At 33.4% G+C, this 72,089-nt stretch overlaps 1 protein-coding gene across 1 annotated transcript; it reads left to right on the top strand.

The window, feature by feature from the left end:
• The first annotated feature begins 27,307 nt into the window (after positions 1-27,307).
• Positions 27,308-50,880, top strand: eg (eagle). Its single transcript, XM_073964576.1, has 2 exons — positions 27,308-27,399; positions 49,142-50,880. Exons 1-2 carry the CDS (start codon positions 27,322-27,324, stop codon positions 50,291-50,293), a joined length of 1,230 nt encoding a protein of 409 aa, XP_073820677.1. The 5' UTR covers positions 27,308-27,321; the 3' UTR covers positions 50,294-50,880.
• The last annotated feature ends 21,209 nt before the right edge of the window (positions 50,881-72,089 follow it).

Here is a 72,089-nt window from a genome sequence, read left to right as displayed (position 1 = left end):
TTCTATGTAGCTCCCATACAAAGGTATCTCCCGATTTTATATATTTCGAGGGTCTTGACAACATTTTGTAGTATATTTATCTGTAAATTAGGATTTATAGTTCTGAATGCCTAAGAATTCATTTGTCAATATAGGTCAAAGTTTTGGTATAGCCCCCATATAGATGTACAGTCAAATTTAGGGGTTTTCGAACATTTTAGGCATATATTGCAAATAAACTGGCGCAAATTGAGCATTTTGAAAGGATTGAAAATATTTTTATCAAGCATCATCTCCATATATTCTCGTTTTGGAATAACATCCATATAAAATACTCCGCTACTTTTTTAACTCTAAATACTTTCAAAAATAGGGAAAAATGGATACATTATAAATTAATTTTTAATATGTTTCTAAACTTCTTTTGCCATAAATATATTTTTCTAAGATTCTGATATCTACCTGAAGTTGACGATTCCATTCGAAAATGGCCACTTTTACACTTTATACGCCAAAAAATTTAGTTTTTTATGGTGCTCTTCAAATTAGTATTTTTTTTTTTTTTGCTTTAACACAGTGTAACTGTGGAAGTAAACAATATATCGCTCATTTACTCAAAGAGTGACACTTCACAAAACATCTATTTTCGAGAAAAACGCGTTTTAAGTTGGCGTTTGAAATTTGACTTCCCAACTTAAAACAAGTGAGCAAAGGCTATAGTCGGGACGGGGCCGACCATGTGATACCATACACCACTACCCCTGTGCATAAGCTTTTCACTGGTAAACATTTCTTTTAGGGAATATAATCCGACTACCAATGAAAATAATATGCCTCTTTCTCTCTGGGACCCTCATAAGCAACCAAAATTTCGTGACCATCCGATCAAAATTACGACCTGTAGCTTGATTGCAAAAATGGAAGAATTGGATGCATTACCGACTATTGTGGTATTTCCCTTGTTTGACCACATTCGCCAACCTGCTCTACACCAATGTAAAGGTAATATTTGCTTCTTCCATTGGCAGGCTTTGCCGTTAGAATAACCCTACTAGAAGCCGATATATTCACAAAGAATAAAACTTAGAATTTGTCTCCAAATGAGTTTTTCCCCATTCCGACCCCTAAATATTATCCGACTATCACCAAAATCAATAGGCTTCTTCCTCTGTGGCGCCCCCATCTACCCCCAAAATTTCGTCACTATCCGGTCAAAATTCCAACTTGTAGCGTGATTACAAAAAATGGAAAAATTGGGTATACACTAGCGGTCATCTGAATAGGTTTGAATTTTTTTCTTTTTATATGTTAAGGTATCTTCTGATGTGTTCGTATTACAGATCCATACTATTTAGTTTTTGAGAGTCCTATCCTATGCTAACATTCCCAAGAAAAAACTTGACGGTGTTGCCATATTTTCGGAAAATATCCCAATTATAATAAAAAATGTACATAAAAGTGTCGAATTTTTGCGATCATCAGAATAGGTTTGAATCAAATAAAATTGAAAAATTGTACTATCCATGCAAATATTGCGCAGTTTTTTGGTTTAGTTTAGTAAAATGGAACATTCTGATAAATCCTACAACAATTTTTACCCGCTTTATTTGGAACGTGGGTTCAATTCTCAACATGGAGAAGTTACCGAGAACTTTCAGATAAAATTAAGAAATATTCAAACAAAAACGTTTTATAAACTTGCTTTAAATGACTTTTTGATTTCGTAAGATCTCTTCTGAGCTTCGAAAATTGTCTGAAAGCAAATACCAAGTGCAGCCATATAATTAGGATCGATAAATTAGAAAGGTTATTGAAAATAGTTGGTATTTTAGTTCAAGTTTCATTTTTTAACTATCCTTGCAGTACAAATGTAAGTATTATCATGGTCACAAATCCACCATAGAGGACCACATGTATCATTAATGTTCGAAAATTGGTCTGGAAGAATATTTCTTCGACGACAATAAAGTAGAAAATTGTAATTCAAATTTAACTCAAAGGGACATGATATCTCCGACTTTTATAGTGCTGTAAAACCTAAGTAGTCAGGTCAAAAAGTTTTTTTCTGTTCATAAGTCATAAAACAAACACGAATAAGTACAAAAGAATGAACTACTGAAGTTATACAGCACTATAAAAGTCGGAGATATCATGCCCCTTTGAGTTAAATTTGAATTACAATTTTCTACTTTATTGTCGTCGAAGAAACATTCTTCCAGACCAATTTTCGAACATTAATGATACATGTGTTCCACTATGGTGGATTTGTGACCATGATAATACTTAAATTTGTACTGCAAGGATAGTTAAAAAATGAAACTTGAACTAAAATACCAACTATTTTCAATAACCTTTCTAATTTATCGATCCTAATTATATGGCTACACTTGGTATTTGCTTTCAGACAATTTTCGAAGCTCAGAAGAGATCTTACGAAATCAAAAAGTCATTTAAAGCAAGTTTATAAAACGTTTTTTTTGAATATTTCTTGATTTTATCTGAAAGTTATCGGTAACTTCTCCATGTTGAGAACTGAACCCACGTTCCAAATAAAGCGGGTAAAATTTGTTGTAGGATTTATCAGAATGTTCCATTTTACTAAACTAAACCAAAAAACTGCGCAATATTTGCATGGGTAGTACAAATTTTCAATTTTATTTGATTCAAACCTATTCTGATGATCGCAAAAATTGGACACTTTCTTGTACATTTTTTATTATAATTGGGATATTTTCCGAAAATATTGCAACACCGTCAAGTTTTTTCTTGGGAATGTTGGCATAGGATAGGACTCTCAAAAACTAAATAGTATGGATCTGTAACACGAACACATCAGAAGATAACTTAACATATAAAAAGAAAAAAAAAATCAAACCTATTCAGATGACCGCTAGTGTATTACTGAATTTTCCAATATCTCGGTTTGCTCACTTATGCCAACATTCTTTGCATCAATATAAAAGAGATCTTTTCCTCTTCCATTGACGGGTATTCCTTTTGGAATACTCCAACCAGAAGCGGAGATATTCGCATAAAAAAAGAACGTTGACTTTTCTCCACATAAGCTTTTTGCTTATTCCGACTCCTGAATATTATCCGACCATCACCAAACTAAATAGGCTTCTTCCTCTGTGGGACCCGCATCCACTCCCAAAAAATTCGTGACGATCCGATCAAAATTGCGACCTGTAGCGTGATTACAAACAAATCAGAAAATGGGATACATTACCGACTATTGCGATATCTCTGTTGTTTGAGCAGCTACGACAACCTACTTTACATCGTTGTAAAGGTGATATTTTCTTCTTTCCTTGCCAGGTTTTGCTTTTGATATACCTCTTAAAGAAACGGAGATATTGGCTTTGAAATAAAACGTAGACCTTTTCTCCAAATAAGTTTTTGCCCATTCCGAGCCCTGAATATTATCCGACCATCATTAAAATCAGTAGGCTTCTTCCTCTGTGGGACCCCCATTAACCCCTAAAATTTCGTGATGATCCGATCAAAATTGCGACCTGTGGCGTGATTACAAACAAATCGGAAAATGGGATGCATTGACGACTATTGTCATATCTCTGCTATTTGACCACCTACGATAACTTACTTTACACGTTGTAAAGGTGGTATTTTCTACTTTCCTTTCCAGGTTTTGCTTTAGATATACCTCTTAAAGAAACAGAGATATTGGCTTTGAAATAAAATGTTGACTTTTCTCAAAATAAGTGTTTGCCCATTCCGACCCCTAAATATTATCCGACCATCACCAAAATCAATAGGCTTCTTAATCTGTGAGACCCCCATTAACCCTCAAATTTTCGTGACGATCCGATCAAAATTGCGACCTGTAGCGTGATTTCCAAAAAAATGGATAAATGGGATGTATTACCGACTATTGCGATATCTCCGTTATTTGGTCACCTACGCCGACCTAGTTTGCATTATTGTAAAGATGGAATCTTCTACTTTCATGGGCAGGCTTTGCTTTTGGAAAGTCTCCCACCAAAGCTGTGATATTCGTCTTTATAATTAAAATCGCAAAACTGAAAATTTGGGTTTTATTTGCGACTATTGTCATATCTTCGTTGTTTCATCATCTACGAGAACCTACTTTACATCATTAGAAAGGCGATATTTTCTACTTTCATTGTCAGGTTGTACTTTTGGTATACCCCATACAGAAGTTGAGATATTCGCTTTGGAAGAAAACGTTGTCTTTTTATCCACATAAGTTTTTTGCCCATTCCGACCCCTAAATATTATCCGACCATCACCAAAATCAATAGGCTTCTTCCCCTCCGGGATCCCCATCAACATCCCAAATTTCGTGACGATCCGATCAAAATTGTGACCTGTAGCGTGATTACAAGGTTTAGATGGACAGACGGACAGACGGACAGACGGACGGACGGACGGACTGACGGACGGACACACATAGCCAGATCGACTCAGCTCGTCGAGACATTCATTTTGGTATATATAAGTATGGGTCTACGACCATTATTTCGATGCGTTACAAACTTTTTGGCCAAAACCAACTTATAATACCCTCCCCACATAGTGGTGTAGGGTATAAATACGACAGAAAAATTATTTTTGTACAATAGATATTTACTAATTTGTAGGAAGAGACTAGTTTAAAATAATCTTAACGGACGACACTGCTGTGGAATAGTAATTATATCATAAAAAATGGTTGATATAGTTTTTTGTTGCAAATTTCAAACATAATAAAGAATTTGTAATTGTTATGATGTTCGAAATAGTTCATTACAAAAACGTGTTAGAGACTATATACTTATTGATTTTATCAAAATTTGCAAAAACAGATGTTTCTAGATGTTGTTTATAAGCCCAAGTATTGGACGTAATATGCTACAAACGTTCAATAAATAAAAAAAAGTCTTGTTCTGAACTCAGTCAGTCAGCCTAAAGTTACGATTAAACGCTTAAAATTGCTCGAAAAGCCGAAAGTGTTTATTATTTTTATACTTTCAAATATGTTGGACAATAAGTATACCAATGTAGTTAAATAATTCTCTGTAATACTTCCTCCAAATACTTTACATATTTCTTGAAAAATTTAAAACAGTTTAAAATTTTATTCAAAAATTAATAAAATGTGTAACATAAGCTAATATCTTATGGGAACAAAAATGGTTTCGGGGGGGCCCGGGCCCCCCCCCTGGCTACGTCGGTGCTGTAGATGTATTCTATGAAGAACAGAGGTTCACAGAAGGTCTTCTAGAGACAAAAGAAGCCGCTTGATGTGTACTAAAAACAAAAAGGACAAAGGAACTCTTCTATAGACAAACGCAGACATCTTGAGGCCTTCTTTAGACAAAGAAAAACCTGTTGAGGTCTTCGTTGAACAAACGAGGGTCCCTGGAAGTCTTCTGTAGACAAAAGAAGACCTCTTGTGGTCTTTTATTAGAAAGATACGACATCTTGACGTCTTCTATAGACAAGGGGCGACTTCTTGAGGTCTTCTATGAGCAAACGAGGTTCTCTGTAGGTATTCTGTAGACAAAAAAGGACTTTGAAGGTCTTCTATGGACAAGAGACGACCTCTTGAGGTCTTCTATAGACGGGATATGCCCTCTTGACGCCTTTTATTGAAATATAGGACCTCTTGAGATCTTCTATGAGTAATAGAGGTTCTCTGGAAGTCTTCTATAGACAAGAGACGAACTCTTGAGGCCATTTATAGACTAGAGAAGACCTCTTGATACCTTCTATTGACAGACGAGGACTTCTTGACATCTTCGTCTAGAGGCCTCCTATAGATAAGATACCACCACATGGGGCCTTTTATAGACAAGAGGCGATCTCCTGAGGCTTTCTATAGACAAAAAGGACCTCTTCAGGTCTTCTATGTACAGCAGAAGTCTTCCACAGACAAAATAATGTCGCTTTAGGTGATCTTTGAGGAAAAAGCACCTCTGTAGGTCTTTTATGAACAAAAAGGACTTAAATTTTTCAATGTAATCTCCTTAGGTCATAAAGCTCGATTAATTAAATTAATTAAAAATCTCGACCTCTTGAGGCCTTCTTTAGACAATAGGGCATCTGTTGAGGTGTCATATGAACAAATGAGGCTCTAAAGAGGTCTTCTAAAGACAAAAGAATAACTCTTCTTTTGTGTTCTATGGGGTATTCTATGAACAAACGAGGTTCTCTGGGTGCCTTCTGTAAAACAAGGAAAACCTTTTGAGGTCTTCTATAGACAAGAGAAGTTTTCCATGATTGCTTAAGGCTGGAGTATTCCCCCATTGGCTTAACTTCATCATTACCTTTGAGACTAATGTTTACAAAACACACTGACAGCCTGCAAAATTTACTGATCGCTACTAATATCATGATTTCATCCTTGACTGATTGACGTCTTCTATGAACAAAAGAGATTCTCAATATACAAGAGGCGACCTCTTGAGGTCTTCTAGAGACAAGAGGCGACATCATGAGGCCTTCTATTGACAAAAGAGGTCCTCTTGAGGTTTTCTATGAACACAGAGGTTCACTGGAGGTCTTATACAGGCAAAAGAATGCCGCTTTAGGTGTTCTATGAACAAAAAGGACGTATGGAGGTCTTCTATGTACAAAAGTCGCCCTCTGGAGGTTTTTATAAACAAACTAGGATTTCTTGAGGCCTTCTATGGACAAGAGACGAGTTTTTGAAGGCTTATCTAGACAAACGAGGTTCTCTGGAGGTCTTCTGTAGCCAACAGAAGGCGGCTCTTCTATTAGAAAGAGACAACCACTTGAGGTCTTTTCTCTAAGATGACCCCGAGGACTTCTTATAAAAGACACTGATGTTTTCTCTCAGACGACCTTGAGGTCATTTCACAGAAGTCTCTATGTTTATCTAAAAGAAGGCCCTGAGGTCTTCTCATAAAAACCGTGAGGTCTGCTCATAGAAGACCTTGAAGTCTCTCATAGAAGGCCCTGAGGGCTCCTCATAGAAGGCCCTGAGGGCTCCTCATAGAAGACCGTGGGGTCTTCTCAAACAAGATCCCGATGTCATCTCAAAGAAGGATTTGAAATCTTCTCGTAGAAGAAGCAATCGAAAGTTGTGGTCTTTTCATAGAAGGCCCTGAGTTTTTTTTTTTCGGCGAAGGCCCTGAGGTCTTCTCATAGAAGAGCCTGAGATCTTCTAACAGACGTACCTGAAGTCTTCTCATGGAAGACCCTAAGGTTTTTTCACAGAAGGCCCTGAGGACTATTCTTAGAATACCCTGAGGTCTTCTCATAAAAGACTTTGCGGTCTATTCATAAAAGACCCCTTTTTTCAAGAAAACACTGCGATCTTTTCATAGAACTCCATGAGGACTAAGTTCTTCTCACAGAAAAAACTGAGTTACTTTCATAGAAGGACCTGAGTATAGAAGTACCTAAGTTTTTTTCACATGTTCTCTTAGAATATCCTGAGGTCTTCACACAGATGACCCTGAGGTCTTTCATCCACCGATATATGGCCTTTAAACCCACCTATTCTACGATAGATTGCCTTTCAGCCCATTTACCTACCGATGGAAGGCCTTTGAGCCTATCTATCTACCGATAGCTGGCATTTGAGCCCATCTATCCACCTTTGGGCCCATCTATCCACCGATAGATGGCCTTTGAGCCCATCTATCCACATATAGATGGCTTTTGAGTCCATGAGGACTAAGTTCTTCTCACAGAAATAACTGAGTTATTTTCATAGAAGGACCTGAGTATACTCATAGAAGTACCTAAGTTAATTTCACATGATCTCTTAGAATATCCTGAGGTCTTCACACAGATGACCCTGAGGTCTTTCATCCACCGATATATGGCCTTTGAACCCACCTATTCTACGATAGGTTGCCTTTCAGCCCATTTATCTACCGATGGAAGGCCTTTGAGCCTACCTATCCACCAATAGCTGGCATTTGAGCCCATCTAACCACAGATAGATGGCCTTTCAGTCCATATATCCACCGATAGATGGCCTTTGCGTCCATCTATCCACCGATCGATGGGTTTTAGTCCGTCTATCCACCGATAGATGGCCTTTTAGTCCATATATCAGCCGATAGATGCCCTTTGCGTCCATCTATCCACCGATAGATGGGTTTTAGTCCATCTATCCACCGATAGATGGCCTTTTAGTACATCTATCAAACGATAGATGGCATTTGAGCCCATATATTTTCCGACAGAAGGCCTTTGAGCCCTATTCACCGATAGATGGCTTTTAAGTCTATCTATCCAAAGATAAATGGCATTTAAACCCATCTATCTAACGAAAGGTGGTCTTTGAACCTAATAAGAGTTATTCAAAAAAGGTCCTTATTGAACAGAAAGTATCTTAATAGGACTCTGAAGAATAAAAGGCCTCGTAAGGGGCCTTTGAGCCCATCTATCCACCGATAGATGGCCTTTGAGCCCATCTATCCACCGATAGATGGCCTTTGAGCCCATCTATCCACCGATAGATGGCCTTTGAGCCCATCTATCCACCGATAGATGGCCTTTGAGCCTATCTATCCACCTATAGATGGCCTTTGAGTCCATCTATCCAACGAAAAACCGCTTTTGAGTTCATTTATCCGTTCTTTATAAAAATATTATTATTATCATGGGAATTACGTATTGTATGTACCAAAATATTCCTCAGTTCCTGAGCATTACGTTTTGTTAGGTAGGAAATCTGAAGCTGAAGACGACATGGGAAAATTTTCCTCAGTTCCTGGGGTTGGCATTTTGTTATGAGGGAAAATTTCTTTCTTCCTGAGATTAAGTTTTTTTTATTGAATATATTCATATATATTCGTGTCCAGTTCAGGACCTGGGGATGATTTTTTTAGAAAATATTACTCAGACCATAAGTATGACCTTTCTCTTTTTATCCTAATTTTCTTAAATAGTTTCAGAAGGAAAATATTCCACACTTCCTGAGGGTGACTTTTTGCAATGGAAAAAAATCCTCAAGACCTGTTGTTGTGTAGGAAATTGTTGCACAGGTCCTGAAAATTACTTTTCTAAAAAAAATATTTTGGAAAAAAATGCCACAGGTCCACGGTAATTTTTTATAATAAAAATCCACAGGCCACGGAGTTTTCTCTCTCTCTCTCTCTCTCTCTCTCTCTCTCTCTCTCTCTCTCTCTCTCGTGATCCATGATAGCTTTGTATGTATTAAGCATGTGTCGGCGTCTATGAAAATTAATTGAATTAATTTAATTTAGATGTGACCTTTTTCGATTGCCGTTAATAATGTTATGAACGCTCTAACCGACATAGGTAGGTGGTTCGTGTCTAAGGTACTTAGACGGAAACGACATCTAGCAAAATTACCAGTAATTATTTTAATGGGGTTTCGTGGCGCCGTCAGTCACTACCTACTTAGGCCTCCTTTAAGGTCTCCTACGATAGATTCTATTACTTATGAGGTTCTAACGCAGTTTTATTATTATATAAAAAGCATATGAGAACTGTTTATTCAGCGATTTGACTCCAAAAAATGTTGAATATACAGCCTACTTATAGTTGTTTACTTAGGACTTCTTATAGAAGACTCTGTCGTCTTCTTATAGAAGACTATGAGGTATTCTCATAGCAGAAAATGAGGTCTTTTTATAGAAGACCCTGAGGTCTTCGCACAAAATATCCTGAGACCATCTTATATAAGACCCTGTTTTCTCACAGAAGGATAGGGGTCTTTTCATAGAAGACCATTAGGTGTTCTCATAGAAAACCCTGGGGTTTTATGTCAGAAGACCCAGTGGTATTTTTATAGAAGACCTTGAGGTTTTCTCATAGATGAACCTGAGAGTTTCTCATAGAAGAACCTGAGGAAGAAGAAGAAGAGCGTAATGTCTTCTAATAGATCAGGTGTTCTAATAGATGACCTTGAGTCTTCTCATAAAATACAACGAGTCTTTTATAAGATACATTATGGTCTTCTATGAGAATACCTCAAGGTCTTCGTTTAGAAGACTTAGTGGTTTCCAATGAGAATACCTCATAGTCGACTGTTAATATACACTGTTATCTCTTTTTGAAGAATGTAATATATCGTTAAAAGTTCCCTCGAATTCCCAAACCTCCCCCTATTTCTCCTCAAATATGTTTCGATTTCAGCAGCATCAATCCTCATTGTCTGAGAATTGTGTTAAATTGGTACCAAGAGGTCTGGCTGATCTAGATTAAAGACTTAAGCACAAAATCCCCCCAGTAAATCAGCAAAAAACACAGGCAGTCGTCTTTTACAATTTCAAAACATTAACTAACCAAAGGTTTGTGAACCTCCAACCAAAGCCAAGCAACCACCGAACGAACCACCAGCAGCAGGAGCAGTGGCATCAGTAACAGCGAAAACATAAAATCACAAAACTTAAATTGACAATCATTTGAATTATTATTGTCTTTTGGTTCCCCAGATAATGCTTAGCAATTTTTGTCGTTGGAAAAAAGAAAACAAATCTTCAAACCTTTTTTTGTTTTTCTTTGCTAAGTGAAAATGAGTAACAAAATTCTCACCATTATTGTTTTTGTTGCTTATAAATGGTTTATGTTTTTGGCTGCCTAGATGGCTGGCTGGTTGACTGGTTGGGTGCTTGCGCCTAAGTGACTGGTTGGTTAGATGGTATTATTTTTGGGGGCATTTTGGTAAAGTGAAATAAATGGCCAACGATTGTGTTTATTTAGTTGGCTGTGAATTTCAGCCTGGCTCTTTGGCTTTGGTTTGACAAAAACAATACCAAACATCCCAAAAACAAAAAAAAAAACACCCGTTTTTCTTTAAAGCTTCTGATCTTATTGTTGCCAACAGTTTTTGTTTTAGTTATTATTGCTGATGTTTTTGTTATTGTTGCTATAGTTGTTGTAACAGAAAAGCAAGAAAATCGTGAGATTCTTTAATGGAATTGGTTCGTGAAGAAGTGTTGATGAGGTCGATGATGTGAATGATGATGACGACTGACTTGCAACTCCACTATGACTTTGGAATGATGACGACGACGACCCATGAGCTGAGTTGAAAGCTGTTGATGATTATTGCTAGGAGGACACAACATATTTTTCTTCATCTTCTTCGCATTCGTTGAGTGTTCCTGCAATTGTTTGGGAGTTGCGATTTTTTTGGGTTTCTTGTGGAAATGCTTGTTACATATGGTTTTACCAGTAAGCATGATACTAATATAGATGCGGCTGCGCCACAGATTGCCTGAACCCAAGAGCATTTCCCGGCAATTAAGCAAGCTAAGGTAATTGCCAAGGTAATCAAAAACACTTAATAAAGTAATTACAAACGGTATAGGGAGAGAGACAGCGAGAAATTAACAAACATTGTTTCTTATATTGAAAATTAATTTATTTGGAAAAATTTTAAGTTTGTGGCTTATGTCTTTTGTTTGGGTAAGGGTTGTGGTATGCCAAAATAAAACTTTAAAATTCAAAAGTACTAGGCCTGATTTTTTAACGTGGATTGTTTTGAAGGAAATAAAATAAAATAAAATAAAATAAAATAAAATAAAATAAAATAAAATAAAATAAAATAAAATAAAATATAAATAAAATAAAATAAAATAAAATAAAATAAAATAAAATAAAATAAAATAAAATAAAATAGAATAAAATACAATAAAATAAAATAAAATAAAATAAAATAAAATAAAATAAAATAAAATAAAATAAAATAAAATAAAATAAAATAAAATAAAATAAAGTAAAATAAAATAAAATAAAATAGAATAAAAGAAAATAAAATAAAATATAACAAACATCTCAGAAGGGACAAGGGAGACTTCTCTCATATCAATAAGTGCACCCCGATTCATATAAAATCAGTGATATAGGGCATACAGTTCAATACCGCGTCCGGACGGCCAGTCTCAAGACACCACTTGCAGAGAAATTGAAATACTCAGGAAATGTCGCCAACATTACTGAGTGGTATTTTGACACCGTTAAAAAGTTGACGTTGCCTGACCGGGAAATCGTATCCACGACCTTTAGGGTGCAATGCGGGTGTGCATACCATTGTACCACGGTGGCACTCAACAAATTCACCAAGCAATAAACTTGAATTTTGTTGATAAATTTTTCAAAATATTTACAATATTTTTATAAAGCACTATGGGAGGTATAGACGCAGATTTTTGGCAATATCACACACAATGAACAGCATAATTCACCTGACAAACTCCTTCAAATGTCGCGTGAAGAACACTTTCCGAATTTTATAGACCTTAAGGGCAATTATAGAAATAAGTATAGAGGAAAACAGTTTAGCGTAATAACGAGGGCCACTACGACTTCCTGCTATAGGAACCTGCATTTTCGTGCGGGAGGTGTACGAAGGAATGACCCTATGTATTAAGACTTTTCGGAGCCCATTTTTCGAAAAGTAATGTACACTACTAGAAAAAAAAATTGTAATGTTTCAGTCATGATATCAAGTGCTATCATCTTCTAAAATTTTACGATCTGATCCGAAGAGTAGTATTAAACTGTATTTAAGCGCAAAAGTGTCGAGAGGAGGATAGTTTTCGCTTTTTTAGTCATTTTCGTTATTTTAGTTTTAGTTAGTCATTATGTCGGAAAATAAGATTGTCAGCAGGTTCTCTTTAGTCAGAAGAAAAGATGACGTTGTCATCTTAGGACAGAACAAGGCCTATTCAGCTCACTTATAGGCAAAGAACACCTCCTATTTTCTTCCCGAAGCAGATGAAAACCACTTGAGGCCATCTATGAACAGAATATGACATTTAGGGATCTGCTATAGGCCGAAGCAGACCTCTCGGGATCTTCTATATACAAAAAAGTTGTCTTGGGGTTAGCTGTAGTAAAAAACAGGAGCTCTTGACTTTTTGTCAGGAGACCCCTTGTGTATAGAAGAACACAACAGACAGGAACAGACGAAAGACGTCTTGACGTCTCCTGTAGTCAGATAAAGGTCTTTTTCAGGCAGAAGAAGACTTCTTGTGGTCCTTTATGGATATTACAAGACATTTTTAATGCATTTATGGACAAAAGAACATACCCTTAGATCGTCCATAGACCGGTTGGTGTCATCTATAGACAGATGGCATTTTGAAATCTTGTATAGACAGCAGAAAACTTCTTAAGGACTTCTATGAAAAAATAAGTCTTACACACAGGAAGGACCCCTTAAGGTTTTCTAAACAGAACCAAATCTCTTGAGGCCTTTTTCTACGCAGAAGAAGACATCTTGAAGTCTTCTACAGAGAAAAGAAAAAACTCTCGAGGTTTTCTGTACAAAAAAATTATTTCTTGAGGTCTTCTCTAGACAAAACAAGTAAAAAAGTATCAGTCGGCTTTGCCGACAGAGATATACCCTCAGCCTGTGAATATTGAAACAATTTTTTTCCCAAAATACGTATGTATTTAGGGGGTTTTAAAAATTTTGGGCGTTTGAACCGACAAAAATTTTGATTAGGAATAAATATCAAAAGTTTTGCGGAGGAGATACTAAAAGGAACGGATCGACATTAACCGTTATGGAAGTGGATCTCCAGCCACAACATATGGTGCCATAGGGGGTTTTTACACTCTTCGGGCTGTTTGCTCAAGAAGTATGAACTTGCCCCTAAAAAAACGTTTACCATCGTAATTGAGGCAGCGAATGCAAGTTGCTTCAACAAAAATCAAAGTGATTCGATATCAGGCCTTAAAGTGAACTTATCCGAAATTTTGTGTGGGAGGTACCGGATGGGGTGGTCAAATATAGTCCATATTTGAACCTGATCTATATCTGGTAAATATATTAGGATGTGTAAAGTGTGGACCAAATCTGTCACTCCCATCAAATGTTATCGTGCACACATTTTTTCCGAAAATTTTTGAACTTTTGTGGGGGAGGTACCTGAAGGAGTGGACTGATATGGCTTATCTTCAAACTTAAACTATGTTTGGACAAAATCTTACTAAACCCAAATTTTGGACCGAATCGGCAGATCCATTCGAGAGTTATCTTGCGCTCCAACCACCTCACACGGTGTCATAGGGTTTTTTTGCAACTTTCAGGCTATTTTCTCAGGAAGTATGGACTTGCCCCTGATGAAACTTGTACCGTCGTATGGAGGGCAGTGAATAGAAGTTGCTTAAATAAAAATCAAAGCGATTCGAGAGATGGCCCTAAACTGAACTTTTCCGAAATTTTGTGTGGGAGGTACCGGAAGGACTGGACCGATTGAGTCCATATTGAAACCTTATCTAAGTCTGGTACACATTTCACGATGGGCAAAGTATGGACTAAATCGGTTGCTCCCTTTAAGAGTTATCGTGCGAACAAATTTTCCGAACATTTTCGAACTTTTGTGAGGGAGGTAACGGAAGGAGTGGACCGATATAGCCCATCTTCGAACTTAAACTAAGTTTAGGTAAAATATTACGAAAGCCAAAATTTGATCCGAATCGGTTAATTCGTTCGAGAGTTATCGTGCGCTCCAGCCAGCCAGACAGACAGACAGACGGACGGACATTGCTCAATCGACTCCAAATTGTCTGAAACACATTTCGTCCAAAAATACTTGGGGTCTAAAACCATTATTTCGATGAGGCACATTTTGCCCGTATGAAAGTGTATATACCCTGGTTAGCATAAATGCTGAGGGTATAAAAATCCACTTGAGGTCCTCTGTCGACAAAAAAAGCCCCTTGAGGTCTTCTATAGACAAAGCAAGACCTCTTGTTGTCTTCTGTAGACAGAAGAAGGCCTCTTGAAATCTTCTCCAGACAAAAAATACTTCTTGAGGTTTTCGGTTGACTTAGGAATACCTTTCCCGATACACTATAGACAGAAGAAACCTCTTGAGATCTTCTCTGGGCACAAGAAGTACTCTGAAGGTCATAAATACACAGAAGAAGTCCCTTGGGTTCCTCTATAGACAGAAGAAGACATATTGAGGTCTTCTATCGACAGAAGTAGACCTTTTTTCCGCATGGGTTGCTAAGGACAAAATAAGGCCTCCTGAGATTTTGAAAGAAGATTTATTGTAGTCTTCACTAACTATTGAAGCCTTTATCGACAAAAAGGACCTATTTAAATCTTCTATAGATAGACGAAGTCTACTGTCTTCTACAGCAGGGATGCCAACTGTTCCGAGGTAAAAATCGCTACAGCCACATACGCACCATAGGTCTGTAGCGATTTTTACCTTAAAACAGTTGACATTCCTGCTTAAACAGTGGTTTTTGTACGTCAAAAATCACCACAAGTAGCGGGAAAACCACCAAATTGGCACCCCTGTTCTACAGACAGAAAAAGAGCACCTGTGGTGTTCCATAGACAGAAAAATTCCTCTTGGTGTCTTATATAGACAGAAGGAGACCTCTTGGGGTCTTCTAAAGACAGAAGAAGACCTATTCAAGTCACCTATATACAGAAGATAATCACTTGAGCTCTTCTACTGAAAGAAGAAAACCACTTGCCGTCTTCTATATACAGGAGATAGGACCTCTTGGGGTCTTCTATAGACAGAAGAAGATCTTTGAGATCTTCTATAGACCAAAGAACAACTCTCGAGGTATTTTATAGACAGAAGAAAACATCCTCTCTAGATAGAAGAAGATCTCTAGAGGTCTTTCATAGAAAAAAACAGACATCTTGAGGTCTTCTATAGACAGAAGAATACCTCTAGAGGTATTTTATGGACAGGATAGGACCTCTTGTAGTCTTCTACAGACAGAAGGGGGCCTTTTAAGATCTTCTATACACAGTGCAGGACCTCTATAGACATGAGAAGGCCACAAGGGGTCTTCTATACACAAAACAAGACCTCTTGAAGTGTCCCTGGATAGAAGAAAACTTATTGAGTTCTTTTATGGGCAGAAAAAAACCTCTTGAGGTCCTCTCTGGGCAGAAAAGAACTCTGAAGGTCGTAAATAGACAGAAGAAGTCCTCTTTGGTCCTCTTGTAGTCTTCTGCAGACAGATGGGGACCACTTGAGGTCTTTTACATACAGAGGAGGACCTCTATAGATATGAGAAGGCCACAATAGGTCGTCCATAGACAAAAGAAGATCCCTTGAAGTGTCCCCTGGATAGAAGAAAACCTATTGAGGCCTTTTATGGACAGAGAGATCTTCTCTGGGCAGAAGAAGAACTCTGTAGACCATAAATAGACAGAAGAAGTCCTCTTGGGTTCCTCTATAGACAGAAGAAGACATATTGAGGTCTTCTATCGACAGAAGAAGACCTCTTTGGACTCATGGGTTGCTAAGGTAAAATAAGGCCTCTTGAGGTTGTGAAGGAAGACTTATTGTGGCCTTCACTAGACAGGAGAAGATGTATTAAAATCTTCTGTAACCATAAGAAGACCTCTCGTAGTCGCTTCTAGGTCTTTTAAGGTATTTCATAGGCTAGAAGGTCCCCCGAGGTCTTTAATAGAGGTCTTCTGTAGACAAAAGAACAACTCTCGAGGTCTTTTATAGACAGAAGAAAACGTCTTCTCTGAAAAGAAGAAGACCTCTTGAGGTCTTTCAGAGAAAGAAGAAAACTTCTTGAGGTCTTCTATAGTCAGAAGAACACCTCTAGAGGTCTTTTATGGGCAGGATAGAACCTCTTGTATTCTTCTACAGACAGAAGGGGACCTCTTGAGGTCTTCTATATACAGAGGAGGACCTCTATAGAAATGAGAAGGCCACAAGAAGTCTTCTATAGACAAAAGATGTTCTCTTGAAGTGTTCCCTGACAGAAGAAAACCCCTTGAAATCTTCTCTGGGTAGAAGAAGAACTCTGAAGGTCATAAATAGACAGAAGAAGTCCTATTGGTTTGTTCTATAGACAGAAGAAGACATATTGGGGTCTTCTATCGACAGAAGTAGACCTCTTTGTCCTTATGGGTTCCTAATAAAAGAGAAGGCCTCTTGAGGTTTTGAAGGAAGACTTTTTGTGGTCTTCACTATAGACAAAAGAAGACGTTACAAATGTGTATGTATAACCTCTGCATCCAGAAGGCTGATGCCATTATTAAATACTTCAATCTTATCAGAGTTCCGGCCCTGTCGAAAGGCCGCCTAAGTAAACCATGTGACAGCTACCTTCAATATCATGTGTTAATAGTTCTAGGCGATTTCAATGACAAAAATTCGAAAACAGAAAATCAACTGTCGGAAAACGTATATTCCACAGTTAAACAACTAATAGCGGAGAGTGGTTTAAAGACTTCGCTGCTTCAAAAATATTTTTAATTACGAGACATCCACAGGAAACTAATGGTACTATAAGCCTTCTTGCCTTTAACGACAAAAACCGGTAACGTTAAAACACTAACACTTATGTGAGCTTGACATATCAGAGACCCGATAAATATTTATGGCATGTGTACTACACTATCCTAAGAGGCAAGAGGACGTTAATAATCCAGCTCAGTTTACTCACGGAAGATCCTTTTCATAGCTCTTTCGTCTACAGAAGATTTCGCGCAAACCTCTTTTAAGCTGAAGCCCTGTCCGAAAGTTTTCCTACCTATATGAGATGACTCAGAAAGCTCCATAGAAGGCCTAGTCAAAAGTGTTGTCTGTATAGAAGGCTTCTAAGGGATCTCTTCCATAAATTAAATGGAAAACGGTGTTCATAGCCATGGGAACGCAATAAAGGCCTGGGTACATAAGCTGCCTCGCCTGTTTGCCTTGCATCCCTGCTTCATTTCTGGCATAACAAAAATAAAAGATAAAAGAAGGCCGAGACAATTTAGAACTAGGTTGCCCTTTTTTCAAGGCAAGCAGGCGAAGCAGCTTATGTACTCAGGCCTTAAGCCCCACTAACCACAACAAACTTCACAAGGAACTAACACTTTCTGGTTTCAGAAAAAGATCCCCATAAACCTCAAATAGCTTTAAAGCCCTTGAGTTCGGTTTTTCGCTAAAAAAGGCATCATTTCAAAAACTGAGAAGCCAATTGATGATTCCCTTCGCCGGGCGGGATGAAAGCATGATATTGGTAGCGATCGGTAAAATTTTGCAACACTGTCAGTTCGTTTTGAAAAACATTACTCTCTGTAATGGAGAGTAATGCTGAAGTTTAAGCCACGGAGTTTTAATGAATATTTTTAAGAGCAGGGATTTTTAAAGGCGTGGAGTTTCACTAGAGTACTCGTATATTTAGAAAGAATGTTTTGAGAAGGTTTTTGAATTTTTGAGGAATATTTTTAGGAGTTTCATTAGAAGGCTCGTGGATCTTATGAAGAATATATTAGGATATTCAGTAGAAATCTCGTGAATTTTTAACCAATATTTTAGGGGCTTGATATGAGATTGAAACTTCAACCAAAAACAAAACATACGTTCTTTATAAATTTACAAACTTGAGCCTTCTGATAAAGCCAATCAAAATTTCTTAAAAACTCCTATGAAGCTCATAAACTTTTTAATGAAGCCCCTAAAATATTGGTTAAAAATTCACGAGATTTCTACTGAATATCCTAATATATTCTTCATAAGATCCACGAGCCTTCTAATGAAACTCCTAAAAATATTCCTCAAAAATTCAAAAACCTTCTCAAAACATTCTTTATAAATATACGAGTATTCCACGCCTTTAAAAATCCCTGCTCTTAAAAATATTCAATCAAACTCCGTGAGCTTCGTGATAAAGCTCCGAAAAAATCTTCTTTAACATCCATGAGCTTTTTGATGAAGCTCCTAGCAATATTCTTTAAAAATTCATGGGTCTTTTGACAAAGCTCCTAAAAATATTTTTTAAAAATCCAAGAATCTTCTGATGAAATTCGTAGACTATTTTGCAAAATTTCGCAAGCCTTCTGATGAAGCTTCGAAAATGTTCATTATAATTCTACAAGCCTTCTGATAAGGCTCCTACAGCATTTTACAAAATTCAAGAATGCCATTGTCATAATTTTCATCTTTACACCTGTTTTATTATTTTCACAGGACATACAGTTACATCGTGAGAAAGCCAATTTTGTAGTCAACAATTTCTACTCTCATGTAGCGATACTAAAAAACAACTTGACAATATATTTTCGAATTTAGCAACAACATATAAAATTAATGTCATTCTTGGTTAGCATAGCCCATAAATGTAGTCTCATCATCAGACACCTTAGCCACCACCTCTATTTTATGGACATCATAGAAGCAGAAAGGAAAAAAGAAGAAGACTGGCCAAGAAACCAAAGAAGTAGGTAATAATAACAAGTGTTTAATTCTTAACGCCTTTTAACCTCTCACAGAAGAAGAGAAAAAAACGCAAAAAAGGAAAATCAAAGAATAAGAATATTTTATGCCTAGTAAATTCTTGTTTGCCATAGACAACAATTTCATTTGTGTGCCATCAACGACAACGACGACGAGTTACTGTGTCCAAATTCAAAGAAGCATCCCATAGCGAATGCGCAGTAGGTCAAAAGCATTGCATATGACTGCGAAAGCGAAATAAGCAGAATCAGCGACTGTGGTTAGGCTAGAAAAAGCCCAGCACATTTGTTATGCGACCAAAAGCCAAACATCATTATTGAACACAAATAGGATTTTCGTTTTAGTTATGGCCAATAGATTTTGAACTTCGCATTTCTCCCGCCGCAGCTTCTTTTCCCAATATATTTTGCAAAAAGAAAATCTTCTTCCCTGCCGTTCAAGAATGTCGAATGTAATTCCTGACTATGCGTATAATTTTCTGTTTAGTTTGGCTTGGCTTTACATTGCCATGCCTCTTAGTAAATAAATGGTGGGCAAAGCAGCATTAAATTGCTGTCCCCTCTTATGACCGGTCATTCATAAATGTGTGAGTGCATATTTTCTTTTAGAAAAAATTGTGAGAAAACAACAAAAGTGAATTAGGAACTCCTTCAAAATGGACATTTTGAACAGAATTGAAGACGATTTGAGCAAACTGGGAGGCATATTGAAAAAATTGGAAAGAAGAAAAATATTGCAAAAGTATTAAAAAACAAATTTGAAAAATATTGAAAATAAAATTTAAAAATGTTGGAAAATATTGAAAGATATATTGAAAGTAGTATTTAAAAAATATTGGAAGAATATTGAATAAAAAAATTTAAAAATATTGGAATAATTTGGAAAAATATTGAAAAATTTTAAAGTATTGGAAAAATATAGTAAATTTATTAAGAAAATATTAATACGAAAGGCATATGGAAAAAATTGGAAAGAAGAAAAATATTGCAAACAAATTTGAAAAACATTGAAAATAAAATTTAAAAATGTTGGAAAAAAATGAAAGATATATGAAAAAATTTAAAAATATTGAAAGTAGTATAAAATTAAAAAATATTGGAAAAATATTAAAAATGAAATTTAAAAATATTGGAAAAATAATGTAAATTTAATTAGAAAATATTAATATCAAAATCTATATATATAAAATAGAAAAATGTTTGTATGTTTGTTTGTTTGTTTGTTTGAAATTTATAGACTCAAAACCCGCTGAACCGATCTTGCTGAAATTTTCAGGGTATATTACTACATCGCCTGAAAGTAACATAGGCTATAAAAAGTTTCGAAATTCCGCTCTGATCCGGAGATATAGCATCAGAATCGGAGGTACCTCCAAAAAATTTAAACTTTGTATGCAAATATCTATAGAACGGTTACAGATACAGACTCCAAATTTGAAATGTGTGATGGATTTTAGCATAAAAATAAATGTGTCAAAATATATCGAAATCGGTTCAGATTTGGATATAGCTCCTATATAGATTTTCGGCCGATTTCATGTATTTGATGCACCCAACCCACTATGTATGTCCAATTTCAATGAAATTTGGAATGTGTGACTAAATTTGTTGTAGGAATGAGTATACCAAATTATATTGAAATCGGTTCAGAGTTGGATATAGCTCCTATATATATTTTCGGCCGATTTCATGTATTTGATGCCACCAACCCACTATGTATGTCCAATTTCAATGAAATTTGGAATGTGTGACTAAATTTGTTGTAGAAATGAGTATGCCAAATTATATTGAAATCGGTTCAGATTTGGATATAGCTCCCATATATATTTTCGGCCGATTTCATGTATTTGATGCCCCAAACACGCTATGTATGTCCAATGTGCAACTAAATTTGGTGTAGAAATAAGTATTGAAATCGGTGTTGATTTGGCTATAGCTCCCATATTTATTTCAATGAAATTTGTGCGGTATCTATATCTATAAAAGATTAAAATGTTTGTACGTTTGTTTATTTGAAGTTTATGGACTTAAAAACCGCTGAACCGATCTTCCTGAAACTTTCAGAGTATATTACCACATGGCCTGAAAGTTTCCGCCCCGATCTGGAGATATAGCCTCAGGATCGGAGGTACCTCCAAAAAATGTTGACTTTGTATGCTGATATCTAACGAACGATTATCGATACAGTCTTCAAATTTGAAATGTGTGACGGAATTTGGTCTAAAAATAAATTTTGCCAAAGTAATTTGAAATCGGCTCAGATTTGGATATATATTTTCGGGCGATTTAATGCATTTGATGCATAAAACACGTTTTGTATGTCCAATTCCAATGAAATTTGGAATGTGTGACGGAAATTATTGCAGAAATAAATGTTCCAAACTATTTTGAAATCGGTTCAGGTTGGGATATAGCTCCCATATATATTTTCGGCCGATATCATGTATTTTCTACACCAAACACGCCATGTATGTTAAATTTTGACGAAATTTGGAATCTTTGACAGAATTGATCCTAGAAATTAGTTTGCCAAATTATATTGAAATCGGATCAGATTTGGATATACCTCCAATATATATTTTTGGCCGATTTCATGTATTTTATGCAATAAACACCTTATGTATGTCCAATTTCAATGAAATTTGAAATATGTGGCGGAAATTAATCTACAAAAAAATTTGTCAAATTATATTGAAATCGGTTCAGATTTACATATAGCTCCTATATATATTTTCGGCCGATTTCATGTATTTGATGCACCAAACCCTCTATGTAAGCCCAATTTCAATGAAATTTGGAATATGTGGCGAAAATTGGTCTACAAAACAAATTGGTAAATTATATTGAAAGAATTTCAGTCAATAGAATTTCAGGAAATGCACGAACGTACAAATCCATTGATACTGTGGCAACTGAAGACGACGCGGTTAACTATCCAGTTGAATTCCTAAATTCGTTGGATCTTCCAGGCTTTCCACCACATAATTTAGTGCTAAAAGTTGGTGTTCCTATTATTTTATTAAGAAACATAGACCCACCTCGCCTTTGCAATTGTACAAAGTTAACAGTAAAAAAACTACATAACTATTTAATTGAGGCAACGATTATTACTGGGAAGTATATAGGTTCAGATGTACTGCTACCTCGATTGCAGTTTCCTGTACGTTTGGCATTTGCAATGACTATAAATAAATCCCAAGCACAGACTCTTAGTGTATGCGGCCTGAATGTAGCATATTCTTGCTTTTCTCATGGTCAGCTCTACGTTGCATGTTCACGTGTTGGTAGAGCGGCCGATTTGTTTGTTTACGCTCCTGAAGGAAAAACAAAAAACATTGTATATCTTAAAGCATTACAATAAATACTTTACTTTAAATTTTTGAATTTGATTTCTTTCTGATTTGAAAAAAATCCGTACAATTTCAAATGCATATCAATCTAAAGGGGTAGCGAAGCGCACCGGGATTAGCTAGTTAAGAATAAAATGGAAAAATATTAAAAATAAAATTAAAAATATTGGAAATAAAATTGAAAAATATAGAAAATAAAATTAAAAATATTTAAAATAAAAGCGACAAATATTAAAATATATATAAACAATGTACGTTTATTGGAAAAATATTATTTGAAATTACATGTCTTTGTGTTTATTTCAGCTCGAGTCCATATTTTGTTGTATTCAAATATTTGAATAACAACAAAATGTTTTACAGTGGATATGAAATTGATTAGTTGCGGGCGGAGGTTGGGAAGACTATAGTTTCAGTTGTCACCAAACAACTTCATCAGTTCCCTTTTGCCGCCGACTCTGTATCGATAAACAGGTCAATAAGCCCATCCAGCAAATTAAACAAAATGAGAAATTTGCTGTATGGCCCTAAAGCAAACCCGTTCGTGGGTATTGATTTGGTTACGAAGTTTTTCGGCAAATCACACACACGCGACCCGAATGCAAAGTAAGAGAGCAAATGTTTTGATTTTTTTACTTCAGTCTTGTACTGAATTTCATGCAAGCAGGTTGATGCCGCTTTATTTGTTTATTTTTGGGTACACAGAAAAGATTTTGCAGTTGTACAGCAAATATGTGGAGGGAAAATGATTTTTGTTTTGTATTAATATTTTTAAGGACGCAGAATGCCTCGTCTGCAATGCAACAATAAAAAATGTATGTATGCTTAGAAAGTCTTAAAAAATCATTTTTATATACAATTTGTTTTTCTCTCAAAAAAATTAACATATGAAGAAAAATACTTTTCAAATTATGAAGTTATTTATATTATTTTTAATTTAAGTCATACAAAGCGAACGCGCCAACAATATATTTTTCATTTCACACTCAATATGAAAATCATCACCCTGTTCTGTCAGTGTAATTTTACCCACACATAAACAATTAAGCGCAATTTAAGTGCTCGCTCTTCTTGGTCGGCTATGCCCTAAAGCTGATTACCCTACAATTTGAGTCGAACTAAAGAATTTCATATCCACCACTGTTTTTATGTCGTCTTTGCTTTGCAAAGAATACGAACATTTGAATGTTGCTTCAATAAGCGGGGGTAAAACAACGAGAAAGTTGTTGTTTTTGCATTACGCATTGATCAACAAGGCCGTGCTGATGCCTATTATTGTTGTTGGCGTTTTTATTGTTGGACTGCAGAATTTTACATCTTTGTGTTTATTTCAGCTCGAGTCCATATTTTGTTGTATTCAAATATTTGAATAACAACAAAATGTTTTACAGTGGATATGAAATTGATTAGTTGCGGGCGGAGGTTGGGAAGACTATAGTTTCAGTTGTCACCAAACAACTTCATCAGTTCCCTTTTGCCGCCGACTCTGTATCGATAAACAGGTCAATAAGCCCATCCAGCAAATTAAACAAAATGAGAAATTTGCTGTATGGCCCTAAAGCTGATTACCCTACAATTTGAGTCGAACTAAAGAATTTCATATCCACCACTGTTTTTATGTCGTCTTTGCTTTGCAAAGAATACGAACATTTGAATGTTGCTTCAATAAGCGCGGGTAAAACAACGAGAAAGTTGTTGTTTTTGCATTACGAAATTACATGTTCATTGGGAACATTTTTTTAACTCTACGTTTATTCGAAACATATATTTTTTAAATCCGCGTTTATTGGAATGATATTTTTTAAAAATCCACGTTTATTGGAAAAATATTTTTTTTAAATCCACGTTTTTGGAAAAATATTGTTTTAAAAATGCACGTTTATTGGAAAAATATCTTAATAAATCCATATTTAAAAAAAAAATATTTTTGGAAAATGTTAAAAAAAATAAAAATGTTAAAATAAAATTGAAAATAAAATTAAAAATTTTAAAAATAAAATTAAACATTTGAGAACTTAGTTTAATATAAATATAAAATATAAATATAAATATAAATATTAGCAAATATATTTTTTATTAGCAAATATATTTATTTTATTGGTTTATTGGTAAATTATTTATTTTTAAATCCACGATTATTGGAAAAATATTTTTTTTAAAATCCACAAATATTGCAAAAATCTTTTTTTTTTAAATCCACAAATATTGCAAAAATCTTTTTTAAAAAAATCCACGTTTACTCGAAAAATATTTTTTATTGCAAAAAATCCACGTTTATTGATTTTTTTTTAAATCCACGTATAATGGAAAAATATTTTTTAAAAAATTCACGTATATTTGAAAACTAAATTTTAGAATCCACGTTTATGGAAAAAGAATATTTCTTTTTTAAATCCACGTTTATTGGAAAAATATTTTTTTAAAAATCATCGTTTATTCAAAATATAGATTTTTTTATTAAAATTCACGTTTTTGGAAAAATATTTTTTAATAAATCCATATAAAAAATAAAATAAAAATTTTTAAAAATAAAATAAAAATATTGAGCACTGAGTTTAAAATAATGGAAAAATATTCAAAAGATTAGCAAATACAATATTTTTTAAAAATCCACGTTTATTGGTATTTTTTGTAAAATCTACGATTATTGGGAAAATCCACGAATATTGCAAAATTTTTATTGGAAAAATATTTTTTAAAAAATTCACGTTTATTAGATAAATATTTCTTAAGAATCCACGTATATTTCAAAAATATTTTTTTAGAAAAAAAATCCACGATTATTGGGAAAATATTTCAAAAATATTTTTTTTAAAAATCCACGTTTACTGGAAAAATATTTTTTTAAATCCAAAAAAAAAAATATTTTTAAAAAAATACCGGTTTATTTGAAAAACATTTTTTTAAAAAATACATGTTTATTGGAAAAATATTTCTTTAAAAAATCCAAGTTTATTAAAAAAATATTTTTAAAAAACACAACGTTTATTGGAAAAATATTTTTTAAAAATCCACGATTACTGGAAAAATATTTTTCAAGAAAATCCATATTTGTTGGAAAAATATTTTTTAAAAATCCAAGTTTATAGGAAAAATTCCTTTAGAAATACAAGTTTATAGGAAAAATATTTTTAAAAATCCAAGTTTATAGGAAAAATATTTTTTAAAAATCCAAGTTTATAGGAAAAATATTTTTAAAAAATCCACGTTTATGGGAAAAATTTTGTAAAAATCCAAGTTTATATGAAAAATATTTTTAAAAAATCCACGTTTATGGGAAAAATATTTTTAACAAATCCATGTTTTTTAAAATTTTTTTAAAATTCATGTTTATTGGAAAAATATTTTTTAAAAAATCAAAGTCTATAGGAAAAATATTTTCTAAAAAATCTATGTTTATTGAAAATAATTTTGAAATGCATGTTTACTGGAATGATATTTTCTTAATCCGTGTTTATTGGAAAAATATTTAAAAAAAAACCAAGTCTATAGGAAAAATATTTTTTAAAAATCCTCATTTATTGAAAATATTTTTTTAAATCCATATTTATTGGAAAAAAATATTTTTTAAAAAATATTCTAAAATTATTGTCAAAACAACAAAGTATCCGAGTGCCGTCAAGTGCATGTCGAACAAAAGACAAGAAACCCTTGGCCTAACAAGAAACGGCAGCACTTACTGGTCAACAAAACAACAGTTGGTATAATATGCAAACAAAAGGAAAACATTTTCAACAAGTTTTGTTGTTTTTCACGCAGTTCTTTGGCAATTAAAATCTTGCAGACATTGCAGACTTTTCGCAAAAGCATATTCCGAACTTTTATTGATTTCCATGGCTGGAGTTTTGTTTTCCTTTTAGAAAAAAAACATAATGTGGTTTGTAAATTGCATATGTCTTCAACGGTGGGGATATTTGTTTAGAGTCATCATACCAACCAACAACCTACCTGCTGACTATAAAATAGGTGCCACATTAGATATTGACAAATTCTTTAGGCCTGCAGAGACGATTTTCTTTTTGTGTTTAACGGTTTCTGCAGTCATAAAATAAAGAAACCGAAGAAGCTAACCGAAGGAAATCTATGGTGAAACTGTGTGGCAAAAAGAAGCAAAAAAATGCGTCCGTTGATGGCTTTCAACGGCTGGAAGTCGTCGTCACCAATATCGCCATTAACATAACCCTGCTGATTGCTGCTGGAGGTGGTGTTGGTGGTCGTGTTAATGCAAAATACCTTTTTGAAGACGCCAGCACCACCTCCACCTACTTTCCCAACGCATCTTAATGGTCTAGCCAGCTTCATTTGCTTCTTACAAAATGAAAATACAAATCTGTTTTTACAACATTTGCATTTCAGAGCTTCCAATATTTTTTCTGGCAAACTTTAATTATGCAAAAATGAAAACCAATTGCATTTTGACGAGAAAAACAACAACGCGCCTTGTTGTTTATGACAACCATAAAATGCTGCCTGTACGCAACTAAAGTGATGTTGGAAAATTTTTTATTTGCTCTTCAAATGACCCAATGGTAACCACGGCACAGTAGGTCCCAATATTGCTGCAGGACAAAAAATTGATTTCGTTTTGTTATTGCTAAATATCACTCATCAAGTCGATTGGAAAACTACATCCCAGCAGTTGGCCTCATAATTTAAGTTTTAATTTCCCCCAAAAGACAAGACTAATCATGCCTGGATTGTTAAATTTTGCCTTTTAACTTCTTAATTAACAATTATGTAAATTTTTGAACTTTTACTTCTCCTATTTTGTAGGGAATATTTTACAAATGACATTTTTATTTGATTTTCAATTCGGTTTTATTTAATCATTTTTTTTTTGTATTTCAGATGAACCAGCTGTGTAAAGTATGCGGCGAACCAGCGGCTGGTTTTCATTTTGGAGCCTTTACATGTGAAGGTTGTAAGGTAAGTCTATTTTCATATATGGAAATATTGAAACTTTTTTGAATAAAAAGAACACAAAATCTTCTTATATAAAAACCAAATGTCCTTCTGTAGAAAAACACAAGGCCTTCTTATAGAATTCTTTCTTCTAAGACCACAAGGTCTTCTTAAGAAGATCTTGTGGTCTTCTATAAGAAGACCTTATAGTTTTCTATAAGATGACCTTGCGGTCTTCTATAAAAAGGTCATTAGGTATTCTATAAGAAGACTTTTGATCTTCTATAAGAATAACTTGTGATCTTCTATAGATCTTCGATGGGAAGACATTATGTTCTTCAATAGGAAGACCTTGTGTTCTTCTATAAGAAGACCTTGTGGTCTTCTATACGAAGACCTTGTGGTCTTCTGTACAAAGACCTTGTGGTTTTCTTTACAAAGACCTTGAGAACTTCTATACGAAGACCTTGTGGTCTTCTATACGAAGACCTTGTGGTCTTCTGTACGAAGACCTTGTGGTCTTCTATACGAAGACCTTGTGGTCTTCTATACGAAGACCTTGTGGTCTTCTATACGAAGACCTTGTGGTCTTCTATACGAAGACCTTGTGGTCTTCTATGCGAAGACCTTGTGGTCTTCTATACGAAGACCTTTTGGTTTTCTATGCGAAGACCTTGTTGTCTTCTATACGAAGACCTTGTTGTCTTCTATACGAAGACCTTGTGGTCTTCTATACGAAGACCTTGTGCTCTTCTATACGAAGACCTTGTGCTCTTCTATGCGAAGACCTTGTGGTCTTCTATACGAGGACCTTGAGGTCCTCTATACGAGGACTTTGAGGTCCTCTACACGTGGACCTTGAGGCCCTCTATACGAAGACCTTGTGATCTTCTATACGCAGACCTTGTTGTCTTCTATACGAAGGCCTAGTGTCTTCTATACGAAGACCTTGTGGTTCTATACGAAGACCTTGTGGTCTTCTATAAGAGGTCCTTGAGGTCCTCTACACGAGGACCTTGAAGTCCTCTATACGAGGACTTTGAGGTCCTCTAAACCTGGTCCTTAAGGACCTCTATACGAAGACTTGTGGTCTTCTTTACGCAGACCTTTAAAAAAAACACGAATTCTTAAAAAAATATTTTAAAAAAATCCACAAATTTTTAAATAAATATTTTTATACATTTCCACGAATTCTTAAAAAAAATTAATTTTTAAAATTATTTTTAAAAATTCAAAAAACAAAATTTTAGAAAATCCTCTAATTTTTTAAAAAAATATATTATTATTTCACAGAATCCACGGATTGTTAAAAAATATTTTAAAGAAGTTGTTAAAAAATATTTTTACACAATAAACGAATTGTTACATAAATATTTTTAAGAAATTGTAAAAAAATATTTTTAAAAAATCCACGAATTCTTAAAAAATATTTTGAAAAAAATCAACGAATTCTTCAAAAAATATTTTAAAAAATTTACGAATTGTTAAAAAAATATTTTTAAGAAATTGTTAAAAAATATTTTTAAAAAACCCACGAATTCTTAAAAAGTATTACAAAAATCCACGAATTTTTAAAAAAATATTTTGAAAAAATTCACGAAATCGTAAACAAATATTTTTAAAAAATCCACGAATTCTTAAAATAAAATTTTTAAAAAAATCCACAAATTCTAAAAAATATATTATTAAAAAATCCATGATTTCTTAAAAAAAATTTTAAAAATCCACGAATTCTTAAAAAAATTTAAAAAAATCAACGAATTCTTAAAAAATTTTAAAAAATCCACGAAATCTTGAAAAATATTTTTGAAGAATCCGCGAATCCTTAAAAAATATTTTTAAAAATCCACGAATTCTTAAAAAAATATTTTTAAAAAGTCCACGAATTCCTAAAAAATATTTTTAAAAAATCCACAAATTCCTACAAAATCCGAGCATTCTTAAAAATCCACTCATTTTAAAAAATACTTTTGAAAATTCCATGAATTCTTAAAAAATATTTTTAAAAAAATATTTTTTAAAAATCCACGATTTTTCAGAAAAATATTTTTAAACACTTCTTAAAAAATATTTTTAAAAAATTAAAGAATTCTTAAAAAATATTTTTTTAAAATCCACGATTTTTCAGAAAAATATTTTTAAACAATTCTTAAAAAATATTTTTAAAAAATTAACGAATTCTTAAAAAATATTTTTAAAAAATCCACGAATTCTTAAAAAGTATTTTAAAAAATTCACGAACCATTACAAAATTTTTTTAGAAAATCAACGAATTCTTAAAAAAATATTTTAAAAAAATCACGAATTCTTAAAAAATATTTTTAAAAAATCCACAAAATCTTAAAAAAAATATTTAAAAAAAATCCACGAATTCATAAAAATAGAAGTTTTTAAAAAATGCACAAATTCTTAAAAAATATTTTAAAAAAATCTACGAATTCCTAAAAATATTTTTTTTAAATCCACGAATTCTTAAAAAGTATTTTTAAAAATTTCACGATTTTTTAGAAACATATTTTTAAAAAATTTTAAAAAAAAATTCTTTAAAAATAATTTTAAAAAATCCACGAATTCTTAAAAAATATTTTTAAAAAATCCACGAATTCTTAAAAAATATTTTTAAAAAATCCACGAATTCTTAAAAAATATTTTTAAAAAATCCACGAATTCTTAAAAAATATTTTTAAAAAATCCACGAATTCTTAAAAAATATTTTTAAAAAATCCACGAATTCTTAAAAAATATTTTTAAAAAATCCACGAATTCTTAAAAAATATTTTTAAAAAATCCACGAATTCTTAAAAAAATATTTTTAAAAAATCCACGAATTCTTAAAAAATATTTTTAAAAAATCCACGAATTCTTAAAAAATATTTTTAAAAAATCCACGAATTCTTAAAAATTTTTTTAAAAAATCCACGAATTCTTAAAAAATATTTTTAAAAAATCCAAGAATTCTTAAAAAATATTTTTAAAAAATCCACGAATTCTTAAAAATATATATTTGAAAAATCCACGAATTCTTACAAAATATTTTTAAAAAATCGAAATCTTAAAAAAATATTTAAAAAAAACCAACAAATTCTTAAAAATAAAAGATTTTAAAGAAATTCACAAATTCTTAAAAAAATATTTAAAAAAATCAACGAATTCCTAAAAAGTATTTTTAAAAAATCCACGAATTCCTAAAATATTTTTTTAATTCACGAATTCTAAAAAAGTATTTTTTAAAAAATCCACGAATTTTTACAAAATATTTGTAGAAAATCCACAATTTTTTAGAAAAATATTTTAAACAATTCTTAAAAAATATTTTTAAAAAACCCAATATTTTCAATATTTAAAAAAAAAATGCTAAAAAATCCAAGAATTCTTAAAAAAATTAAAAAATCCACGAATTCTTAAAAATATTTTTAAAAAATCCCCAAATTCTTAATAAATATATTTTAAAAAATCCACGAATTTAAAAAAAAATTAATTATCCACGATTTATTAAAAATTGTTGTTTAAAAATCCACAAATCTATATATATAAAAATGGTGTAAAAAATGTATAGTAATTCATAAAATGAGAACGGCTAGGCCGATTTCTGTAAAATTTTTTGTCAGTTATTCGCATTTTCGTGAAGAAGGTCTTTACGGAAGAAAATTGTGGAAAATCCCTGTGGAAAAGTCGGAAAATTGGAAAAATCGAAAATTGAGTTTTTGTATGAAATTTTATTCCTTAATAGCGAGACGAAGTTCGCCGGGTCCGCTAGTTCTTAATAAATATTTAAAAAAATCCCCGAATTCTTAATATTATTATAATATTATTTTTAAAAAATTCCCAAATTCTTAAAAAATATTTTTGAAAAATCCACGATTTCTTCAAAAAATATTTTTAAAAATTCCACACATTTTTAATGAATATTTTTAAAAAATCCACAAAGTTTTAATGAATATTTTTAAAAAATCTACGAATTCTTAAAAATTCTTTTTAAAAAATGTCCGAATTCTTAGAAAATTATTTTTAAAAAATTCCAAAATTCTTAAGAAATATTTTTAAAAAACTCCCGAATTCTTGAAAATATATTTTTAAAAAATCAATGATTCTTAAAACAATTTTTTTAAATTCACGAATTTTTAAAAATTATTTCTAAAACATCGACGAATTCTTAAATTTTTTATTAAAAATTTACAGAATATTACGAGAGGCATAGTTTGGATCAAATCGATTGATCCATTCGAGAGTTGTCGTTCGCACCGGCCAGCCAACAGAGGGACGGATGGGCAAAATCGATTGCAAATTCTCCCAAACATTCTTGGGGTTATTTCAATGAAACATATTTATCAACGTATCAAAGTGTATATCACCTCGTCAGCTTATAGGCGGAGGGTAAAATCAGCAGCCGGGGGATACTTGGATTGGTTTGGGATACATGGATTGGTTTGTAAATATCGGAAAATCCTTGATTCAAAATTAATATGAATAGTTTATTGACGTCTGGAGTAAAAGAGTGGTAATTGTAATTGGGGTTGTCAAAATATTAAAAAGTAGATTTAAATGCTTTCTGAGGTACCTCTCTCATATTGGCTACTCTGAATACCATTTATAATTGCTAATTACCCTTAAACGCTTTTTAATATGATTTCTTCACGCTACCCATATTACGGAAACAAAAATAAACTACCGTTTATAACCAATAACCTTATTGACCTCTAACCACAAAACAATACATAAAAACTTCATATAAAATATGAATGAAATATAAATTAATGGGTGAACTGGATACCGCTACATAGCTTATATTACAAATATGCGTAACTAATTTTGGACATTATTGTCCAGGATCATAAAGAAATCAAAACGAGCAAAAAAATAGAACTCATCAATAGATTTTGCTGATTTGCCAAAAAAAAGCAATTCATAGTCTCAGATTTTGTGCCAATTCATGTGAAATTTGAATAACAAAATTGTGCCCTTACAAATGTTTTCTTGTAATGACTGGTTTCAAGAGACAAGCCTCCAAAAACTTTTCATTGATCTTCATTGTTAAACATTGAACTTTTCTTTTTTATTTAAAGCAATAGTTGTTGTTGTCCCAGCATGGTTTTGTGTAAAGATTTCCCTTTTACCTGCTCCTCACCAGCTGTGAACTTTGTTTTGTAAAGGCATGACTCAACTAACCTAGCAAAAAGTTATACACAAATCTATTGATCGATCATCGATCGACTCATGCTATTGATCATCATTTGAAAATGTGAGACACATTCGTTTTCTGCCAACTCATCTAATATGTGTGTAATTTTATATTGATTGACTGCATTTTCATATAGTTTGCTTTACTCTTTTTTTGTTCACAAATTCAATGAAGATCTTTTTTTAGGAGAGAGAAAAAAAGTACATTCAATAAACATTGTGTTGTATTTTTGCAAAGCAAAAACTATGAAAAGATTTGATTTTTTTAAAGACCACCTCATTCACTTGAAATTTTGTTCCCATCATTTGATAAGTTATAATTTTCGTTGTGTTCCCCATTTTTTCTTTGTTGGGTTAATTAAAAATCGATTTAGTTTTTGTTTTTGGCTTTCAACAAACACATGATTTTGCTTGTTTTTTGATTCAAGATCTATTAAGAGAGCAACCCCTGCCCTAGCCCATCATTAATGAGTTCAATATGAAATTATTGATTTCTTTGTTTTGCAATTTACTGAAGGTGGTTCCGCACATGTGGGGATTTAATTTATAAAAGATTTTGGTTTTTGTTTTTTTTTTACCAAAATTAATGTGAGAATTTATTAAATGCTATGGTCATATAATTTTTATGAAAATATGCAACAATGAGCAATTTTCATGGGAAGATATATGTATGGGCATTAGGTGCATTTTGCAGATATTTGACCTTGATTATTACTTCCACCTAAAATGGAATTGAGAAATCTTAACTTCAGTCATAGAGCAGGTTTACCTATACATGTTATAATAATTAATTTGTTTCAAGCGTAGAATTTGAACCCAATATTTTTCTAAGCGTGGATTTATAATCAAAATTTTTTAAAGAATGGATTCTTAATAAATCTCTCCTCAAGGTCATTTTCCATCGCAGTCGGACAGTCCATAAGGTACTTAGATTCGGGGAAGAGATGTAGTTTCACTCCATCCAACTTTGTTAGCAGATAATAACACAGTAAAGACCCAGGTACTTAGCTTCGCGAAAGAGGTGTAGGATCATTCCATCCATATAGCAGATAATAACAGATACTTCTCTTTCTTTCGAACAGTACAGTCCTATTTTAGCCGAGACAGTTTTGAGCACTTTGCATAAGTGTATGTATGTGACTTTCACCTCTCCACAGACCAGGGCCCTATTCCACGAAACAACTTTTCATTTTGCACTTAGCAATATTTTTGATAACTCGCAAATTTTTGCGTTCCACAGAATTCCTATTTCTGATAAGTTGCTAATGATAAGTTGAGTTTGCCAATTTTAAAAAAAAAAAGTTGCTCTCTTTTTGATTTCTGTTCCACAAACGTTTCCTCCGCTAACTGAAAAGTTGTAACTGCAAAGTGTATTTTGCTAAGATTTTGCAAAAAAATTGTGCTCCTTCGTTCCACAGAAAACTTTGCATTTTGGTTTTGCAGACTAAATATTGATAAGTTAGCCTAAAATTTGCGGGGTAAACGTTCTCTTTGCCAATGTACACGTTTCGACGGGAGATTTTGTTCAGAAATAGGGAAAACACGGTAATGACAAGAAATTATAAGGATCGAATTACTTTTTTCCGATCTTTCACCCTTCGAACCAACCACCCACTCCGAACTTCCACCCTAGCAACAATCCCATTCCGAACTTCCAACCTCCACCAACCCATTCCGAACATCCACCCTGCGAAGCACCCCACGCCGAACTTTCAACGTTAGAACCAACCCATTACGAACTTCCACCCTGCGATGCACTCCATTCCGAACTTCCAAACTCCGAAGACTAAACTATTTGAGAGTTTATTTTTATTTTATTTCATTTTATTATGTTTTATTTTATTTCACTTTATTATATTTTGTTTTAATTTTTTTAATTTAATTTAATTTTTTCACTTTATTTTATTTTATTTTATTTTATTTTTCTTTATTTTATTTAATTTTTTTATTTTATTTTGTTTTACTTTATTTTATTTAATTTTATTTTGCTTTATTTTATTTAATTTTATTTTACTTTTTTATTTTATTTTATTTAAATATAATTTAATTTATTTTATTTTGTTTTACTTTATTTTATTTTATTTCAAGACTAAACTATTTGAGAGTTTATTTTTATTTTATTTCATTTTATTATGTTTTATTTTATTTCATTTTGTTTTATTTATATTTTGTTTTAATTTTTTTAATTTAATTTAATTTTTTCACTTTATTTTATTTTATTTTTCTTTATTTTATTTAATTTTTTTATTTTATTTTGTTTTACTTTATTTTATTTAATTTTATTTTGCTTTATTTTATTTAATTTTATTTTACTTTTTTTATTTTATTTTATTTTATTTTATTTTATTTTATTTTATTTAAATATAATTTAATTTATTTTATTTTATTTTACTTTAATTTTTTATTTTATTTTTTATTTTATTTTATTATTTTATTTTATGTTATTTTATTTTATTTAAATATAATTTAATTTATTTTATTTTGTTTTACTTTATTTTATTTCACTTCATTTTATTTCATTTAATTTTTTTATGTTATTATTTTATTTTATTTTATTTTATTTTATTTTATTTTATTTTATTTTATTTTATTTTATTTTATTTTATTTTATTTTATTTTATTTTATTTTATTTCATTTTATTTTATTTTATTTTATTTTATTTTATTTTATTTTATTTTATTTTACTTTATTTTATTTAAATATAATTTAACTATTTTATCTTGTTTTACTTTATTTTATTTTATTTTATTTTATTTTATTTTATTTTATTTTATTTTATTTTATTTCACTTCATTTTATTTCATTTAATTTTTTTATTTTATTTCATTTTATTTATTTTATTTTGTTTTACTTTATTTTATTTTATTTAACTTCATTTTATTTCATTTAATTTTTTTATTTTATTTTATTATTATATTTTATTTTATTTCTGGTCCTGCCACCTTGGCTTCTTTGCAGCCTGTAAAAGTCCCTAAACCCGATTTTTCCTCCGCTTTACCAAAGCCTCCCGGCTTTAAGTTGGACTTAGCGGAAGACCCCTTCATCAATGTTCTCCTTTACGAAGGTCATTAGGTTTAGGTGTAGACTCTTTAGCATCTGTCATTCGCTTCTGGGTTGAGTTCGGCTTCGGATCAGAGATCGACTCCACCTTTTTTGCTTTGGGTAATAAGTTTTGTATCTTCTACTTGTTGTGCTTGTCACGGCAGGCTTTTTAGAGGCTTTGATTTGAGCAGGGGTCGGAACGAATATCTAGTCCACCTGAAGTTCTCGTCGGGGTACACAAGGTAAAGTTCTCTCGAACTTCTTCAACATGCTTCTGATGAAAAAAACCCCCTTCTCGGTATGCAAATTCGGGTCTCGTCCCACAAATCTCAGTAGATAGGTTCCAGCACGTTTATAGCGCTTTGTATCTTTTTCTTCTCTAGCAGATCTGTCCTTAGGATAATTGGCTGTTGTTGGAGCTTCCTTGGATTCCCCATCATCAGTCAATCCTGCCTTCGAAGTTTACTACCCGCATGTTCCGATACATGACCATCTGGAACTGGACTTGCATCTGGTTGAACATCTGAGTCAATTTCTATTTTACTCTTGTCAATTTTACTCTTGTCTTCCCCAGTTGACTTGGCTGGGATCACCGTGGTGCCCAGCTCGTCATCACTTAAGTTGAGTAGCATGCTCACTGGCAGCATGTCTTGATTCTGCTTATCTGGAACAAGACTATCCAGTTGGTCTAGAAGCTCTCTAGAAGATTTTTCTCTCTTAGCTATCCTTGATAGCCTTCAGAGTTCTGTGTAGGTCGTCCCTGCCCAAAGAATCGGTCTTGCCAGCCGTAGACTGGCTTGCATCCATCCTGGCTTCATAGTTGTCCGGTTCGGCAACTGTCCTATCGTTAATAATTTGTGAACTTGCAGCAAGTATAGCTGGAGGTCCCAAGGCATCCGCTTCCGGTCATACACCTTCTTGATGTTCGAGTTCCCTTTGTCGCCCTTTGCCAAAGAAGTCCCCTAATAGTCTCATTTGCGTAGTTCTTGGTGCGGTTTTGCCGAAACATTTGAAGGTATGGAGCTATTTTTATTTTTCTTCGACATACAGTGTTCGGCTCCGAGGGAGATCTGATCCTCTTTCCCGCTTTCGAATAAGTAGAGGGAGTGTCCGCGATATATTTTTAGAACATCCTCCCATATAGCCTTGTTGCTTCTTGAACCTGCGCCGTTGAGCCCCAGACAACTGTTTTCTATGTGTTCTGAGCTTTACAATGTTCTTGATCCTACCTGTATCTGAAAGCTTGCTCGAGCTTGAACTTCACACGAGTTCCTCAGTCTCCTCCACACTGTATTTTCCCTTAGGATGTATAAATACCACATCACCTTCGACCATAAATGCCAAGGCACCCACATATGTGGGAAATTTGCTGACGATCGCTTGATGGTGACAAGGTGTGACAAATCAATAACACCCGTCGTACTGTTATAATTTTATTACACTTTCCGCATATTTTGTTTTTGGAGAAACTCATAGTCATTTTATTTTCCGCTGCGAATATTGATTGCCTGAGTCAGGTGATCACACTATTCTGTTTAAAAATAGGTCATATTCTAGGCGATTTCCCCCAGTTTAGAACATTCTAGACATTCACATCCGATATGCCTGATGAGCTGAATTAAACCAACTGCGAACGAACGTAGCATATTGGTCGGGTGTGTGGGACTTCGCTAGAATTCACGTTTTCAATACAAACTCCTTAGGTCATGTTAGCTCGATTAAAATTCAATTAATTATAAACTGTGATAATTCGCCTCTCTCCAGTGTTCAATTTGAGTATGTTAGACTTGAATAGATGTAGGGTACAAATAAGTGATGCTAAAACTATTCATTAATTCCATATTTATGGTACACGAAACACTCATTTATTCTTCTTCTCCTTCATGCAGTTGTTCTTCAGAGCTATTTTCATATAACAATGACAGTGATTTTCTAAATCCGAGTACTGACTGCTGCTACTTCTGCCTTAAATAAGAACTTGTTATTTGGTGGGGTGTTTATTCTACATCTTCTTTTCTATTTGAATGCCACATCTGGTGGTTGATCTTAAACAAAATAAAATAAAACAACTTGTTGATGTATGTGAAGATGGTTTTGTAAAATGACCTTGACTTTTTGATTTGAACAACAAACAACAAAACAGAATATGCACAACTTTGAAAAATTGTATTTTGTTTTTCATAGTCATCAGCATTAAAGTAGCAGCAGCATCATTATCATCATGATTATTATAACGATTATGATGATCACCATCATCATTATCATCTCTCTTTGTGTTAACTGAACACATGCTCATTGTTTCTTTCATATGTTGCTAAAGTACCCTTTTTGACATTTGCCACTGTCAGCTGCTAGTCACGGAAGCTTGAGTACCTTTTATTCTATTCGTTTGTGGTGTCATAACTATAACACCAGACCAGCATGAGGTAGTTTGGCTGGTGACTGGCTCAGTTGAATTGGATAAATTGTTTATTTAATTAATATTTATTGTGCCATTTATATCTTCAGCAAATTAAACAAATGAAGAGTTGTGGATTTCATTACTAGAATTATAGAAAGGGTAAATTTGACGCCAGTTAAAGCTGAAGGTACTCCAAGGTGTTGAAATGAAAGAATGTTATACAAAACAAGTAAAAAAGTATTAGTCGACAGAGATATACCCTCAGCTTATGTGAATTGAAACTTTCATATACGGACAGATCGAATGTATTTAGGGTCTTATCATTATATTATATTTGTTACCCTTTTTGGGCATTTGAACTTGTCGACAAAAATTATGATTAAAGTTTAAAAGTTTTGCGGAGAAGTTACTTAAAGGAATGGACCGACATAGTCCATTATGGAAGAGAATCTTATTTTGAGAGTCATATTTTCCATAGATGTCGCGCCTCCAGTCATTTCAGTGGGTCATCGTATAACTTTTGGACCAATATGCCAGGAAGCATGGACTTGCCCACGGAAAACATAAAACCGCTGTAAACAGGACCACAACGAACAGCATTGATATACATTTCCAAAGCATCTTCGCGCAGACCCTAAACTACACATAGACACAAAAGTTGAACTTTTTTGGGGGAAGGAGTACTCTAAGGAGAAGATTGATATCGGCCATTTTAGAAGTTAAACTAAATTTGGACAAAATATTAGGAGATCCAAAGTTTGAATCAAATTGGTTGCCCCGTTCAAGAGACATCGTGCATACCATTTTTTATATATTGAGGGGAAGTATCGGAATCTGTTGCCCATCTTCGAACTTAAACTAAGCTTGGACAAAATATGACAAGGTCAAATTTTGGACCAAATCGGTTGATCATGTCGGTGTCATGCTTAAATGTTCCATACGCAATTTTTTACTTTTTTGAGATATAGGTGGTTTCTAGGATCGGTTTCTTAGTCGGAATTTTCCTATCTGCTCTAGTTTCCAAGATATCCACGTTTTGACGAGGAAGCATAAGTTTTTTCCAGGCATAAAACTAATATTTTTATAACCCACAAGTTTAAAAACACATTTAACAAGTAAAAAAGTATCAGTTGCCTTCGCCGACAGAGATATACCCTCAGCCTGTGTATATTGAAACAATTCTTCCCAAAAAACGTATGTATTTAGGGGGTTTTAAAAATGTTGGGCGTATAAACCGACAAAAATATTGATTAGGATTAAAGATCAAAAGTTTTGCGGAGGAGATACTTAAAGGAATGGATCGACATTGGCCATTTTGGAAGTGGATCTCCAGCCACTACATATGGTGCCATGGCGGGTTTTTTACACCCTTCGGGCTGTTTGCTCAAGATGTATGGACTTGCCCCTGAAAAAATTTTTACCATTTTAATTGAGGCAGCGAATGCAAGTTGCTTCAACAAAAATCAAAGTGATACGATAGCAGGTCTTTAAGTGAATTTATCCGAAATTTTGTGTGGGAGGTACCGGATGGAGTGGACAAATATAGTCCATATTTGAACCTGATCTTGATCTGGAAGATATATGAGGATGTGTAAAGTATGGACCAAATCGGTCGCTCCCATCAAGAGTTATCGTGCGCACTATTTTTCCGAACATTTTTGAACTTTTGTGGGGGAGGTACCAGAAGGAGTGGACCGATATGGCTTATCTTCGAACTTAAACTAAGTTTGCACAAAATATTACGAAGGCCACATTTTGGACCGAATCGGCAGGTGCGTTCGAGAGTTATCTTGGGCTCCAACCACTTCACACGGTGTCATAGGGGTTTTTTGTAACTTTCAGGCTATTTTCTCAGAAAGTATGGACTTGCCCCTGACGAAACTTATACCGTCGCATAGGAAGCAGTGAATACAAAATGCTACAACAAAAAACCAAAGCGATTCGAGAGCAGGTCCTAAAATGAACTTTTCCGAAATTTTGTGTGGGAGGTACCCGAAGGAGTGGACCTATTGAGTCCATATTGAACATCATCTAACTCTGGTAGAAATTTCACGATGTGCAAAGTATGGACCATGTCTGCATTTTTATCCCCTCAAACATAGCCTTTTCTCTGGAGGGCAAATTTGGCCGATGAAGCTTTTACATGAGGAGAGCATCATTAGACCTTTCCATTAATGCCAATACTTCATTTTCTTTACTTACTTAGCTGGCCTATTCCAGAACATTTGTGCCATAAGCCGAACTAAGAAAATATATCCAATTCATTCTGTGTGTTGCTTCCCTTTCTGGAATACCGCGCCTTTTCATGTCTTCATTTACTTGTTTGCTCCATCTAAGCTTAGGCCTGCAAATTCTGCCTGCACCGCCATGTGGAACGTATTTATACGCATTTTTTGCGGGTTCATTATCGCTCATTCTTATGATATGGCCAATGCAATCGTTGCATCTCGATAAGCTTAACTATACTGATGTCGTTATTTAGCAAATACAGCTCGTGGTTCATACGACGTCGATACTCAACGTCAACGCAGATTGGTCCATAGATCTTTCGAAGAAATTTTCTCTCAAACACACCAAGCACTGCCTTGTCTGCTTGCGCAAGTACCCAGGCTTCGGAACCATACATCAGCACTGGTAGTATCAGTGTTTTGTAAAGCGTTATTTTTGTTTGACGAGTTGTGGCTTTGTTTTTGAAGTGCTTACTTAAGCCAAAGTAGCATCTGTTGGCCAATACAATTCTTCTTTTTATTTCACAACTAATGTCGTTTGTTGTGTTTACGGCAGTGCCGAGGTATACGAAGTCTATTACTACCTCAAAATTATAGGAACCAACTTCAAGAGTTAATCGGATCTCAATGGACGCATTGCGCGTCGACACCATCAACTTGGTCTTCTCGCCGTTTACCGCCAAACCCACTTGAGCAGATTCTCCTTCGACCTTCATGTAGATATCGGTTACTTCTTCTACTGATCGTCCCATGATGTCTATATCATCAGCATAAGCATGTAATTTGTGGCTATTGGTGTAGATTGTGCCACTTCTTTTGACGTTTGCCTCTCGTATAACCTTTTCTAGCAGGATGTTGAAAAGATCACACGAAAGGCTGTCTCTTTGCCTGAAACCTCTTTTGGTACAACACTCTTCGGAGAGGGTCTTTCCTATTTTAACTGAAGATATTGTGTCAGTTAGAGTCAATTTACAAAGCCGAATGAGATTTGCGGGGATACCAAATTCAGACATGGGTTGGAATACCTTTGAACGTAGCGGGCTGTCGAAGGCTGCTTTATAATCGACAAAAAGGTGGTAGGTGTCGATCTGCATCTCTTGGGTCTTCTCCAGGATTTGCCGTCTTCGCTACTATCGGATACCAACAGTTTGGAAAAATGCTCTTTCCATATCCTCAGCACACTATCTGTACCAGTTACCAGATTACCTTGCTGGTCTCTACAGGAGGATATGCCAGTTCCAAAGCCATCAGTTTGATGTTTCACTCTTTGGTAGGACTTTCGGACTTCATTCTGGCTCCTGTATATCTCGATTTTTTCACACTCCCGTCTTTCCATTTCTCTCTTTTTCCTCCGTAAAAGATGTTTCTCTTCTCTTCTTTTCTCGCGATACTTTTCTCATGCGCTACGTGTTGCTACTGATTGTAGAGTCGCCCTATATGCCACATTTTTCTCTTCGGTAGCAGCACGACACTCCTGGCCATACCATGGACTCCTTGATGGAGGTCTCTGGTATCCAAGTATGGATTTTGCGGCTGTTTGAATGGAGTGAGCAATATTTTGCAATTGTGCTGATATGTCATCGGAATGAGGAGTGCTTTCTATATTTTTATTTGAAAAAATTTCCTATTAGGCAATTGGGCTAGTTGAGTGGAATATGCTGTGGCAATCTGTTGTGTTTGCAGCCTATCGATGTCCAACTTCCGTGTTGTATCTGTTCGTGCTTTATTTGCAACGTTTAGACGGGTACGTACCTTTGCTGCAACAAGGTAGTGATCCGAATCTATGTTTGCTCCTCGGAACGATCGTACATCCAACACGCTCGATGAATATCTTCCATCTATCACAACATTATCAATTTGATTACTTGTTCTTTAATCTGGCGACAGCCCGGTGCCCTTATGAATATCGAGATGCTTAAATCTGATACTGCTAACTACCATGTTTTTTGCAGCTGCAAAGTCCATCAGCCTCATACCGTTGTCTGATGTTTTACTGTGGAGACAGAATTTCCGGACTGCTGGGCCAAAGATATTCTCCTTTCTAATTTTGGCATTAAAATAGAATAATTTTATTGTCATGGGCAGGACAACGGTCATAAGTTTCTTCTAAGCGCTCGTAAAATATATCTTTGGTCTGTTCGTCCTTTTCTTCAGTGGGAGCATGAGCGCAAATAAAGCTGAGAATTTTTTGTTTTTTAATCGGATTGTGACGAGTCTTTCATTCACTGGGGTGAGGCTGGAGACCAGATATTTTAATCTCCGACCAACTACAAATCCGCAACCAAACTCATGCTTTGTGTCATGGCAGTTATAATACAGTGCGTCACCTTTAGGTGTTGTTGTGATGCCTTTCCCGTTCCATCGTATTTCCTGTATAACAGTTATATCGGCCTTGTACCTTTCAAGTACATATATCAATGCGTAGGCTGCACCTTCTCTGTAAAGAGTGCGAACATTCCAGGTGCAGATTCACAGATCGTAGTCCTTAAAACGTTTGCGGGGTTCGTCAACTTTAGAGGGGTTTGTTTTTCTTTTCTTTCGTTTTCTCATAGTAAGCTGCTTTTTCTAGGGGAGGGTTACTAACCCGACGCCCAACCCCAAGTTTGTAACGTTCTTATGGGTGAACGCGCTGCACATATTAGCTCACTACCTTTAACGGGTGTTAAAGCAACTCTCCAGGTGACACCACGTGGACGTCAGTACCCACTTGAGATGAAATAGGTACCAAGATAAATTCTGGGCTTTGTCATGTTAAAACCGGTCAGGACCGTTCCTTGGTGTCTTTCATACCCTACGTCACCCATTTTCTTTTAGGGGATAATTATTATTGTTTACAAAATTATATTTTTTTCGACAAAAGTTAATGGCCAAAAGGAGTGGCATAGGTTGTCCCATGGTCGACCATATCCGACTATAGTTTTGTCTTACCTATTTTACTTGTTACCACTTAATTTAATACCACCACTTTCTGAGCATACCTACTCTTCTTCGTTCTTAAAATTGTAATAGAAAATCCCCTTCTTAAAGCCAGTTTCCATAGCATGTTCTCGACTATTTGCCATTTCAAATTCTAAAGTTATCTTTACTTATAATTAAATGTAATTAATTTCAACAACAACACCAGCAACGTGTTTAAAATCCCTAGCTTATCTTTATGTAAATTTATGCAAAATGTTAACACTTGTAATCTATGATAATTTACAAAATGTTCTCTACGATAATCTGATTCAGATTTAAAGCCAAAGCTTCAGTTAGTTATTAATCTGAAGAGCATTTAGCAGCTAACAAAATGAAATGTTAATTAGAGATTTTTTTATTGGTATAAAAAGTTATGAGGGTTACCAGGCATGGGGTGGATTTTAAAAGAATAAAATGGGTAAACAGTTATGTGAGTTTTTTTTTCATAAAAAGAAGAATAAATCACTATACTTCATAATTAAAAGGATCTGTAATTTTTGGAGTTTGGTTCATAAACTAATATCGACAAGCAGATACCTACTAACTTAAGGAGTCCTCTGCAGAACATTTGACCCACAATTTGTTGCATTTATTTCCCACTTTTGAATAACATGTTTATTATCTCATCCTCCACTTTCGTACTCCATCTTAGACTTGGCCGCCCTGCAGACTGTAATATTTGGGTATTGCATTGATATTGTATTATCACTTTCTATAATAAACATTTCCCTTTAGATACTTTATAGAAAAAATATATATCTCACAAAAGGCAACCCTGGCCATCTATCTAAGAGCGTAAAATACTATCAGCTTTTATATAAATAATTGTAATTAATTATAATTACATTTTAAATTAGAAAGAAAACGTAGAACGTACAGGCCTAACAAATGGCTTTTAACGTAAGCCTGTTAACTCTGAAATGTAGACTAATGCGAATAAAAAGCACCACACTTTTTATTTTTTGCTCTATGTAATTATAACAAAATTATAGTTGAACTCATCTCTTTGTAAAATATGAACAACGTAAAGAGAATCTGGCAATTTTTTATGTGCCAAAGTTTAGAGGCTTTTAAAATGTAATTTACTTTCCAAAGCACACCCATAAAAGAAACCTCTTTGTAAGTGGCAAATAATTAATAGCTGAAAAACAAAACAAATATTTGAACTCATCTTTGGTGAGGTAGATGCTCCATTTTTATGATTTTTTAAGACGAACGAAATGAAAAACAAGCTAAAGCCGTAATGAAGCTTGAAAGTGTTAATTAAATTGAAATTAAAATGGTATTTTTAGAATAAGTCTATACGTCACAGAATACTTCACCGTCTTGTATAGGGTTTAAAAGAATTTATGGACCTCTATAGGTAAAAGAAGACCTAAAGGTCTTCAATAGGACATAGAAGTCCTCAAGGTCTTCTATACGACATAGAAGACCTTAAGGTCTTCTATACGACATAGAATACCTCAAGGTCTGCTATACGACATAGAAGACCTCAAGGTCTTCCATACGACATAGATGACCTCAAGGTATTCTATACGACATAGAAGACCTCAAGGTCTTCTACACGACAAAGAAGACCTCAAGGTCTTCTATACGACATAGAAGACTTCAAGGTCTTCTATACGACATAGAAGACCTCAAGGTCTTATACATGAAATGGAAGACCTCAAGGTCTTCTATATGAAATAGAAGACCTCAAGGTCTTCTATATTAAATAAAAGACCTCAAGGTCTTCTATATGAAATAAAAGACCTCAAGGTCTTCTATACGACATAGAAAGACCTAATGCTGTTCTATGCGGCATAGACGACCTCAAGGTCTTCTATACGACATAGAAGACCTCAAGGTCTTCTATACGACATAGAAGACCTCAAGGTCTTCTATACGACATAGAAGACCTCAAGGTCTTCTATACGACATAGAAGACCTCAAGGTCTTCTAAAAGACATAGAAGACTTCAAGGTCTTCTAAAAGACATAGAAGACCTCAAGGTCTTCTATACGACATAGAAGACCTCAAGGTCTTCTATATGACATAGAAGACCTCAAGGTCTTCTATATGAAATAGAAGACCTCAAGGTCTTTTATATGAAATAGAAGACCTCAAGGTCTTCTATATGAAATAGAAGACCTCAAGGTCTTCTATATGAAATAGAAGACCTCAAGGTCTTCTATATGAAATAGAAGACCTCAAGGTCTTCTATATGAAATAGAAGACCTCAAGGTCTTCTATATAAAATAGAAGACCTCAAGGTCTTCTATATGAAATAGAAGACCTCAAGGTCTTCTATATGAAATAGAAGACCTCAAGGTCGTCTATACGCAATAGAAGACCTCAAGGTCATCTATACGAAATAGAAGAAATCAGGGTCTTCTATACGTCATGGAAGACCTCAAGGTCTTCTATATGAAATAAAACACCTCAAGGTCTTCTATATGAAATAGAAGACCTCAATGTCATCTATACGAAATAGAAGACCTCAAGGTCATCTATACGAAATATAAGAAATCATGGTCTTCTATACGACATGGGAGACCTCAAGGCCTTCTTTACGACATAAAAGATCTCAAGGTCTTCAATGCGACATGGAAGATCTCAAGGTCTTCTATACGACATGGAAGATCTCAAGGTCCTAAAGCTCTTCTATGAGACATAGAAGACCTAAAGCTCTTCTATGAGACATAGAAGACCTAAAGCTCTTCTATGAGACATAGAAGACCTAAAGCTCTTCTATGAGACATAGAAGACCTAAAGCTCTTCTATGAGACATAGAAGACCTAAAGCTCTTCTATGAGACATAGAAGACCTAAAGCTCTTCTATGAGACATAGAAGTCCTAAAGCTCTTCTATGAGACATAGAAGACCTAAAGCTCTTCTATGAGACATAGAAGACCTAAAGCTCTTCTGTGAGACATAGAAGACCTAAAGCTCTTCTATGAGACATAGAAGACCTAAAGCTCTTCTATGAGACATAGAAGACCTAAAGCTCTTTTATGAGACATAGAAGACCTAAAGCTCTTCTATGAGACATAGAAGACCTAAAGCTCTTCTATGAGACATAGTAGACCTAACGCTCTTCTATGAGGTATAGAAGATCTAAAGCTCTTCTATGAGGTATAGAAGATCTAAAGCTCTTCTATGAGGTATAGAAGATCTAAAGCTCTTCTATGAGGTATAGAAGATCTAAAGCTCTTCTATGAGGTATAGAAGATCTAAAGCTCTTCTATGAGGTATAGAAGATCTAAAGCTCTTCTATGAGGTATAGAAGATCTAAAGCTCTTCTATGAGGTATAGAAGATCTAAAGCTCTTCTATGAGGTATAGAAGATCTAAAGCTCTTCTATGAGACATAGAAGACCTAAAGCTCTTCTATGAGACATAGAAGACCTAAAGCTCTTCTATGAGACATAGAAGACCTAAAGCTCTTCTATGAGACATAGTAGACCTAACGCTCTTCTATGAGGTATAGAAGATCTAAAGCTCTTCTATGAGGTATAGAAGATCTAAAGCTCTTCTATGAGGTATAGAAGATCTAAAGCTCTTCTATGAGGTATAGAAGATCTAAAGCTCTTCTATGAGGTATAGAAGATCTAAAGCTCTTCTATGAGGTATAGAAGATCTAAAGCTCTTCTATGAGGTATAGAAGATCTAAAGCTCTTCTATGAGGTATAGAAGATCTAAAGCTCTTCTATGAGGTATAGAAGATCTAAAGCTCTTCTATGAGACATAGAAGACCTAAAGCTCTTCTATGAGACATAGAAGACCTAAAGCTCTTCTATGAGACATAGAAGACCTAAAGCTCTTCTATGAGACATAGAAGACCTAAAGCTCTTCTATGAGACATAGAAGACCTAAAGCTCTTCTATGAGACATAGAAGACCTAAAGCTCTTCTATGAGACATAGAAGACCTAAAGCTCTTCTATGAGACATAGAAGACCTAAAGCTCTTCTATGAGACATAGAAGACCTAAAGCTCTTCTATGAGACATAGAAGACCTAAAGCTCTTCTATGAGACATAGAAGACCTAAAGCTCTTCTATGAGACATAGAAGACCTAAAGCTCTTCTATGAGACATAGAAGACCTAAAGCTCTTCTATGAGACATAGAAGACCTAAAGCTCTTCTATGAGACATAGAAGACCTAAAGCTCTTCTATGAGACATAGAAGACCTAAAGCTCTTCTATGAGACATAGAAGACCTAAAGCTCTTCTATGAGACATAGAAGACCTAAAGCTCTTCTATGAGACATAGAAGACCTAAAGCTCTTCTATGAGACATAGAAGACCTAAAGCTCTTCTATGAGACATAGAAGACCTAAAGCTCTTCTATGAGACATAGAAGACCTAAAGCTCTTCTATGAGACATAGAAGACCTAAAGCTCTTCTGTGAGACATAGAAGACCTAAAGCTCTTCTATGAGACATAGAAGACCTAAAGCTCTTCTATGAGACATAGAAGACCTAAAGCTCTTCTATGAGACATAGAAGACCTAAAGCTCTTCTATGAGACATAGAAGACCTAAAGCTCTTCTATAAGACATAGAAGACCTAAAGCTCTTCTATAAGACATAGAAGGCTTATAGTTCTTCTATGAGACATAGAAGACTTAAAGCTCTTCTATGAGAAGACCTAAAGCTCTTCTATGCGGCATAGAAGACCTAAAGCTCTTCTATGCGGCATAGAAGACCTAAAGCTCTTCTATGCGGCATAGAAGACCTAAAGCTCTTCTATGCGGCATAGAAGACCTAAAGCTCTTCTATGCGGCATAGAAGACCTAAAGCTCTTCTATGCGGCATAGAAGACCTAAAGCTCTTCTATGCGGCATAGAAGACCTAAAGCTCTTCTATGCGGCATAGAAGACCTAAAGCTCTTCTATGCGGCATAGAAGACCTAAAGCTCTTCTATGCGGCATAGAAGACCTAAAGCTCTTCTATGCGGCATAGAAGACCTAAAGCTCTTCTATGCGGCATAGAAGACCTAAAGCTCTTCTATGCGGCATAGAAGACCTAAAGCTCTTCTATGCGGCATAGAAGACCTAAAGCTCTTCTATGCGGCATAGAAGACCTAAAGCTCTTCTATGCGGCATAGAAGACCTAAAGCTCTTCTATGCGGCATAGAAGACCTAAAGCTCTTCTATGCGGCATAGAAGACCTAAAGCTCTTCTATGCGGCATAGAAGACCTAAAGCTCTTCTATGCGGCATAGCAGACCTAAAGCTCTTCTATGCGGCATAGCAGACCTAAAGCTCTTCTATGCGGCATAGCAGACCTAAAGCTCTTCTATGCGGCATAGCAGACCTAAAGCTCTTCTATGCGGCATAGCAGACCTAAAGCTCTTCTATGCGGTACATAAAAGACCAAGAGCTCTTCTATGCGGTACATAAAATACCAAGAGCTCTTCTATGCGGTACATAGAAGACCTAAAGCTCTTCTATGCGGTACATAGAAGACCTAATGCTCTTCTAAAGCTCTTCTATGCGGCATAGAAGACCTAAAGCTCATCTATGCGGCATAGAAGACCTAAAGCTCTTCTATGAGACATAGAAGAACTTAATCTCTCCTATGCGGCATAAAAGACCTAAAGCTCTTCTATGCGGCATAGAAGACCTAAAGCTCTTCTATGAGACATTGAAGAACTTAATCTCTCCTATGCGGCATAAAAGACCTAAAGCTCTTCTATGCGGCATAGAAGACCTAAAGCTCTTCTGTGAGACGTAGAAGATTTCGATCTCTGCTATGAGATATAGAAGACCTCAAGCTCTTCTATGGGCCTTCTGTAGTTCATGTGAGACCTTGAAGTTGATTATAGGGACTATAAGACCTCAAACTACCCAGACTGACCTTTTATGACCTAGATGTGCCCATTTTAATCTATTTAGACAAATATTCCTAAAAATTGTTATTCCATTTTTCTCTTTCTTAATTTTTAATATATCCAATACTTCTGATTTTCTCTTTTCAGTCATTCTTTGGTCGCACCTACAACAACATATCCGCCATCGCGGGCTGTAAAAATAACGGTGACTGTGTCATCAATAAAAAGAACCGCACAGCCTGCAAGGCCTGTCGTCTACGCAAATGCCTTTTAGTTGGAATGTCAAAAAGTGGATCACGCTATGGACGAAGATCAAACTGGTTCAAGATACATTGCCTGCTACAAGAACAACAAACAAACAGCGGATCAGGAGGACAAACCGGCAGTGGAAATTCGAACAGTAATTTAGAACAATTGGCGAGGCTGCATCAAATACATGCGCGACAAACCTATCAGGATAAGACAAATCCCTGTATAAAATCAGCCATAAGTGGGGCAACAGCCCTGAGCATACCCGGAACTAATAGCCATAATAATAATGTAAATACTTTGGCGGGAAATGTGGGGAGTAATTTAAGTAATTTTCTTAATCCTGCGAAATTTTTCAACGGTTCGGAGACGCTGTCAAGCGGCAACAATAACAGCAATAATAATAACAATAACAACAAAAGCCATAGTGAATCCCGCCTTAGTGATACACCCAGTGATTCGGGGGCCTCTTCAGCGGGAGATCCCACAGATGATTGTACTAGTACGGCAAGCCTTCGCCACCATAGCCATAGCCACCACAGTCACCAGCACCACCAACAATTGTTAAAATCTGAAAGGAATTGTAATTCTGCCCATCAGTCTTTGGATAATGGTACAAATGAGGAGGATTCCGATGAAAGGGAAAGGAGACGACAACAATTTCTACAAATATTTCGTAGTCATTCTGAGCCTCTGCATAGTCCATTTGCGCCGTTTGCATTTACACAACTACCACCGCCATCGACTGTCATAAGTTCGGCTGCTCTGGCAGGATCTCCACCGGCATTTATTTTACCCGCCTTAAAGAGTCAAGAGAGTTATCATAAACTGGATGGTGGTGATCATTCGGCTGCTGCTGCCGCCGACGATGATGCGGATGTTCAAGAAGAACCTATAGATTTGTCGCTGAAAAGTAGACATAGTCAAACGCCAGAAGAACAAGAGGCAAGCAAAAGTCTTACACCCGAACCTGAACTCGAGTGTTCGAAGGGAAGTGTGGGTGTACTCGATTTGACGCTGGTGCGATCAACACAAACCTTAACAGGATGAAACATGTACAAGTTGTTCTCATTTTATTAATTTTATATGTATTTTCTAAAAAAATCAGTATTTTTGAATTTTCATTTGTAAACTTTGAAACTAAAACATTCCAAATTTAGAACCCAGTGAATTTTATATTTATATTTAAAAATGCTTATAAATTTAGGCTCATTCCAAATTTTGGATAATTTCTATAACTTTATGTTTAATTTTATGAATTTTTAGTATAATTTAGATACATTCCAAATTTTGATTCCAGTGAATTATACCCTGTATACTATCCTTATTTCTATAAATTTTATAGCATAATTTTAGGCACAAATTTTAAATGTTTTATAGTGTATATATACAAAAAACATGGAGGTCATAGGAATTCCTTTTGTGCCATAAGGTCAACTTTAACATAAATAAATACCAAAATCCGCCATATAAAACAAAAAAGACAAAAAAAAAAATATTTATAAAAATATATTTCTGCCGTCTCAAAAATATATCGGAAAATAAGAACAATATCTTTTACCGTACACTTGAATATATTACTTGAAAATGACATCGTTTAAATATAGCATAGTTTTGGGCGTTATCAAAAAAAAAAATTCTGCATACTTTGAGAGTTTTTAAAATTCAAAATAGATAAGAATCATTTGGCTCTGCCAAAGGTAAATACCGTCACCCCATGACTGTACCAAAAACAGTAATAGAAAAGCTGGACCTTATGTCCTATGGATAGTTCCCAAATTCTTAAAGCAAAAAGTTGAAAGAAGTTTTGGAAATTTCCGGCGTAAATTTTTAGAGGATTGTGGGGTAGGTGTAGTAAAATGTGGGCCTAATTTTTCCACTGACAGACAGAAACAAGACAGTCTATACAAAGAAACATTTGCACCATTATTTTTGAATCATTCGGACCATATGGTGTTATAACAAAAACCCAAAAAAATAATAACAACTTTAGTGCGATATGGATAATAATGTGACATTTAACGGTCCATATCCTTGCAAAGCAAATTATAACGTTGTAGGCCTCAAAATGTATTAAATTCAGTGTTGAACTTTTGCGGAGGAATTACCTAATGGAATGAATCGACATAGTCCATCTTGGATCTGGATCATTTCTAATCGCGCGACCAACAATTTTTTCTTATCACCGTAGGATTTTTATAGGGATTTTGGGTTGATATATCAGGAAACATGGGCTTGCCTTCGAAAATATTATATCGTTGTAATAATAATCACAAGGACTATGCTCGGCGAGGGAGGTGTTCGATATAGTCCATATTCGAGTTTCAAGTTTGAGATAAATATTATTGAACCTTTGTGAGGGAGGTGGATGGAGTGGGTCGATATGGCCTGGATGATAAGTTTGGATGACAGACGGACGAACACGGCTAAATTGTATAACAATTTCGATTAGGCCCATTTTTCATCGTATAAAAATGCATGTACCCTCGTTTGCCTATAGGCTGAGGGTACAAAAACCCACGTTGCTGCTTAAAGGTCTGAAAAATTCTACAAGAGCCGTGGCTTTGAGAGGCCTGCAAAAGTCACTGAAATTCAATGTTACTGCTAGAGGCCCAGAAAAAAAATTTTAAAGATTTTCGTTGCTGCAGTAGACCAGCGAGCATTCTTGGTAAATTCCATGTTTAGCTAGAGAATTCTAGAAAATTCTTTACAAAATCCACATCACTGTTAGAGGCCTAGAAAAATTCGTTAAAAAATCCACATCGCTGTTAGAGGCCTAGAAAAATTCTTTAAAAAATCCACATCACTGTTAGAGGCCTAGAAAAATTCTTTAAAAAATCCACATCACTGTTAGAGGACTAGAAAAATTCTTTAAAAAATCCACATCACTGTTAGAGGCCTAGAAAAATTCTTTAAAAAATCCACATCACTGTTAGAGGCCTAGAAAAATTCTTTAAAAAATCCACGTCACTGTTAGAGGCCTAGAAAAATTCTTTAAAAAATCCACGTCACTGTTAGAGGCCTAGAAAAATTCTTTAAAAAATCCACGTCACTGTTAGATGCCTAAAAAAATTCTTTAAAAAATCCACGTCACTGTTAGAGGCCTAGAAAAATTCTTTAAAAAATCCACATCACTGTTAGAGGACTAGAAAAATTCTTTAAAAAATCCACATCACTGTTAGAGGCCTAGAAAAATTCTTTAAAAAATCCAAGTCCTCGTATCCTATAAAAATTCTAGAGGCCTAGAAAAATTCTTTAAAAAATCCACGTCACTGCAAGAGGCCTAGAAAAATTCTTCAAAAAGTCCACGTCACTGCTAGAGGCCTAGAAAAATTCTTTAAAAAATCCACGTGGCCTAGAAAAATTGTTTAAAAAATCCACGTCACTGCTGGAAGCCTTGAAAAATTCTTTAAAAAATCCACGTCACTGTTAGAGTCCTAGAAAAATTCTTTAAAAAATCCACGTCACTGTTAGAGTCCTAGAAAAATTCTTTAAAAAATCCACGTCACTGTTAGAGTCCTAGAAAAATTCTTTAAAAAATCCACGTCACTGTTAGAGTCCTAGAAAAATTCTTTAAACAATCCACGTCACTGTTAGAGTCCTAGAAAAATTCTTTAAAAAATCCACGTCACTGTTAGAGTCCTAGAAAAATTCTTTAAAAAATCCAAGTGGCCTAGAAAAACTCTTTAAAAAATCCACGTGGCCTAAAAAAATTCTTTAAAAAATCCACGTCACTGATAGAGGCCTAAAAAAATTCTTTAAAAAATCCACGTCACTGCTAGAGGCCTAGAAAATTTCGTTAAAAAATCCGCGTCACTATTAGAGGCCTAAACAAATTCTTTAAAAATCCACGTCACTATTAAAGGCCTTGAAAAATTCTTTAAAAAATGCTCGAGGCCTAAACAAATTCTTTAAAAATCCACGTCACTATTAAAGGGCTTGAAAAATTCTTTAAAAAATCCTCGAGGCCTAAACAAATTCTTTAAAAATCCACGTCACTATTAAAGGCTTTGAAAAATTCTTTAAAAAATCCTCGAGGCCTAGAACATTTCTTTAAGAAATCCACGACACTGCTATAGGCCTAGAACATTTCTTTAAGAAATCCACGACACTGCTAGAGGTCTAGAACAGTTCTTTAAAAAATCCACGTCACTGTTATAGGTCTAGAAAAAATCCAAGTCACCGTTAGAGGCATAGAATATTTCTTTAAAAAAATCCTTTAAAAAATCCATGTGGCCTAGAAAAATTCTTTAAAAAACCCAAGTGGCCTAGAAAAATTCTTTAAAAAATCCACGTCACTGTTAGAGGCCTAGAAAAACTCTTTAAAAAATCCACGTGGCCTAAAAAAATTCTTTAAAAAATCCACGTCACTGCTAGAGGCCTAGAAAAATTCTTTAAAAAATCCACGTCACGGTTAGGGGCCTAGAAAAATTCTTTAAAAAGTCCACGTCACGGTTAGAGGCCTAGAAAAACTCTTTAAAAAATCCACGTGGCCTAAAAAAATTCTTTAAAAAATCCACGTCACTGATAGAGGCCTAGAAAAATTCTTTAAAAAATCCACGTCACTGCTAGAGGCCTAGAAAATTTCGTTAAAAAATCCGCGTCACTATTAGAGGCCTAAACAAATTCTTTAAAAATCCACGTCACTATTAAAGGCCTTGAAAAATTCTTTAAAAAATGCTCGAGGCCTAAACAAATTCTTTAAAAATCCACGTCACTATTAAAGGGCTTGAAAAATTGTTTAAAAAATCCTCGAGGCCTAAACAAATTCTTTAAAAATCCACGTCACTATTAAAGGCTTTGAAAAATTCTTTAAAAAATCCTCGAGGCCTAGAACATTTCTTTAAGAAATCCACGACACTGCTATAGGCCTAGAACATTTCTTTAAGAAATCCACGACACTGCTAGAGGTCTAGAACAGTTCTTTAAAAAATCCACGTCACTGTTATAGGTCTAGAAAAATTCTTTACACATTGCCTCTGGAAGTCTAGAAAAATGATTCTCACAATTTCTTCAGAACATCCGGTTCTAAGGCTTAAAAATTTTTAAAAATCTTCGTCACTGTTATATGCCAAAAAATGTAAATGTAGAAAATTCTTTGAAAATTTTACGGAGCTCTTAAGGGTCTGGAAAATGTCTTTAAAAATTCCCACTGTTGCACGGGGTCTGGCAAATTTCTTGTTGTTGTCAATGACTGCCCACTTTAAATATAGAGGGCTAAAAACTGTTTAAAAAATCGTTGTCATTATTAGAGGCCTAGAAAATTTCATTAAAAAAATATATTGTTTTTTAGAGACCTAAGAAGAGATTTTAAGAACTGCTGGAAGCCTGGAAAAATTCTTTAAGAAATCCACGTTGCGGCTGGAGGCCTGGAAAAATTCTTTATGAACTCCACGTTGCACCTGGAGGCCTGGAAAAATTCTTTAAGAACTCCACATTGCAGCTGGAGGCCTGGAAAAATTCTTTAAGAACTCCACGTCACAGTTAGAGGCCTAGAAAAAATCTTAAAAAATCCACGTCACTGTTAGAGGCCTAGAAAAATTCTTAAAAACTCCACGTCACTGTTAGAGGTCTGGAAAAATTCTTTAAAAAATTAACGTCACTGTTACAGGCCTAGAAAAATCCACGTGACAGTAAGAGGCCTAAAAAAATCCTTTAAAAAATCCACGTCACTGTTAGAGGCCTAGAAAAATTCTTTAAAAAATCCGCGTCACTCACTGTTCGAGGTCTAGAAAAATTCTTTAAAAAATCCATGTGGACTAGAAAAATTTTTAAAAAATCCATGTGGACTAGAAATTTTTTTAAAAAATCCACGTGGCCTAGAAATCATCTTTCAAAAATCCACGTCACTGTTAGAGGCCTAGAAAATTTCTTTAAAAAATCCACGTGGCCTAGTAAAATTCTTTAAAAAATCCACGTCACTGTTCGAGGCCTAGAAAAATTCTTTAAAAAATCCACGTCACTGTTCGAGGCCTAGAAAAATTCTTTAAAAAATCCACGTCACTGTTCGAGGCCTAGAAAAATTCTTTAAAAAATCCGCGTCACTGTTCGAGGCCTAGAAAAATTCTTTAAAAAATCCACGTCACTGTTCGAGGCCTAGACAAATTCTTTAAAAAATCCACGTGGCCTAGTAAAATTTTTTAAAAACACCACATCAATGTTATATGCATAGAAAAATTCTTTAAAAACTCCACGTCACTGTTAGAGGCCTAGAAAATCCACGTCACCGTTAAAGGCCTAGAAAAATTCTTAAAAAAATTCTTTAAAAAAATCCACGTCACCGTTAAAGGCCTAGAAAAATTCTTAAAAAAAATCCACGTGCTCTAAAAAAATTCTTTAAAAAATCCACGTGCTCTAAAAAAATTCTTTAAAAAATCCACGTCACTGTTAAAGGCCTAGAAAAATTCTTTAAAAAATCCACGTCACTGTAAAAGGCCTAGAAAAATTCTTTAAAAAATCCACGTCACTGTTAAAGACCTAGAAAAATTCTTTAAAAAATCCACGTCACTGTTAAAGGCCTAGAAAAATTCTTTAAAAAATCCACGCCACTCACCGTTAGAGGCCTAGAAAAATTCTTTAAAAAATCCACGCCACTCACCGTTAGAGGCCTAGAAAAATTCTTTAAAAAATCCACGCCACTCACCGTTAGTGGCCTAGAAAAATTCTTTAAAAAATCCACGTGGCCTAAAAAATTCCTTAAAATATCCACGTCACTGCTAAGGCCTAGAAAAATTCCTTAAAAAATCCACGTCACTGCTAGAGGCCTAGAAAAATTCCTTAAAAAATCCACGTCACTGCTAGAGGCCTAGAAAAATTCTTTAAAAAATCCACGTCACTGCTATAGGCCTAGAAAAATTCTTTAAAAAATCCACGTCATTGCTAGAGGCCTAGAAAAATTCTTTAAAAAATCCACGTCACTGCTAGAGGCCGAGAAAAATTCTTTAAAAAATCCACGTCACTGTTAGAGGCCGAGAAAAATTCTTTAAAAAATCCACGTCACTCTTTGAGGCCGAGAAAAATTCTTTAAAAAATCCACGTCACTGTTAGAGGCCGAGAAAAATTCTTTAAAAAATCCACGTCACTGTTAGAGGCCGAGAAAAAATCTTTAAAAAATCCACGTCACTGTTAGAGGCCGAGAAAAATTCTTAAAAAAAATCCACGTTGCCTAGAAAAATTATTTAAAAAATCCACGTGGCCTAGAAAAATTCTTTAAACAATTCACGTCGCTGTTAGAGACCTAGAAAAATTCTTTAAAAAACCCACGACACTGTTAAAGGCCTAGAAAATTTCTTTAAACAATTCACGTCGCTGTTAGAGGCTTAGAAAAATTCTTTAAAAATCCACGACATTGTTAAAGGCCTACAAAATTTCTTTAAAAAATCCACGTGGCCTAGAAAAATTCTTCAAAAAATCCACGACACTGATAGAGGCCTAGAAAAATTCTTTAAACAACTCACGTCGCTGTTAGAGGCCTACAAAAATTCTTTAAAAAATCCACGACACTGTTAAAGGCCTAGAAAATTTCTTTAAAAAATCCACGTGACCTAGAAAAATTCTTCAAAAAATTCACGACACTGTTAGAGACCTATAAAAAATCCAAGTCACCGTTAGAGGCATAGAATATTTCTTTAAAAAAATCCTTTAAAAAATCCATGTGGCCTAGAACAATTCTTTAAAAAACCCAAGTGGCCTAGAAAAATTCTTTAAAAAATCCACGTCACGGTTAGAGGCCTAGAAAAATTCTTTAAAATATCCACGTGGCCTAAAAAAATTCTTTAAAAAATCCACGTCACTGCTAGAGGCCTAGAAAAATTCTTTAAAAAATCCACGTCACGGTTAGGGGCCTAGAAAAATTCTTTAAAAAGTCCACGTCACGGTTAGAGGCCTAGAAAAACTCTTTAAAAAATCCACGTGGCCTGAAAAAATTCTTTAAAAAATCCACGTCACTGATAGAGGCCTAGAAAAATTCTTTAAAAAATCCACGTCACTGCTAGAGGCCTAGAAAATTTCGTTAAAAAATCCGCGTCACTATTAGAGGCCTAAACAAATTCTTTAAAAATCCATGTCACTATTAAAGGCCTTGAAAAATTCTTTAAAAAATCCTCGAGGCCTAAACAAATTCTTTAAAAATCCACGTCACTATTAAAGGGCTTGAAAAATTCTTTAAAAAATCCTCGAGGCCTAAACAAATTCTTTAAAAATCCAGGTCACTATTAAAGGGCTTGAAAAATTCTTTAAAAAATCCTCGAGGCCTAAACAAATTCTTTAAAAATCCACGTCACTATTAAAGGCTTTGAAAAATTCTTTAAAAAATACTCGAGGCCTAGAACATTTCTTTAAGAAATCCACGACACTGCTATAGGCCTAGAACATTTCTTTAAGAAATCCACGACACTGCTAGAGGTCTAGAACAGTTCTTTAAAAAATCCACGTCACTGTTATAGGTCTAGAAAAATTCTTTAAAAAATCTACGTGGCCTAGAAAACTTCTTAAAAAATCCACGTCACTGTTAGAGGCCTACAAAAATTAGTTAAAAAAACCACGTGGCCTAGAAAAATTCTTTAAAAAATCCATGTCACTGTTAGGGGTCTAGAAAAATTCTTTAAAATATCCACGTTACTGCTAGAGGCCTAGAAAATTCTTTAAAAAAAACTATGACACTGTTAGAGGCCTAGACAATCCTTTAATAAATCAAAAAACAGATCAGGCCCAAATATGGCCTATTAGGTTCATTCCTTCTGCTACCTAGTAAAGATTACAAAATTGTTCCTTCGGGTACCTCCCACACAAAATTTTGTATAAGTTCACTTTAAGATCTGCTCTTGACTAACTTTGATTTCTGTTGAAGCAATTTGCAATCGCTGTCTGAATTTCGACGGTTAACGTTTTATTCAGTGGCAAGTCCATACTTCTTGGGAAAACAGCCCGAAAGTTGTAAAAACCCTTATGGCACCATATGTAGTAGCTGAAGAGCACAAGAACTCTCGAACTGATAAAGCGATTTGGTCAAAAATTTGGCCTTCGTCATATTTTGTCCAAACTTAGTTTAACTTTAATCCTAATCCACATTTTTGTCGGCAAGTTCAAATGTCCAAAATGTGCCACAAAATTCTGACCCTAAATACATTCGATCTGTCCGTAGATGAAAGTTCCAATGCACATAGGCTGAGGGTATATTTCTGTCGACAAAGCCGACTGATACTTTTTTACTTGTTTATTGCAAAGAATTTTGATAGCTACAACATTTTCTTTATTCCCATTTTGATAGGACTTGCGGTTTCTAAGCAAAATCGTGAAAACCTAAACAACCCCTAAAAATGTCAACTTGAATCGCGAATCATTTAAAAAGCGCTCCGGCGATTTTTTTAGTTTTTTGATTTTTCTCATCTATGAACATTGTAGTTTCAGAATCCGCAAAAACTTTCCAGGTGTAAGCACCTTCCATTTAAATTTGATTCAAGAGCACCGTGTGCATGCAAGGATATGCGGCCCACTTTTTCGCCCACTTCGTCTATGTTTTCCATGGGTGAAATACTTAGGAAATTAGACCCACATTACCCTGAAGCTTATTTTTGCCACCGTTGAAAGCGTTATGTTGTCAGGCCTGCGAATAGACTTGTTTCCCATTGCACCAATGCTGGTATTATAAGTTGGTTTCGGCCGACAAATTTGTAACGCATCGAAATAATGCTCCATAGTCGTACCACTTGAATCAATATGGTGGCCGTTCCTTCGTCCGTCTATCAATTTAAACGTTGTAATAAGGCTACAAATCGCCACGAAGTTTTTGGTGGATATGGGGCCCACAGAGAAGAAACAACTTATTTTGCTGATGTTCAAATAATATTGAGGTGTCGGAATGGAAAAACTTCATAAACAATTTTTGTGTTTTTGGGTATTGAAATGCGCATATCTCCACTTCCGTAAGGCATATTCTGAAAGAAAAGCTCGACAAAGAAAGTAGATAATGTCAGCTTTATATAAATGCAAAGTAGGTTGACGTAAGAGGTGAAATAACGGAAATGTGGCAATATTCGCCAATCTATCACAAAATAGTGTATTTATACCGAAGTTTCTCTATAACCTATGAATTTGTCATGCTCAACAACTTAAAGTTGAGAAGTTTCACTTGCTATTTTCCAAATTATATTTTACAGATTTTGGTATTGAAACTGGATAGCTCTGAGAAAAAGTACATAACAAGCTATGCGTTTTTTGGTATTTTTCTACAAAAACAAAAAAATTGATTATATATACATACATTTAGAATTTTCCTACATTCCCTTAAAACAAATCGAAAGTTATTATAAAGAAAACATAGCTTATTTGTAATTATAAACATCAATTTTTTAGTTAATTTAGTTAATTAATTTATCCCATCAAAACCATTTTTTATATACATAATTCAACAATTGAAATACCCCTCTTTTAGTACCAATTTTATTTTAGTTACAATTTTTTGTTGTTATATTTTTAATTGTAATTGTTTTTTTATTATTGTAATATTCATAGACATGTGTGTGTTTTTGTCTTAAAGAAAATGTATTATCATAATTTATTTATTACTATTTTATTATGATTTTTTTTTTGTGCGTGTGTATAGCAACATAAGAGTCTATCAAATTTATATATAGTTTATTATCTTATTATAAATACAACAAAAAAAACAAACAAACAGCAAAATGAACATTACAAAACAAATCATCAATAAATAAAAATGTGAATTTAGTTAAAAAGAAAAAAAAAACATTTCAACATTTTTTTTTATTTCTCTGCCTTTTTAGCAATTTTTCAATGTAATATATATTAGTACGTACTCCTGTTGATGTTGTTGTTATTGTCAGATCAACCAACCAACAACCAACCATCGCAAGTCTCATTGTGTTGTGTTGTTTACCTTCCTGTCATGTTGTTTGATTTATTCTCCTCTATATTTCACTAAACTGTCTATATTTCATTTTTCTTAAGCAGCAGCATCAGCCGAAGTAGTAGCTTAGTTTCATTTCAATTGTTTTTCCTTCAAATCGGTTTGTCAATAACTTCTTCTTTCTCTCAGTGGCTTCCTTATTGTTGTCATCATGACATTTGGACATCATATCGTCGTCGTTGTTGTCATCAGGCATCAGCATCATCTTCAAGAAAATGAAAAAGAGAAACGCATTGTCTTCCTCTGTCTGGTTTAAATTGTAAGCTTTTGCAAAAGCTAAAATAGAATTCATTGTAAGCAATGATGATGACATGTTGTTGTAATGTCAAAATCTAGACTTTTATGGAGACATTTGAGCGGTTGTCTTCCTATCTCTCTCGCTGTAAGTAGTTAATATTTAGGAGATATAGAAATTTAATAATGACACCGGAATGTCTTTTCTAGCTTATAAATATTAATTGATAAGGTGAGCGGGAGGGAGGGGGTGGCTCAGGGGTTTGGATAAACGCACACATAAAAAGTCCTATGTTATCTCACAGAAGATAGTTAGAGCATCTTCATTGTCTCATAGAAGACATTTAGAAGGTCTTTTACCTCATAAAAGACATTTAGAAAATCTTCTGACTCATTGAATTCCTTAGAAAGCCCGAAGGATATGTTTTCTATAGAAAAAAGTATACTCAGTCACCTGAGTCCCCTCATGCATCTAAAATATTGTTTCTATAGTCAAAAGTCTAACCAGGTATCTGAGATCCCTTTTTTAGGAAAAAAGGAAAATGTCCTCAAGGAGTTTTTTCCATAAAAAAATTTCTTCAGGGACCTGGAAATTTGTTCTTTACAAACATCTCCTCAGGGGCCAGAGTAACCAGAGTCGCCTCAAGTACCTGAAATATTTTTCCAATTGAAGAAGTCTCCTCAAATACAAGCGGAAATTTTGTCTATAGAAACAAGTTCTTTGTATCGAAGTGTCCTTCGATACCTGAGAAATTTTTCCACTGGGACCTGAGGATTTTGTTCTATAGGAAAAAATTTCTCCGGAACCAATGGATTTTTTTCTACAGAAAAAAATTTCTGCAGAAAAAAGTCTCCTCAGGGAACTGAGGAATTTTTTCTATAGAACAAAATCCCCTCGGGAACCTGAAGAGATTTTGTCTATAGCAAAAAGTTCCCTCAGGACTTTGACGAAATTTTTTCTATTGAAAAAAATCCCCTCAGTAATCTGACGAGATTTGTTCTATAGAATAAAGTCCCCTCGAGAACCTGACGAGATTTTCTCCAATGAAACAGTCTCCTCAGAAAACTGATGAGATTTTTTCTATAGAAAAAAGTGTCCTCAGGAAACTGACGAGATTTTTTTCTATAGAAAAGAACCTGACGAGATTTTCTCCAATGAAACAGTCTCCTCAGAAAACTGATGAGATTTTTTCTATAGAAAAAATTGTCCTCAGGAACCTGACGAAATCTTTTCTGACGAGACTTTTTCTATAGAAAAAAGTCTCCTCAGGAACCTGACGAGATTTTTTCTATAAAAAAAAATCCCCTTAGGAACATGACGAGATTTTTTCTATAGAAAAAAGCCTCCTCAGGAACCTGACGAGATTTTTTCTATAGAAAAAAGTCTCCTCAGGAACCTGACGAGATTTTTTCTATAGAAAAAAGTCTCCTCAGGAACCTGACGATAGTTTTTCTATCGAAATAATCCTCCTTATGCAACTGAGGACATTTTTTCTATAGAAAAAAGACTCCTAGGGCAACTAAGGAAGTTATTCGATTTTTTTCTATTGAAAAAAGTCTCCTCATAGAATTAAAGCAATTTTTTCCCTTAAAAAAATATCCTCAGGGATCTCAGGAATTTTCTATATAGAAAAAAGTGTCCTCAGGGCCCTGAGGAATGTTTATCTATAGAAAAAAGTGTCCTCAGGGCCCTGAGGAATTTTTTTCTATAGAAACAAGTGTCCTCTGGGCCCTGAGGATTTTTTCTATAGAAAAAATTGTCTTCTGGGCCCTGAGGAATTTTTTCTATAGAAAAAAATGTCCCCATTGACCTGAGGAGTTTTGTTTCTATAGAAAGGTCTCGTCAGGAAACTAAGTGTAACCGGACGACATTTTCATATAGAAAAAAGTTTCCACAGAGATCTGAGGAAATGTATTCTATAGGAAATGAGGAAATGTATCCTGAGGCCATTTATCCTGTATGCTGCGGAAATTTTTTATAGAAAAAAATTTCCTCAGGTGACCGTGGAGGCTTTAATATGTGAAAAAAATTACCTCAGGAGCCTTAGAAGAATTCTATTGTAGAAAGAATATGCCGAGGCCCCAAAGGAGACTTTTACTATACCAAAAATTTACCTCAGGTTGCTACGGTGACTTTTTCTATAGAAAAAAACAATAGGATCCTGTTTTTATAAAAAATATCCTCTGGTTCCAGAGAAGAATTTTTTCTATAGAAGAAAATGATCGGGCTTCTGAAGAGTGTTTTTATAGAAAAGATTTCCTAAGATTCCTGAGGAGTATTTTTTTATAAAAAAATTGCTCTGGTTTCTGAGGAGTCTTTTGTATAGAAAAAGTTTACCTAGGAAAAAGACTCCTATCCAAAAATTGTCGTCACTTTCCAGAGGAGATTTTTCCTTTCTCCTGTAGAGACTTTTTTCTGTGACTGCGGAGATTTTTTCTACAGAAAATAATTTTTAAAGTCGCTTTGGGGACTTTATTCTAAAAAAACATATTCTCCGGTTCCTGAGAAGACATTTTTCTATAGAAAAATGTCCTTCGGTTCCTGAGGAGACTTTTTCTATAGAAAAAATGCACAGAGGTTCTTGAGGATACTTTTTTCTATAGTAACAAGTAAAAAAGTATCTGTCGGCTTTGCCGACAGAGATATACCCTCAGCCTGTGTATATTGAAACAATTTTTCCCCAAAAACGCATGTATTTAGTGAGTTTTAAAAATGTTGGGCGTTTGAACTGACAAAAATGTTGATTAGGATTAGAGATCAAAAGTTTTGCGGAGGAGATACTAAAAAGAATGGATCTCCAGCCACTACATATGGTACCATAGGGGTTTTTTACAACTTCAGGGATGTCTGCTCAAGAAGTATGGACTTGCCCCTGAAACAACTTTTACCATCGCAATTGAGGCAGCGAATGCAAGTTGCTTCAACAAAAATCAAAGCGATTCGAAAGCAGGTCTTAAAGTGAACATGTATCCGAAATTTTGTGTGGGAGGTACCGGGTGGAGTGGACAAATATAGTCCATATTTGAACCTGATCTATATCTGGTAGATAAATAAAGATGTGTAAAGTATGGTCCAATTCGGCCACTCTCTTCAAGAGTTATCGTACGCACAATTTTTCCGAACATTTTTGAACTTTTGTGGGGGAGGTACCTGAAGGAGTGGACCGATATTGCTTATCTTCGAACTTAAACTATGTTTGGACAAAATATTACTAAGGCCAAACTTTGGACCGAATCGGCAGACCTGTTCGAGAGTTATTTTGCCCTCCAACCTCCTCACACGGTATCATAGGGGTTTTTTGCAACTTTCAGGCTATTTTCTCAGGAAGTATGGACTTGCCCCTGATGAAACTTATACCGGCGTATGGAGGGCAGTGAATACAAGTTGCTAAAGCAATAATCAAAGCGATTCGAGAGATGGTCCTAAACTGAACTTTTCCAAATTTTTGTGTGGGAGGTACCCGACGGAGTGGACCGATTGAGTCCATATTAAAACCTGATCTAAGTCTGGTACACGCTCCACGATGGGCAAAGTATGGACCAAATCGGTTACTCCCTTCAAGAGTTATCGTGCGCACAAATTTTCCGAACATTTTCGAACTTTTGTGGGGGAGGTACCGGAAGGAGTGGACCGATATAGCTCATCTTCGAACTTAAACTAAGTTTGGGCAAAATATTACGAAAGCCAAAATTTGAACTGAATCGGTTCATCTGTTTGAGAGTAATCGTGCGCTCCAGCCAGCCAGACAGACCGACAGACAGACAGACAGACGGACGGACATTGCTCAATCGACTCCAAATTGTTTGAAACACATTTCGTCCAAACATACTTGGGGTCTAAAACCATTATTTCGATGAGGCACATTTTGCCCGTATGAAAGTGTATATACCCTCGTTAGCATAAATGCTGAGGGTATAAAAATATCCTCAAGTTCCGGAGGAGACCTTTTTCTATAAACAAATATCCTTGTTTTCCCGAGGAGTTCCTTTTCTATAGGAAAAAATGTTCTCGGGTTCCGGAGGAGACTGTTTCATATAGAAAGAATGTCCTAATTATCCTGAGAAGACTTTTTCTATAGAAAAGTGTCATCAGGGATCTCAGATTTGTTTTTTTTTTTTCAATAGAAAATAGTGTCCTCATGACCTGAGGAGATTAGTGTTCTTAGGATCCTTGAAAAATATTCCTAAAAAATCCACGCTTATTTTTCTGAGGGTCCCTCTGATGGTCTTTGAAAAAAATGTTTTTTTAAAAATTCATGTTTTTTATTTATTGAAAAAAATATCATTATTTATTGAATCCGTAAACAGGCCTACACACACCATAATATTCCCTCCCTATTCCATGTATGTGTCATTGCAAAAGTCGTTCAATTTCAGTAAAATGATTTTAAATTGAAATTTAACACTTTAAATATGATTTTGATTTGAATAAATCATAACAATATTACTGGAGCACTGAACAAACAAAACAAAAGACTTAAGACACAAACTCGATTTCTCATGTCAAACAAACGAAACGAACCTATAAAAGATTAAATGATATTTTGTTAACAAATTGTCATAATTTGATGAATGTTAATAACATTTAATCCCTACGAAATGTGGTCATATTTCAGACAATTCAATCGAATGGGAAATGAATTTATCACACATTGCCTAGCCATTGAAGGAAACAGAGGCAACGGGCAGCAACAACAGCAGTAGTAGTAGTAGTGGTGGTAGACCACCTATTGCGATTAACCTACAAATGTCGTCTTACTATTGACAATGAAAACAAACTATTTACAAAGTTGGGAAGGAGGGCAAATGAAAAAAAATAACATTTGTGGGGGAGAACCCGGGAGAACTTTGTAAAATTGATTTGAAATTCAATATATTTTTTGTTATGAGATTGAAGCGATTTTTTTTTCTATTTTTTCTTAAGTATTTTTTGAGCCAAAGTTGTTTTCGTTTCGTGTTTAGCCTGCATTTGACCACTATAAAGTATTGTCATGACAAAATATCTACAAAGATGTTATTCAACAGCAACAACGTTTTACAACAGTCATGTGCACAACTTTGTGCAAAAACTGATGGATGGACAAGCAGCGCGGTAGAGAATTGCTGAGCCGGCCATATATCTCCATATGTTCTAATGTATTTGTGTCTGTGTCTCATCCATAGATCCAGATATAACCTGTGTTTTGAAGTAAAAATAAAACTACACCACGTAATGTTCGGGTATGAAGACCGAGAAGAAGAAGATGATGTGGACAACAACGACAGCTACAATGAAAGCAACAACGACAGTTACAACAATAACAACAATATCGTCATCATATGATGATGATGTTTTGTATATAATTTTATTTTTGTTTTTCTTTGTTGATTTTGTTGTATTTGTTCAACAATTTACAAACAATGAAATTCAATGCAATCATTTAAAATTCAATTGAATTTTAAGTAGTCATTCATACAAAGCGCATATACACCGATACAGCCAGGCATTACATATCCTCATATTTTCTTTTATGGACGGTAAAGTGATAAGGAGAAGAGGGAGACAGAAGTATAAAGATGCTTCAATAATGGGTGGCGGTGACAAATAGAATGAAGGGGAGAGGAGAATGGCTACTAAATTAACGGGTACTAATAAAATGGACGGACATGTAGCCTGGGATCAAATTGGGGTACATTTGTTAAAACTATTAAAAACTAAATACGCTTGGTGGCCTTTTACAAAATTCTCTTAAAAAATATTCCCCACGCTTGAAAAATTCACGGATGATCTTAAAAATATTTTAAAAATCCTCGGATGATCTTGAAAATATTTTAAAAATTCACGGATGATGTTAAAAATATTTTAAAAATCCACGGATGATGTTAAAAATATTTTAAAACGCCACGGATTATCTTAAAAATATTTTAAAACGCCACGGATTATCTTAAAAATATTTTAAAAATCCACGGATGATCTTAAAAATAATCCATGGATCATCTTAAAAATATTTTAAAAATTCACGGATGATCTTAAAAATATTTTAAATATCCACGGATGATCTTAAAAATATTTTAAAAATCCACGGATAATCTTAAAATTTTTTTAAAAATCCACGGATGATTTTAAAAATATTTAAAAAAATTAAGGATGATCTTAAAAGTATTTTAAAAACCCACGAATTATCTTTAAATATTTTAAAAATCCACGGATGTTCTTAAAATTATTTTAAAAATCCACGGATTATCTTAAAAATATTTTAAAAATTCACGGATAATCTTAAAAATATTTTAAAAATCCACTGATGTTCTTAAAAATATTTTTAAAATCATCCTTGATGTTCTTAAAAATAATCGGATGATCATAAAAATATTTTAAAAATCCACGGATGATCTTAAAATGTTTTAAAAATCCACGAACAAAATATTCTGTAAAAATATTCTAAAAATCCAGGCTTAGGAAAATAATATTCTAAATAATCCACGCTTAGGAAAATAATATTCTTAAAAATCCAGGCTCAGGAAAATAATATTCTCACAAATCCACGCTTAGGAAAATAATATTCTTAAAAATCCACGCTTAGGAAAATAATAATCTTAAAAATCCAGGCATAGGAAAATAATATTCTTAAAAATCCAGGCTTAAAATATGCACGCTTAGGAAAATAATAATCTTAAAAATCCAGGCTTAGGAAAATAATATTCTTAAAAATCCACGCTTAGGAAAATAATAATCTTAAAAACCCAGGCTTAGGAAAATAATATTCTTAACTCCACGCTTAAAAAAATATTCTTAAATATCCACGCTTAAAAAATAATATTTTTAAAAAATCCACGATTTAAAAATAATATCTTAAAAAATCCAAGCTTGAAAAATAATATTCTTAAATATCCACGCTTAAAAAATAATATTTTTAAAAAATCCACGATTTAAAAATAATATCTTAAAAAATCCAAGCTTGAAAAATAATATCTTAAAAAATCCAAGCTTGAAAAATAATATTCTCAAAAAAAATCCAAGCTTGAAAAATAATATTCTCAAAAAAAATCCACGCTTGAAAAATAATATTGTTAAAAAATCCACGCTTGAAAAATAATATTGTTAAAAAATCCACGCTTAAAAAATAATATTGTTAAAAAATCCACGCTTAAAAAATAATATTGTTAAAAAATCCACGCTTAAAAAATAATATTGTTAAAAAATCCACGCTTAAAAAATAATATTGTTAAAAAATCCACGCTTAAAAAAATATATTGTTAAAAAATCCACGCTTAAAAAATAATATTGTTAAAAAAATCCACGCTTAAAAAATAATATTGTTAAAAATCCACGCTTAAAAAATAATATTGTTAAAAAATCCACTCTTAAAAAATAATATTCTTAAAAAAACCACGCTTAAAAAATAATATTCTTAAAAAATCCACGCTTAACAAATATTATTCTTAAAAAACCCACTTTTAAAAAATAAAAATCTTAAAAAATCCACGCTTAAAAAATAATATTCTTAAAAAATCCAAGCTAAAAAATAATATTCTTAAAAAATCCAAGCTTTAAAAATAATATTCTTAAAAAAATCCACGCTTAAAAAATAATATTCTTAAAAAATCCACGTTTAAAAAATAATATTCTTAAAAAATCCACGCTTAAAAAATAATATTCTTAAAAAATCCAGGCTCAAAAAATAATATTCTTTTAAAATATACATACTTAAAAAATAATGTTCTTAAAAAATTCACGCTTAAGAAACAATATTCTTAAAAAATTCACGCTTAAAAAATAATATTCTTAAAAAATCTACGCTTAAAAAATAATATTCTTAAAAAATCCACGCTTAAAAAATAATATTCTTAAAAAATCCAGGCTCAAAAAATAATATTCTTAAAAAATCCACGCTTTAAAAATAATATTCTTAAAAAATCCACGCTTAGGAAACAATATTCTTAAAAAATTCACGCTTAAAAAATTATATTCTTAAAAAATCCAGGCTCAAAAAATAATATTCTTAAAAAATCCACACTTAAAAAATAATATTCTTGAAAAATTCACGCTTAAGAAACAATATTCTTAAAAAATTCACGCTTAAAAAATAATATTCTTAAAAAATCTACGCTTAAAAAATAATATTCTTAAAAAATCCACGCTTAAAAAATAATATTCTTAAAAAATCCACGCTTAAGAAACAATATTCTTAAAAAATTCACGCTTAAAAAATAATATTCTTAAAAAATCTACGCTTAAAAAATAATATTGTTAAAAAATCCACGCTTAAAAAATAATATTGTTAAAAAATCCACGCTTAAAAAATAATATTGTTAAAAAATCCACGCTTAAAAAATAATATTGTTAAAAAATCCACGCTTAAAAAATAATATTGTTAAAAAATCCACGCTTAAAAAATAATATTGTTAAAAAATCCACGCTAAAAAAATAATATTGTTAAAAAATCCACGCTTAAAAAATAATATTGTTAAAAAATCCACGCTTAAAAAATAATATTGTTAAAAAATCCACGCTTAAAAAATAATATTCTTAAAAAATCCACGCTTTAAAAATAATATTCTTAAAAAATCCACGCTTAAGAAACAATATTCTTAAAAAATTCACGCTTAAAAAATTATATTCTTAAAAAATCCAGGCTCAAAAAATAATATTCTTAAAAAATCCACACTTAAAAAATAATATTCTTAAAAAATTCACGCTTAAGAAACAATATTCTTAAAAAATTCACGCTTAAAAAATAATATTCCTAAAAAATCTACGCTTAAAAAATAATATTCTTAAAAAATCCACGCTTAAAAAATAATATTCTTAAAAAATCCACGCTTAAGAAACAATATTCTTAAAAAATTCACGCTTAAAAAATAATATTCTTAAAAAATCTACGCTTAAAAAATAATATTGTTAAAAAATCCACGCTTAAAAAATAATATTGTTAAAAAATCCACGCTTAAAAAATAATATTGTTAAAAAATCCACGCTTAAAAAATAATATTGTTAAAAAATCCACGCTTAAAAAATAATATTGTTAAAAAATCCACGCTTAAAAAATAATATTGTTAAAAAATCGACGCTTAAAAAATAATATTGTTAAAAAATCCACGCTTAAAAAATAATATTGTTAAAAAATCCACGCTTAAAAAATAATATTGTTAAAAAATCCACGCTTAAAAAATAATATTGTTAAAAAATCCACGCTTAAAAAATAATATTGTTAAAAAATCCACGCTTAAAAAATAATATTGTTAAAAAATCCACGCTTAAAAAATAATATTGTTAAAAAATCCACGCATAAAAAATAATATTGTTAAAAAATCCACGCTTAAAAAATAATATTGTTAAAAAATCCACGCTTAAAAAATAATATTGTTAAAAAATCCACGCTTAAAAAATAATATTGTTAAAAAATCCACGCTTAAAAAATAATATTGTTAAAAAATCCACGCTTAAAAAATAATATTGTTAAAAAATCCACGCTTAAAAAATAATATTTTTAAAAAATCCACGCTTAAAAAATAATATTCTTAAAAAATCCACGCTTAACAAATATTATTCTTAAAAAACCCACTTTTAAAAAATAAAAAACTCAAAAAATCCACGCTTAAAAAATAATATTCTTAAAAAATCCAAGCTTTAAAAATAATATTCTTAAAAAATCCAAGCTTTAAAAATAATATTCTTAAAAAAATCCACGCTTAAAAAATAATATTCTTAAAAAATCCACGCTTAAAAAAAAATTCTTAAAAATCCACGCTTAAAAAATAATATTCTTAAAAAATCCAGGCTCAAAAAATAATATTCTTTTAAAATATACATACTTAAAAAATAATGTTCTTAAAAAATTCACGCTTAAGAAACAATATTCTTAAAAAATTCACGCTTAAAAAATAATATTCTTAAAAAATCCACGCTTAAAAAATAATATTCTTAAAAAATCCACGCTTAAAAAATAATATTCTTAAAAAATCCAGGCTCAAAAAATAATATTCTTAAAAAATCCACGCTTTAAAAATAATATTCTTAAAAAATCCACGCTTAAGAAACAATATTCTTAAAAAATTCACGCTTAAAAAATAATATTCTTAAAAAATCCAGGCTCAAAAAATAATATTCTTAAAAAATCCACACTTAAAAAATAATATTCTTAAAAAATTCACGCTTAAGAAACAATATTCTTAAAAAATTCACGCTTAAAAAATAATATTCTTAAAAAATCTACGCTTAAAAAATAATATTCTTAAAAAATCCACGCTTAAAAAATAATATTCTTAAAAAATCCAGGCTCAAAAAATAATATTCTTAAAAAATCCACGCTTAAAAAATAATATTCTTAAAAAATCCACGCTTAAGAAACAATATTCTTAAAAAATTCACGCTTAAAAAATAATATTCTTAAAAAATCTACGCTTACAAAATAATATTCTTAAAAAATTCGCACATACAAAAAATATTCTTAAAAAATCCACGCTTAAAAAATAATATTCTTAAAAATCCACGCGTAAAAAATAATATTCTTAAAAATTCCACTCTTAAGAAATAATATTCTTAAAAAATCCACGCTTAAAAAATAATATTCTTAAAAATCCACGCGTAAAAAATAATATTCTTAAAAATTCCACAATTAAGAAATAACATTCTTAAAAAATCCACGCTTAAAAAATAATATTCTTAAAAACCCCACTTTTAAAATTTAATATTCTTAAAAAATCCACGCTTAAAAAATAATATTCTTAAAAAATCCACGCTTAAAACATAATATTCTTAAAAAATCCAGGCTTAAAAAATAATATTCTTAAAAAATCCACGCTTAAAAAATAATATTCTTAAAAAATCCAGGCTTAAAAATAGTTAAAAAAAAATGTTAAAGTTGTCCTTATGAGAGCATTTACAAAAAAATTGTCGTATGCTCCCACCTCTGCCCCTTACCTACGCTTCTGTTCTTAAAGCTAAAATTTTAACTCATGTGTGTGTTTTCCATTACCAAACCACTTACCAATGAAACGAAAAAGCAATAAAATTGAGAGCGTGTGCTAAAAACGCATAAAATTTAGACAACTCAGGACAGTTTTGTAAAATGTAGTTTAAAACAACAACAACAACTGCAACACGAAACCATAGTAAAATAAACACACATACATACAAAACATAATATGCCGCATCATAGATTATATTCATTTCGGAGATGAAGTATATTGTTTTTTTTTTTCATGCAAGTCCATGCTTCCTGAGTAAATGACCCTAAAGCTCTATAAATCCTACAATGACCAACTAAAATGGATACCGCGATGACTATCGAAAGGAGCGACTGTTATTAAATTAAATCAATTAAAGCCTACACGAGGATTGTTTTCGAATTTTCACAAAAGATAGTCCTTGTGGGGCGATACTTCTTGACGAATCAACTTGAAAGCTCTAAAAAATCCTGGAAAGGAGGAACTTGCAGGATTAGTTGAAGATCCAAAACGGTATAGCCGGCCCAGTTCGACAAAAAATTTTTTGAATTGTGTTGACATTTTGATACCAGGTTTTACTTCTGTTTATGACTACATCCGGTTATTTATTATCTATCATCCCCCACCTCCCTGAGGATTTCAGAAACTCTCTTATGAACCGGCTACTTGGTTTTCCAATGATTTTTTTTATTTTTTTCTTAGTTCCCCAAGCCATGAATTAGTTGTCCTTTCCCCATTCCCTTTTGTTTATTTTAGTAT

Source organism: Musca autumnalis, unplaced genomic scaffold, assembly GCF_047663935.1.
Source record: "Musca autumnalis isolate F117 unplaced genomic scaffold, ASM4766393v1 scaffold_197, whole genome shotgun sequence".
In the NCBI taxonomy this organism is placed as follows: Eukaryota; Metazoa; Arthropoda; class Insecta; order Diptera; family Muscidae; genus Musca; species Musca autumnalis.
This window is presented reverse-complemented; position numbering and strand designations above follow the sequence as displayed.

Coding starts and splice junctions, on each gene's coding strand:
- eg (XM_073964576.1), top strand. CDS start 27,322: ATGAACCAGCTGTGTAAAGTATGCGGCGAACCAGCGGCTGGTTTTCAT. Junction 27,400..49,141: donor TTACATGTGAAGGTTGTAAG/GTAAGTCTATTT, acceptor TTCTCTTTTCAG/TCATTCTTTGGTCGCACCTA.